Raw genomic sequence first — 72,089 nt, forward strand, 5'->3', positions numbered from 1 at the left:
AGAGAATGCTGAAAAAATAATAGTTCCACTTTCTGGCACCAGGTGAATATATGGCGCTGTAAGCATTATGGATGTGGAATGTTTTCTTTTTTGACTTCAGTATGCAGTTTGTCACCAGGCGACGCACGTTGACTTTTTTTGTGAAGTGACTGTTTGTGTAAAGCGTTAACAAGGTTGACGTGTTCCGTACGAAACACAATGGATCTGAGAAGAATGACCGTGCACTGCTGGCAGAGTTGTTTTATCAGAGCGGCATAAATAGCGCGCTGCACGGCGAGAATATCAGCGACAGAAACAGCTGCCAAGAGTCCCCAAGTCAATAAAAGAGCTGTAGGATGTCATCAAGAAATTTGAAGAAGAAGGTGAATTCGGTGGTGCAGCTGGGAGAGGAAGGCGGCCCATTCCCGTGGCAGTTTTTGGTGAAGTTGCACTGACTGTGGCCGACCGTGCAGCACACGCCTCAAACTTCGCAGCCAGCGCTCAAGCTGTATTACGGGAATTGTCTGTCATCAACAGTTGAAAAGATTTTTTAGCGCATTTTACACTGGTATCCCTACAAGATTCAGATTGTGCAGCACATGAAACCTAAAGGTAGGCTACAACACTCTGACTTCGCTCCCTTCGTTTTTTGGCACGCGTGGAAATGGATGACCTGTGGCCGAGGAATATTCTTGGGACGGATGAGGCAAAAATTACTCTGCATGGTGCCATCAATGCACAGAACTGTTGCATATGTGGTACTACTCCACCACGTGTGCGTGAATATCCACTGTTCTTAGGTTATGTGATTGTTAGGTATGATTTCACAAGCTCCTTCATTCTCGGCCAATTTTCTTTGAAGAGATGACACCTCACAGGCCTTTTAGATGTACGGCGACATCTGCATTGTATAAGAACGTACTTGTGCAGCTTGTGATTCTAGTTTTGCAAGAACGCACTCAGAGAGATGTCGCATTGGTTAGTGCACTTGTCTCGCATTCGGGAGGACGACGGTTCAGACCCACGTCCGGCCACCCAGATTTAGGTTCTCCGTGACTTCTCTAAATCGCTCCACGAAAACGCCGAAAGGATTCCTCTGAAAGGGCACGGCCGATTTCCTCTCCCATACTTGAAGCCATTCAAGCTTGCGCTCCGTCTCTAATAACCTCGATGATAGCGGGATGTTGAACCAAATCTTCCTTCCTTCCTTCCTTTGCAAGGGCGCAACTGTTCCCACACCACTGTTTTCGTGCAGGGTCGGGCGACACCATATTTCATTTGCCAAGAGACCGCATAATCTCTCCTCCTCGTGAACAGGCCATGAAGGCCCAACGGCACCGACCGGCCGTCCTGTCATCCTCAGCCCATAGGCATCACTGGATGCGGATATGGAGGGGCATGTGGTCAGCACACCGCTCTCCCGGCCGTAGGTCAGTTTCCAAGACCGGAGCCGCTACTTCTCAGTCAAGTAGCTCCTCAGTTTGTCTCACAAGGGCTCAGTGCACCCCGCTTGCCAACAGCGCTCGGCAGACCGGATCGTCACCCATCCAAGTGCTAGCCCAATCCGACAGCCCTTAACTTCGGTGATCTAACGGGAACCGGTGTTACCACTGCCGCAAGGCCGTTGGCCGCATCATCTCTTGGCAGTTTTAAATGTGTGGCCTTCCATGTCGCTCGCTCTAAATCTATGTAACTTATGCTTGTGGGACATCTGTCAGGAGTGTACCAGGACTCTGTCTGATCTGAAAGATAGCATACGACGAAATAGCGCTCAGATTACACCGGATATGCTGCTGGCAATGTTGACCATGCCCCGTTACGGAGGATGCAGCATACTGCTGTATCGAGAGACCGTACTGAACACATGTTGTAACTTCTGGCTATATCCTAATATGCATGCCAGTTCCACTAATATCACGTGTTTGATCGTTCCTCTCCTTCTCCTGCACCTACATCACATTATTTATTGCTTAAGCGCCATTGTTTCACCTGGTGGCAGGAAGTGAAACTTTATTTTTTCCGCATACGTAGCGGGTGCACCAATTAATGAACATACCTACGAAGTTTCAGCATCCTGCGATGTGTACAGCCTGTACTGCAGCACTCGGATCGCCTTTAATTTAATTATAACTGTGGTGTCACCGCCAGACACCACACTTGCTAGGTGGTAGCCTTTAAATCGGCCGTGGTCCGTTAGTATACGTCAGACCCACGTGTCGCCACTGTCAGTGATTGCAGACCGAGCGCGGCCACACGGCAGGTCTAGTAGAGACTCCCTAGCACTCGCCCCAGTTATACAGCCGACTTTGCTAGCGATGGTTCACTGCCTACATACGCTCTCATTTGCAGAGACGATAGTTTAGCATAGCCTTCAGCTACGTCATTTGCTACGACCTAGCAAGGCGCCATATTCAGTTACTATAATGACTATCGTCAAGAATGTATTCTGAACAGATAATATTGTGAATCATGTACCGTCAAGAGCGACGTTCATCATTAATGGATTAAAGTTAAGTATCAAACTAATTACGTCCGCTTTCTGAATTCTCATTCCTTGTCATGTTCTTGATCTCACGTCAGTATAGTCCTTCCCTCCTCACGCCAGCCTGCGTGAGATAAAACGCATGCATTTCGGCCTCCACTCGTAACACGGTGTTGGCTCTTCACCTAACACAACAATAAGCACCTGGTACTTGCCCAAGATTAGCATTGATTAACCAACGTAGAAATTGTTCGACAGAGTCACACCGGTCAAAGGATTCTACTACTTTGCTTACAAAGCTACAGGTTACAGAATCTCCTGCTCTTGGTTCCATTCTTTAGAGGAACCGGTAATAAGTTAGGTGTAACACCTCAAAGTTTGCTCGAATAGGTATATGTTTTCCATCCCACATGAAGAAACTGCCGTAAAATACTGGGGCAGATGAAACTAAAAAGTTATTTTTTTTTTAGTTGTGGCATATGTGGATGTTGTTTGTAAAATATGTTGCGAACAGAGTTAGCGGCAAACGAATAATAAATTAAAACGTCGTGGGTAATGTTGAAGATTTACTGTGCGCGGTAAAAAAAAATCTAGTTTTTTACGCATGTAAAAATTTATAACGTCATATCCCAATAACAATGTGTCGTACAGTTGTATACAGTAATTTTGCAGGTACACTCAGCGGTACATGTGAACACGGTCTGCAAACTTTGTTGCGAATATAGTTAGTAATAAAGAACATAAATTAAAACGTCATGCTTGATGCTGCAGTTTTACTACATGATCAGCAGAACAAACGACAAACTTTATCCTTTCATCAATATGCGAAGGGTGTTAGGAAGAAAAAGTTTCCTAAAGGTTTGAAATTATAGGTAAAGTTCGTTGGAAGTCATTAAGTTCTCTCGTTCTCAATTATTGGGTGAATATGGTCTGGGTATTTGTTACCAGAGTGTAACGCTGCCTCAGGCCATACACACAGATTCTAACTGTGATATTTGTCTTACTTTGTTAAATCTTTAATGTAATATTGTTCCTCCTAATGGGTAGATTATGACAGCATTTAAAATTTTTAAATTCGGTCAGTGACTATAATACGCGATGTGTAATAACATTTTTGTTGCCCGTGGAAGACGTTAGACTTTGGTTGTAAACCATGAACCATGAACGGGGAAGCTGTTCAATAGCACAGATTATGCTAAAAATAGGTATAAAATTTCGAAATAAGTGCCTTCCGCCGACAAAGCAATGTACTCGTCTATGGAAGCATACGTACTGAGTTTGCTGCAGTACGGCCGTTGATCGTTGCCAACAATGGCAGCAAGTGATGATCCGAGTCTTATGAATCTTATATGGTTAGTGTCCAGTTAACATGCTATGTATGGTAACCGCATGCGGTCATGGCTATTGTTCTCTTGTTTCTGATGGTGTAATAAGGGCTTACAAACTGTTTCTCTAATCCATTGTGGCAGTTTATAACGTTCATGAGAAATACATCAACCTATGATATAAATGAAACACACTTTGACCAGTTAACTGTCCACCTAAAGCGTTTTACAGATGATTAGAACGGAGGATACGTGTTTTTATGTGAAAACCAACACCAGAACGACTAAATCGGAATAAGTGGCCGCTTAATAGAAGAACAAATGGTATCACTTAATAGAGAAGAAGCGACTGGACCTGGCGTCGTATCATACGATTTTGCATAAAATATGCGAAAATAATTGCACTTCTTCCGGTAGTTGTCTACTGTAAATCACTGGAAGACCGAAGTATCTTTAGTGATGGTAATGATGCGCGAGTCATTTCCGTCTTCAAGAGGAGTCGTCGCACAGCAGCGCTCAACCTGTTTCTCTCATGTCGGTCTTTTGTAGAATTTTGGAACACATGTGATATCAGCGTGTTACGACCTTTCTGAAGTCCGAAATTCAACTCTGTATAAAATAAGATGAATTCCACGAACTACGATCGTGTGAAGCCCAGCTTACTCTGTTGGTCCATGATACCCTGAAGGTAGTAGATATCGATGCCCAAAGTGATTCCGTGTTCCCTGACTTCCGGAAGATGCTTGACACAGTTACGCACTGTCGCCTAATGAACAAAGTATTAGCGTACGGAACATCAGATCAGCTTTGTGACTGGCTTGTGAGATCCCTTCCAAGCAGAACGTTGCATGTCGGTCTTAATGGCGAGCCCACACTTAACAGTAACTTCTGGCGCATCCAATGCGAATGTGGACGTTAAACCGTGTATAAATGACATAGTAAATAAAGTCGGAAGCTTCATGAGGCTATTCGCGGGAAATGGTGTTGTACGAGTATATAGAGACGTCAGAACGCTAGGAAATTATAGCCACGTGCATGCACAGAACCGACACTTGGATTGGCATTTGATTTGCAGTATAAACAAATCTAACGAATTGCCCATAATCAGCTGGAAAGATCCCTTGTTGTATGACTAGCTGACGAACCAGGTATTGCCCGGGTATTCATTTCGCCAGTGGTAGCCGCTTCGCGTGTCTACAACGCGAGTTTGTAAACGGTTCGCAGGAGAGCTTCTGTGAAGTTTGGAAGGTAGGAGGCGAGGTACTGGCGGATTTAAAGTTGTGAGGACGGAGCGTGAGTCGTGCTTGGGTAGTTCAGTTGGTAGAGCACTTGCCCGCGAAAGGCAAAGGTCCCGAGTTCGAGTCTCGGTCCGGCACACAGTTTTAATCTGCCAGGAAGTTTCATATCAGCGCACACTCCGCTGTAAAGTGAAAATTTCATTCTAATAAATATATCAAAACTTCGTGCATGATGGAGCAATTTTTCTTGCATCTCAGTGTTTATGGCGTCATGTGTCGTGAACTATGACTAGAAGGTAGTTCTTAACCCCAGAGCGACTGTTGCCTGACAATAAGGGACATGTGTACCAAGCTTGGTTGAAATCTATCCCGTAGTTTGGAGGAAGATTTGGAACACACACGCACACATCCACATCCATTCGTGTTATATGTCTGGTTTACACGACTGCCAAATAATTCCTGGAAACAGTCGCATCCATCAGGTAACGGGGAATAAGGGTATGGAGTCATATATTGTGTAACGAACACACAAAACTAATCATTAGAAATGCAATTACCAGCATGAGATTAATTGGAAGGAAGTGTAGTCCACACACGACTTCAGTTACAGGATCGTATAGTGAGCACGGAGGTGTCATCGACATGCTCGACCAACTCCAGTGTCAGACAATACGAGAGAGGCGCTATGAATGACACCGCGATTTGCTGATTCACAGTTAAAATTCCGAGAGCTAAGTTCCTACAAGAGTCAACCTTTGTCTTTCTGTCTCCTACGTGTATTTTGTGAAATGAGGGTAAGGTTAGAGAAATTCGATTTCTTGTGGGCAGTTCGTGATTGATCCTCAGAAAGGGGGATAGTGACAACAGTAAAGAAAGTGTAATCCGTCATACACTACAAGATGGATCGCAGAGTGTACATACAAATACTGTGCCAGTTCTGATCAGTTTCCGTAAGTTGTGAGTGGCGGTTTGCACAGGTACATGCAAGACTCCGAACACTTTCAGTGTTTCGCAGAGTTCATATCATGATGCGTCGCTGACCTTATCATGGTGAAATAGGTCGCTAAGTGCTATTATGTGGCGTCTCCTTCGTTCAGTCGCTGTAGAGCGTATGAGTTCCATCTTTACTGATGCTATTATGGTCTGCATTAACCATCAAAGAATTTGGCCAAATCGTCGCTTTATTAGGCTTAATAGACTGGCTCATCTGATCCTAATGCGCATTAAACTGATAGCCTCAACAGCTCAGAAATCAGCAACAGACTTGGTAGTGCTGTAATACGCAAGACACATTCACAAAACATACATAGGGCGTCAGAGTTGTCTAAGAAAAGCTCTTACTGTACTGTATAGCAGTAGCAAAAGCTTTTTGGAATGCTTACACTACACCAAAATTATAGACCTGCAAACAAGAACACCTGTTGCATAATTACTACTCTTATGTGCGCGTTTTGTTATGACAGTAAAATCTGATGGAAATGGTGTGACGGTCTGATGTTTACTTTTACTGGTTTGTGTCAAAAGGGGACGCAGGTGACAGTGATAACATTTCAGTCGATATAATATTTCCCATTGCGCTACAGTAATGTGTACTTGGTCTGTTCTATATATAGCGTCCCCAGTGCCATATTACGAAAAGACTTAAAAACAATATTTATAAAGAAGAGACATTCATAATTTGTAAGAGATTTTTTTTTCATGTAGCCGTAAAACAATAATTTCTCTGTCGAGAAATGCAAAGAAATGCAATGCAAAGAAACATAACAAAGTGATCTAAAGAGACGACAAGATACGCTCTTTTGTTAATTTTTTTTGTCGTCTTCACTTCTTCTCTTGTCTTTATTGTGTATCGACGGACATCTTTCGAGTGCTGGCAAATGTAAGCATATTTGTATGAGTTAAGCATATATGATAATGATTTAATATTATTGTGCACTTTTAATTTGTAAGAGGTGATCCCGATTTCATGTCCGCCTTCCTTGAATTAACCTGCATTCAAGTAATTTACAGCTCAACAATCGCAGCGGCCGATGCAGCCAACGACGTCATTACGTGGCGATATTAACTTATGAAAAATTAGCGGAAGCGGAAAACTCGCCCGCTATTAACATAATATTAATTTTTCTCCACAGCCGCACGAAGTTGTAGAAATACGTAGCTTTAAGACTCTTATTTTCAGTACCATAGCCGAGACCCAGAGCCAGGACTCTGACTACAATACAATGGTTAACGGAGGTAAGAAAAAATACTCTCGCGCGTGTGTGGGCCGCAATTGTAATTAATAACTAAAGATCTTTTGCTTTAAAGTGAACTGACTGGCCGAGGAAATTAATATGAAAAGTTTATTACATTGTACAACTTATATGCTCATGTTTTAAGATTCAGCGAGTCTAACATTCATTAACGTAACAAATAATTTAAGATTAATATTGTTAAAAAGGAGAACTTCAGGAAAGCATTTAATCGTAAAATCAAAATTAAATGAAATATCATTTTTATTAAGGCCCACCACGTAAGTCGGCAACAATCAAAAAATAATAATAACAATAATAATATATTAAATTACGACGGCCGACGGACGCGAGATATACCAGCATGGAAGTGACCTCTCCAAAAACCATCCTGCCTTAGCGGGCGCCCGATGTATTTGCTCGGCTGCTCCGTTGAAAGCCCCGACATTAGCCCCATCGATCATTTTTGACGTGACCTACAATGGCTGTAGTGTGCCAGATCAATTATCCCATAAACCCGCAACAAGTAACTGCCATGATCCAGGAAGAGAGGGAACCAAATCAGCGATCACTTTCCTAGATTAGTGGAAAGCTTTCCCCTAAGATCCACCGTTGCAGTGACAGGAAGCGGATGTCCTGCACACTCGCAGTTTCACGGCTGCCGTCCTTGGAATGAACAGCATTAGGCATCCGAAGACTGGTGATCGAATACCGTACGTCGGTTTTAAATTTAATCCGGCTGAGTTATGTTTAAATTAGCCATCTGACAGTGGAGAGTCAGATGATAGAGGTTGTTAGGAAACAACTTTATTTGCGGTCGCAACTGCCAACAATTTTAACAGCTGGTGAGCAGCTGCTTGAATATCCTGCGGAAAATTACTGCGAGCTTCGTTCCGAAAAAAAATCATGAGGCACAGGAGGTTTTCTGAAGATGACATACCCGTCTAAAACGTTAAGAAGCTGTTAATGTTGTTCGCTGTTGTGACATCAATTACATGAATTACACGCATGCTAACAAATTAAGTATAGTTACAGAATGTGGTGCCACACAATGTGGCACTACACAAAACTGGCGCTAATAGCATACGCACATAGGGAACACACACGACACAGATCTGTAAGTCCACTGTGTTGGTAAGTTGAGAAAACCGTCCCGAAACACATGGGCTACAAAACGCCACTGTTTCCTGCGCATGTATCCCGACATCAATATGGGATACCATGAACACGTACACTGGCCGCACAATGGGTTGGCATACTCTGGATCAGGTGGTCGAGCAGCTGCTGGGGTATAGCCTCCCATTCTTGCACCATTGCCTGTCGGAGATCCTGAAGTGTCCTAGGGGTTTAGGTCTGTTTCAAGGTACTCCCCCACGATGGCAGCTACGTGGGGCCGTACATTATCATCCATCAGGAGGAAGGTGGGACCCACTGCATCCCTGAAAAGGCGGACATACTGGGGCAAAATGACGTCCCGATACACCTGACCAGTTACAGTTCCTCTGTCAAAGACATGCAGGGGTGTACGTGCACCAATCATAGTCCCACCCCACACCATCAAACCACGACCTCCATACAGATCCCTTTCAAGGACATTAAGGGGTTGGTAACGTAGTTGCTGGTTCACGCCAGATGAAAACCCGACGAGAATCACTGTTCAGGCTATACCTGGATTCGTCCGTGGCCATAACCTGGGACCACTGTTCCAATGACCATGTACTGTGTTCTTGACACCAGGCTTTACGGGCTCTCCTGTGACCAGAGGTCAGTGGACTGCACCTTGCAGGTCTCCTGGCGAAAAATCCATGTCTGTTCAGTCGTCTGTAGACTGTGTGTCTGGAGACAACTGTTCCAATGTTTGCGGTAAGGTCCCGAGCAAGGCTACCTGCAGTACTCCGTGGCCGTCTGCAGGCGGTGATGGTGAAATACCGGTCTTCTTGTGGTGTTGTACACTGTGGACGTCCCGTACTGTAGCGCCTGAACACGTTTCCTGTCTGCTCGAATCGTTGCCATAATCTTGAGATCACACTTTGTGGCACACGGAGGGTCTGCTGTGTTTGACCAGCCTCCAGTCGCCCTAGTATTCTACGCCTCATAAAGTCATCAAAATGTGTTCTTTGAGCCATTTTCAACACATATTCACCATTAGCACGTCTGAAAACGTCTGCACACTTACTCGCTGTACCGTAATCTGACATACACCAACACACCTCTGCGTATGTGGACTGCTACCACTGTGCGACGACCGCAGGTCAAATGCACCGCATGGTCATACCCAGAGAGTTCTTTCACCATTATCCTTAATTTATGAGCATGAGTGCATAAGTTTCCGGTTACTGAATGTAACGTGCAAGTACGACTTTTTGATGAATCAGTCCGCGGCACAGTTGCATTAAATTTTTGATTTGTGAACCTTGGAAATAGAAAGATGGAAGCCTTACTTCTCGCAATTACGATTTTCATCACGTGGTGGGGTAACTTTCTTTAAGAATGAAACAAACTTACAAAGCTTGGCTACGACACTTCTCCGAGTATCGAGTCCTTTCTACAACATTTATCTGCTGTAAAACTTTGCAACTGATTGGTTTATTTTGCAGGAGGAATGATTGAAATGGCTCTGAGCACTATGGGACTCAACTTTTGAGGTCATCAGTCCCCTGGAACTTAGAACTACTTAAACCTAACTAACCTAAGGACGTCCCTCACATCCATGCCCGAGGCAGAATTCGAACCTGCGACCGTAGTGGTCGCGCGGTTCCAGACTGTAGCGCCTAGAACCGCTCGGCCACCCTGGCCGGCTTTGCAGGAGAGAACTGTAAATGTGCTTAAGAGTATGGACGGAAGAGTCTGGTAGGAAGCATCGGAAAATCATAAAAGTGGCTACTGTTTAAATATCAGTAACTTCTCTTAGCTTGAGCATGTCCAGTTTGAAAAATTTAGGGCAGTTGGCAGATTTTTACTACCGTTTGACAAAGTAGAGGGGACCTTTTGTAACATTCGTCCGGTGTGATTCAACAACAATATGGGAACCTTCTTGTTTCTGCCTTATTCAGAGGTATAACGTATTAATGACCCGTATTTGTCTGAAGACTTATGACTGAGCGAGAAAAGAAACATTCCAGGTAAGAATGAAACATTATCTCATTTACATACTAGTGCAATCTCGTCATTGCTTATTGAAAGAAATTTTCTAATGAAGGTATTTTAATGTAACCAGCAATCAGATATAACGAGGGACATGGATGATTTGTAGCAGTAATCAGATGGGTAGATACGAATGACAGCTGAAAACAACGTATTATGTTACAGGGCCAGCGGCTGACTATCACAGATAAGCAGAAATAAACGATTTATTTCAGTAAATATCTCTAAAACATTCTTTCTTATATTATTCCTTCACAGTTCACTTCGTTCACATTCTACAGTGGCGACACAAGAAATGAAAACAATACTAACTTTGTTTGGAAAGGAAACATTACAGATTGATTACTTGATTATCTGGCAAACGTTTGTGTATTTTTGAAGAAAACAACACCAAAAATCTGACTTGAAGCGCTCAGCATAAGGTCGCTGTCTTCCACGAAAAGGTAAAATGTTATGGACACAGTGGTTTGTCGTCTGCGGCACGAGACTTCTAGGCTAAAAATTCATTAACATGGGAATCGTAATTCACGACAGCCAGATTCTGAAATCTATTTTCAGTTAAATACATTGCCCGACTACTGCAATGATGAGAGTATCACAAGTAACCATGGAGATATAATTGGGGGAGGCGGGGGCGACAGACTTCCACTGTATTGTCAGTTTCCTTGAAGCCGACGCCGCCATATCCGATATCCCGAAAGATTAGCAGACGATTGCTTTTTGTTCTTAATTTATGTCGTGTGCACGCATCAGTTGTTTTAAATAGAAAGTGTTACAGTGCATTCGTGAATAACACACTGTCAGGAAATAATTTCCAAACGTTTTTCTTAAGTGCGTATTTGATACAGTAATACGACGCATTTCGCATAGTTAACATAACTTTCTTTTGGATATGCGTTTCGAACACCAGTAAGTGAAGTATGAAGTCTGAAAAGGCTGCTTTCATAATCCATTGTTTTTCTCAGTACGGACTGGAGAAAATTATACTATCCCGTAAATCCTGAGAACTACTTCGGTATGTGTGGCCAGTTTCCAATCTTTCCTTCTCACAGCGTCCACCCAGAGGGATTTCTGAATTGCAGTAATAAGAAATCTAAAGTCAAATGACAGTAATAAACCACTACAACAGAAGTAAACAACGTAACCAAAATGCATGAATACAAAGAGACTATCGATTGAACGAGTCCACTTACGAATGAAATGTGATTCCTTTGCGTTTTAAACTGTAATCAGAATGATTAGTACACCCATAAATGATGCAAGCTGGATTTTTAATCAAAACACAACAGAAGCAGTTGTTTGCGGCAACTATCAAGTGTCTTAACGACAACTTGTGGAAAGTTACAAGACAACAAAGTCGTGGAGATGGTGTGGTCAGTTGTTTACTGAGAAGTTTAATGCTGTCAAAGTAACAGTAAAGAGTGCCAGGCAACGCTTAGTCCGAAATGGCTGCAGACAGAATCTGTTTTGAACAAGTCAAAAAACACTCTGTAACGAACCCGCACACCAGAAAATATGGCTGCAATTCACCAGAAAATGCTTCAGAGTCCATCCAAATCCGCGGAGTTGTTTCACAGTTCCCGTTTTGGGTTCAAACCGAATATAAAACATACTGTACGTAGAAAAGTGTTTCGGAGATGATTATAAGTAAAAGTATTGTCGATTAAACTAGGAAAATTGGCTCTAAAAGTAATAGATAGACAAGCTTTTGCTTTATGGGCCGCAAAATACCTTACGACTGGAGAAGTAAAAGGGGTATAAAAGGCAGAATGGCAATAGCAAGCAAAGCTTTCTTGGGAAAAAAAAATGAACTCAAATCGAAAATATATCTGAGTTTTGAATTTCTCTAGAGTGTAGCTTTACATGCCACGTGGATTACATGTGGTAAGTTAGAACTGTGTACCAATGAGGGATTCGATTTCGCTTATCTGAATTTCACGGGAAGTAGTCTACCAACTGCCCCACACCTCCATAGGTCACAGACCGGTTCAAAGCTCGTATTACTTCCAGAATGGCTGGTGCTCCGCCTTAGCACTATCGTAATATCGTCTCCGAAATATACATTGGATTGCTTGGCTCATCCAGAGCCGACGAGTTGTCTCTGGGAACGGTTTCTCTTACTCTATTCAGAGAACGTGCAGTGTTGTTTATGAGTGATACACACATCAAAAAATATTTTGCATCACCTCGGTTCCGAGAGTTCCGGAACCTGTACAGAAAATTGGAATAGAGATCAACATAAACATCATTTCCGCCCTATTGCATGTTGTACCACCATGCAGTAAGACCTTCAGAGGTGGTGGTCCAGATTGTTGTACACATCCGTACCTCTAAAACCCAGTAGCACGTACTCTTGCATTGATGCATGCATGTATTCGTCGTGACATACTATCCACAAGTTCGTCAAGGCACTGTTAGTCCAGGTTGTCCCACTCCTCAACGGAGATTCGGCATAGATTCCTCAGAGTGGTTGGTGGGTCACGTAGTCCATAGACAGCCCTTTTCAATCTGTCCCAGGCATGTTCGATAATGTTCATGTCTAGAGAACATGCTGGCCACTCTAGTCGAGCGATCCCGTTATCCTGAAGTAAGTCATTCACAAGATGTGCACGATGGGGGCGCGAATTGTCGTCCATGAAGACGAATGCCCCGTCAATATGCTGCCGATATGGTTGCACTATCGGTCGGAGGATGGCTTTCACGTATAGTACAGCCGTTTCGGCTCCATCCGTGACCACCAGCGGCGTACGTCGGCCCCTCATAATGCCACCTCAAAACAGCAGGGAACCTCCGCCTTGCTACACTTGCTGGACACTGAGTCTAAGGCGTTCAGCCTGACCGGGTTGCCTCCAAACACGTCTCCGACGATTGTCTGGTTGAAGGCATATGCGACACTCACCGGCAAAGAGAACGTGATGTCAGTCCTGAGCGGTTCATTCGGCATGTTGTTGTTCCCATTTGTACCTCGCTGCATGGTGTCGTGGTTGCAAAGATGGACCTCGCCATGGGCGTCGGGAGTGAAGTTGCGCATCATACAGCCTATTGCGCTCAGTTTGAGTCGTAAAACGACGTCCTGTGGCCGCACGAAAAGCATTATTCAACATGGTGACGTTGCTGTCAGCCTTCCTCCGAGCCATAATCGGTAGGTTGCGGTCATCCACTGCAGTACTAGCCCTTCGGCGGCGTGAACGAGGCATGTCATCGACAGTTCCTGTGTCTCTGTATCTCCTCGGTCTCCGAACAACATCGCTTTGCTTCACTACGAGACTCCGGGACACTTCCCTTGTTGAGAGCCCATCCTGACACAAAGTAACAGTGCGGACGAGATCGAACCGCGGTTATGACCGTCTAGGCATGGCTAAACTAAAGACAACACGAGCCGTGTACCTCCTTCAAAGTGGAATGGCTAGAACTGATCGGCTGTCGGACCCCCTCCGTGTAATAGGGGCTGCTCATGGATGGTTATTTACATCTTTGGGCGGATTTAGTGACATCTCTGAACAGTCAAAGGGACTGTGTCTATGATAGAATATCTACGGTCAATGTCTATCGTCAGGAGTTCTGAGAACCGGGATGATGCAAAACTTTTCTTGGTGTGTGTAATTTGAAATTTTGTGTCGGCCCGGGAACTTGGAGCAACTTCTACAGAGTTTGGGATGATGTGGAAAGAAATGACGGCAGGATGCAAGATCCGAGAGGCGTATTTGGTGTCACTCTGCTCTTGAACCGTAGAGACACGAGTTTTAATCCCTGTCAGACTCATTGCTTTGTTACATACATATAATCAGTTTTAATACTGCCAATAGTTTAGCAGTCTGCTCTAGGTACTGTAGAAAATGCATTTTTCAGTTAGGTCTGTATGCTTGAATGCATATTCCAGTAGAAATGCGTGGTTGTAATAGCGTCTGGTCAGTTTCACTTTTCCGCAGTTCTTGTGTGATCCGTCGAGCCTTTGGGAATAAATTTACATACAGTGGACAAGACTTACAGTATGGTTACCTGCGACGCTAGTTCAGTTGCAGATTTCACATAGAAATTGTCAGGATATACAGGGAGGCAAATAAAGGTGTCCAGAGAACAGAGTTCCAGCGTACAAGGAAACGCAGCAGAGGAAAGGAAATACAGTATTGACCTGACTATTGCAGATGTTGAAAGTCACGACAATTCATCCGTTGGCACTTTTGGGCTCTGGTCACTAAGACGCAGAAGGCGGATCGAAGCTGGACTGCTGTAATTGTTGCAATCTCATTCTAAATGTTCTGCTGCAGTTCTTGAAGACTATGTGGGTTATTGCGATGTACTTTAGACTTCAGGGTTCCGCAGACAAAGTAATCGCACACTGGCGCATCGGGTGACCTGGGTGCAGATGTTGTATTCACACTTTTAAAACGCTCAGAAAAGCGTTAAAGTAATGTTTTAAGAAGTCTGATTAAGAACCTATTTGTGAATGAATATAAAAGAAAGTGTGTAAGTGTACTTTTTAAGCACAGATTTCGTAACTGAGTCGAGAATGAAATCATAGATGCTTCATTAGAATTTACGAATATTATGACTCAATTCAACCTCTCAAGTTATGCGGATTCTGTGAGTTGACATAACCAGTCAGGTGAAACGAGACTTCACCAGACACAAATAACAGATCCATGTCCAAGCCATCCATTGTTATCTCGGTGAACAGCCACTCACAAAACTGGCGGCTCTGAGGAGTGGTTTTAATGCACCAAAAACAGACACTTGGATGCGTTTGCAGGAACAGGTGGAGTATTTGTCCACATGGTCGATATGATATGCCGGTTCCTTGTTACAGGAGTCAAATCGTATCTTCTTCTAAATTGCTCAAGTCTTCTGTGAGATCTGAATTTCAAGTACAGGGTGTACATAAAGTCCGGGAACACTTTCAATTATTTATTGCACAAGAACCAAACATTGTACAGATATTATACATATGTCATTTTGGAGAGAAACCCTGAAAGTTTTTTTTTCATGTATAACGCCACAGGGTAGTTTGGTAATTTGCCGATAGCCAGTGCTAGTCGTAAACATGGCGAGCTCCGGTGCAACCAACCGATGTTTCATGAAATCGCCTCCCCGATCAGCAGATGTCACTCCGTGTGACTTTTTTCTGTGGGCACACATTAAAGATGTGGTGTATATACCACCTCTACCACGTGATGTAGCAGAGCTCAGGGAGAGAATACGGGAAGCGACTGCCACAGTCGACGATGCCATGCTGGAATGGGTACGGCAAGAATACGATTACCGTATTGAAGTCTGCCGCCACTCATGGTTTACGTATCGAACGTTTGTATAATAATAAAAAAAAACTTCGGAGATTCTCTTCAAAATGCAATATGTATGACATCTGTACAATGTTTAGTACTTGTCCGATAAATAATTAAAAGTGTTCAAAGCACTACGGTACTTAACATCTGAGGTCATCAGTCCCCTAGACTTAGAACTACGTAAACCTAACTAACCTAAGGACATTACACACATCCATGCTCGGGGCAGGATTCGAACCTGCGACCGTAGCAGCCGTGTGGTTCCGGACAGAAGCGCCTAGAACCTCTCGATCACTGCGGCCGGCAACTGAAAGTGTTCCCGGACTTTATGTACACCCTGTATATTGCAAAGACATTCTGTAATAGATGATCCCATACTTTGTGTCTTATGGCATTTGACTAGTCGAGAAAAGACACTTCTGCTAGGATGGGATAGGATTAACAGCTTTTGCGAATCAATCATAGGCCTGCAACCACCGAGTGGTAGTCTTGTGAGCCCCGCTGAATGGGAGGACAGAGCAATCTACATTCTGTTTCCGTTCTGCATTTTGCCTGCTGGAGCTATGCCGGAACCTGTTGGCTGGTGTCACCGCCTCCACCTTCTGGCTAAGGACCGACTGGTGTGGCAGCTTACTTCGAGGTTACTTTCGAATCGCCATTGTCATGTAACGAACTACTAGAAGTATAGTGAGGATATGGCATGAATTTTATAGCTTGGCGTAATGTTTGTCTACAGATTTCTCACATCTTGAAACGTGTCTTCACTTGTGTTCATACTTAATAGTGATCGATCCACATAGTTAAGAATCGGCTTTTCACTTGTTCGTTCATACAGTGTACAGACTATATCATACTCTTGTTAATTTGTAATTGAAGTCTTCAGAATTTGCTGCTAGAATTTTTCTTTGGTCAGTTTTTCTACACATCGTTGTCTTGTACACAACGTGTTCCCTCACGGGACAAGTCTAATTTTTTGTTTATTACTGCTTCTGAATTGAGTCATAATATTCGTAAATTCTAATGAAGCATCTATGATTTCATTCTCGACTCAGTTATGAAATCTGTGCTTAAAAAGTACACTTACACACTTTCTTTTATATTCATTCACAAATAGGTTCTTAATCAGACTTCTTAAAACATTACTTTAACGCTTTTCTGAGCGTTTTAAAAGTGTGAATACAACATCTGCATTGGTAAAAAAAATGATTCTAACGTGCCACATCTGTGGCTGCGTGCCTTCTCTGGGGGAGGGGGGGGGCGGGGGCGGCGCACATTTCCACCTGTACGACACTTCGCATTGTCCTACTGGTAGATGGCATTGTGCCAAAGGAAAACAAACAGCATGATGGGGTGAACGTGGTCCCCAAAGCTTTGTATGCCCTCCAGTGCTAGTGCTGCCACCTGCGACTTGTTTGTGGTTACTGCACGATGACTTCGAGCATACAGCATTATTGAGTCGCTGCTTGGCTGCCGTTTGTTCTTCGTACTTTACTGTACCTGTTAACGCAATTCGTTAAAAGGAATATAGCACTGAAATAATTTGAGAGCGTTCTGTCAAATGGGTACACAAAATTCCTATTTAAAAATAATTTTGTTTGATATGGGAAACAAACCGAGGCTTTTCGTCGCCGTCGGGCGTCGCATGGAAGACATGATGAGCAGCGTTTGTTTCGGCCGACTTCAGCTACTCAATGCAGAAACGAAATTGCAAATATCAATCGGAACACCAGGGGAAACGCTTCTGACGTCTCTCAGGTGAGACAGTCGTTGTATTCAGGTTTTATGTGGATATGTGTGAAGCTGTCAGACTGAGGTATGCAGCTTCGTGACACCAGATCCACCTACAAAGAATATCAGTTACACATTCACCGAATCAGGTTATGAAATGTCTCGAAATAACAGTGACGTTAAATTCCCCCAAACATTAATTTATGTTCCTAGTTCCTCCCCATGCGGAATGTGAGCATCCACTGTTCTTGAATACGCTTATGGAATATGGGCAGATTGCGTCATCTCTTCGGTGATTATTTTGTGTGAAAGAAGGACATGTACAGGCAATTTCACTGAAGTGATATGTTTTCATGTACTCATGCCTTTGCAAAGAAAAGATCTCAAGTTTTAGAATTTTTTGGCGTACATGTGTTCTGTAGGCGCCCCGGTGGTCCCCGTCGCCTACGGTGGACTGGATGGCCGAGCGGTGTCCTCTCCAGTTGTCAGGATGCTAGTAAATGACTGTGGACGCGTCAGAAAAGCCAAAGAAACATTATTAATTCGTAACACCTTTATTCCTGCCGAGTACAATGTGGCTTGGTGATATCAACGACCTTCCCCGAGTCCTCACTGACTCGTAGCGGGCCGCACAGTGTGGCTAGCGCAGCGCCGGGTGCTGTGACGTAGCGGAGGAATGTCCTCACTTCGGCCGCGCGTGGCTGGCGGCGCCCGGCTGAGCGGCCGGCTCGTCTGCGGACAGCAAGCTGCTGCGCGTGGAGGCTCTGGGTTGAAGTCCCGACGCTGTCGGCACGAGAGGCGTTCTCGTAGTGCGGAGTGTGCTCTATCCCACCCCGTCTTCTTCGCTGCTCCTCCTGGTGGCTCGTCCGCGGTGGACGGGCGGAACGGGCTGCAGTCCCCCAGCGTCGTCGACTCACCCGGTTGTGACGGCGGATGCACAGGGCCTAGGCCCCGCACGATCTCGACAAGGGCTCACTGATGTGGTCAGCATTGGTGGCGAGCGAGTCTGCCGCGATGTCTGCTAATCCTTGGTTGATGATTGACAGCGGCAGCAGAGAGGGCCAGAGCTGATACTTTCCCCTCACGTCTGCTGCTGGATGGGCCGCCCTTACTGCAACATCTCCTTAATAAAGATTAACATGTCGATCACCGAGCTGAGCGCTACGCAGCGACCCAGTACACATCTAACTGCAAGTCTAGCTGCGAGTGCCTTGTTGCTGTCTAAGCTGGCGTATTTAAAGGAAGCACGAGCGACGTCCTGACGTCATGCTCGTTTGTAATGCACACATTCGTTCCACTTATACTGCTGATTCATCTGTCGTACTCGCTCCTTAGGTGTTCTTGCGACGGAGTTACGTGCTGTTAAGGCAGACTTACGCGAAGTTGTGAAATGCAATACAGCTGACACTATACCTCTGTCTTGCACTCTACGAAAGTCTCCGTCTAACACAAACCCGTGTGCTACGCAATTCTCTCTCGCCTGTTGTGTGTAACCAGGCCATTGCCCCTGCGTGATGACACATTCCGATATATGTGCAATCCTCCTACCTCTGGCTCTCGGCATAGGCAACGAAACTTTGACAATATTCCACGTTTCCAACTCTTTACTATTCCGCGACACTACGGTTCTTTAAAGAGCTTAACTTTTCAGTGGCGATGGGGGCTATGGTTAACAACTGCTACTGCAATAACACTCTGAAATTACTGAGTCGAGGACATGGAAAATGCTCAGTATGGTGGAAGACAAGAGGTGAGTTTGTCACATACATTATTTAACGTGTATACTGCAAACAAACAAAAAATGAATGAAGCAACAGAAAATCGTGTATTTAAACAGTAGCTCCCGTTCCACATTAATTTATTCGAAGCGTGATAACGGGTCATCATCAGCTTCTACAAAAAGTAAGTTCGATGTATGTTTCAGGACTGAACATGAGCCATGAATCTGAAAAAGAATTTTTCAAGAGAACCATAAATTCTGAAGAATCTTATAAAGATGGCAAGGCGGTAAGTGGATGCATCCGAACGGTGGTACTACAGAATGTTGTGAATAGTGGGCACGCTGTTTCTGATGAAGTTAGTCGCTTGTGGAACCGATGGTTGCAATAAACTTTCAACTCTAACTGCCGTTTAAATTACTATACCTTTCTACCCATGCAGGACGCTCTTGTATCTTATATTAATCACAGACACGACAGATGGAAGAATTTTTTCAGAATAAGAAGAAAAAGTGCAAGAGGAATAAATATCAAAGGTAAAATTCTCAGATGACTCAGCTCTTCCGACAGAAGGTAGGTCTGTTAAATGGAACTGATGATCTTCTGAACACTGTGTCTGAGTTAAATAGCGAAGTATAGATGAAAGTCATGAAGAAGATAGGATATGGTTCACTTTCTTCATCCCGAACGTAGACACAACAGAGCAGAATATGAAAATAAGCCCCTGTATAGAAACAGGCAAGCGGAGAAGCGGACAGCAAGATTGTAACTGCCACAAGAGTAACGAACTGTTGTAAAAAAGAGAGGTTTGTTACTATCAGATACTACCATGGTATTCAGAAAGCCTTTTCTGAAGATCTGCTTCAGTGGTGCTCACAGAATCATAATTACGTGAAATTTGTTTCTCAGAACAGCCAGAGTTGAGGAACTCTTGTGTCACAAATGATTGCCATAAATACACAGATACTTTGAATGTTGTAGCATTCAAACTGACTGTAAAACATCTTTCATCTTCCACAAACTTCATTTCAAAAGTTCAGTCTCTTATCAAGTAGCCGCCGCTTGTTGAATCTCAACACAGTGGTAAGATGGAAGTTCAGTCCACATGAGGCAATCTAGGTTTTTCTGTGCTTTCTTTAAATTCCGTATGGCAAATTCCATGATCGTTTGCAGGTTCGCAGGAGAGCTTCTGTAAAGTTTGGAAGGTAGGAGACGAGGTACTGGCAGATGTAAAGCTGTGAGGACGGGGCGTGAGTCGTGCTTGGGTAGCTCAGATGGTAGAGCACTTGCCCGCGAAAGGCAACGGTCCCGAGTTCGAGTCTCGGTCCGGCACAAAGTTTTAATCTGCCAGGAAGTTTCAAGTTCCATGATCGTTTCTGTGTAAGGGACTCGACCGATCTCCTTACACATCCCTTCCCTATACGAGCTTGGCTCTGTCTCTAGTGATCGCGTCTCGACGAGACGTGAAACCATAATGTTTCTTTTGTTATTAAAATTCATTACTGCGGTAAAGTATGAAACATAAATTGGATTAAGTGCGTTGTTTCACTCAAAGAGTGTCCATCACTGCCCACATTGCCTGTCTCATCCAAGTGTACTTGCTCCCAGCAAGCTTTTAATTCAATGCATGTTTTTAATTTGAACATAGGTCTGACTGTTAATGATGCGACGCATGTTTGATTGATGAAAGACTTGTCGCAGAACCAGTTGATATGCAAGACGAAGGATCTTTCACTGTGTACTTGAATCCTAAAATACTATCGCTGTTTAAAGAGTAGAATTGTTACTGCACATCAAAAACAAACAAATAAGTAATAATATTGGGAAGAAAGGGGAGAGGGGTGCGAAAGTAGGGGAAGGGGGGGGGGGGGCAAACGCCTTCTCGTCTGCTCAGAAACTGAATTGTCACCGCGTACATTGATTCTTGGCGTGCAGCAAGTGTTATGATGGCTTACATTTATAGAGACACATATTAGTGGTTTTCCTGCATTCTTATGACAGTGACTATTTCAATCTACAAAACGGTCATGATTGCACGCGCAGGGGTACCGAATGAGTAAACAGCGGCACACGACGCTGTACATACCACATTTCTACTCAAAGTAATACCTCTCATTGACGAATCTTGTAACTAATAAACACATTCATTTTGTACATTTTAAACATATAGGTTCAAACATGTGTTCTTTATCTTAGTTCCACTAAGTACGAAACATTACTTTTTGTGCTTGCACCAGTTTCTAGATTTATCATTGTCATCATTGTCATCGTCATCATCATCATCATCATCATCATCATCATCATCATCATTGTCATCACCATCATTACTTCTAGGCAAAGGCCTCTTACAGATCTCAAAACATTACCATCTTCAGCTTTTCATATCCAAGTTTGTCCTTCCATCTTCCATCACATCGTTCTCTAGGTTGTCTGTCACGAAGAATCCAACAAAGGATCTCATTTGTCCGTCTGCCATAATTTCATTTCGCTTTGTGCCCAGTCCATCTCCAATTCGGTTTCGTACCATTCACTATCAATTCCTCAAATACTGTCTTTTCTCTTACGTAATTGTTTGGTCTTCTGTACCTTCTTGTAATGCCAATTTACATTTTTCTATTTCTTGTTGGCCAACCTACTGTTCTTGAACTTTACGAGCAATTAACGGCCGTGTTTCACTTCCGCAAGTTAGTGCACGACCATACACTGGTTATAGGCTTCCCGTTTAAGAAACATTGGGAATTCACTTGTGATTAAGACAATCAAATTCCCATTCGAACTCCAAGGCACTTTTACCTTGCAATCTCTTTCTTCGTTGTTTTCTGTTCTCAACTGTTTCTGTGACATCATTAATCTTTACTATTTTCCTACGGGCACACTCATCGTCCATATTTTACTCTCAAATCTGCATCTATAACTGAATCTACATCTTCACTCTGCAGACCATTGTGAAGTGAACGGCAGAGGATACTTTCCATTGTATCAGTTATTACGATTTCTTGCCGTTCCGTTCACGTATGGAGCACTGGAAGAATGACTGTTTAAATGCCTCTGTGCGCGCTGTACTTAATGTAATCTTCTCCTCATGATACATACTGGAGTGATACAGAGAGGTCTGTTGCATCTCCGTAGAGTCATCATTTAAAGCTTGTTTTTGAAACTTTGTAAATAGACTTTCTCGGTATAATATGCGTCTATCTTCAAGAATCAGCCAGTCCAGTTTCTTCAGCATCTCTGTGACCCTCTCCCATGTGTCAAACAATACTGTGACCATTCGTCCTGCACTTGTCTATATATGTTCAATATCCCCTGTTGGATCTATATGACATGAGTCAGATGTTCTTCAGAAATATTCTAGGATGGGTCGGACTTGTGATTTGTGGGCAATCTCCTTTGTAGGCTGAGTGCCTTTCCCTAGTACTCTAATAACAAACTGAAGTCTGGCACCTGCTCTGCCTGCAGCTGAGCCTACATGATCATTCTTTTTCATATCCATACAAGTTTTTGCACTCAGGTATTTGTACGAGTTGATACTGTAGCCATAGGATTCTACGTTTTTTCGTTTTGTGAAGTGCACAGTCTTAGATTTCTGAACATTTAAAGCAAGCTGTCAATATTTTCATCGCTTTGAAATCTTATCAAGATATTGCAGCTTTGTTCAGACTGTACTTCATTGTAGATAACTTCATCATCTGTGAAAAGTCTGGGTTACCGTTAATATTGTCCGAAATGTCAATAACATACAACATGAATAGCGAGGGTTCAAACACACTTCCCTGGAGAATGCCTGAAGTTACCTCTACACCTGTTGACGACTTTCCATCCAAGAATTTGCTGCGTCTCACCTACCAAGGAGTCCTTAATTCATTCACAGTTCGCTTGAAACGCCATGCGATCGTAGTTTTGATGACAAGCGTGGATGTGGTACTGAGCCAAATGGTTTTCGGAAATCGAGAAATATTGCATCGCCCTGACTACGTAGGTTTCTCACGATCGATGTGATTACTCTCTTTACAAATTATTGTACTAATAGTCCAATGCCACCTGATTCCTCTGAATGCTTTTGATGTATTCGTGCATTACTCTGAGCAAAAGGTAGCGCCATGTAACGCATTTTCCTGTAATAAATTTTAATAACCACCAGTCTTTAACGGCTTCACTCTCGGGGAGTACGTGAAGAATGATTTAGGGCACTCGTTGTCTAGGTTGAAAGTGGAGAACATTAACAGATTACTAACGGGCAAATAGCTTGTTTGTTCAGATGTCCCGTTGGTCTCACAATACTCCGCTGGCGCCATGCCAAATCCGTCGGCGCCTTTCAGGTAATGACGTACTAAGGACCGGCGAAATCTGCCGCTGATCGCTATCCGGTCGCGACACGGAAAGCATTTTAGCCCGTAGCCGGCCGAGTGTTCACCTGCAAGTGGGAGAGCTGTCACAGACTTTCCTGCCGATATGGCTGCCGCTGACTAAGCGGTGACCTGTATCTGTGGAATGCGGGTCGGGAGAGCGGAAAGATGTAGAAATAGCTTTTATGGCAAAAGGAACGATTTTTCGTTCACTCAACGGAAACAACACGGAGAACAACAATTACATTTCAATGTGAATCGGCCGTCCATGTTACAAACAATTAGTTATTTATTTACTCGTTCGGCATTTACAAAGGCATGTATCGTATAATGTATTAACTGAAATATTCTGGTAGCTCTAAACTGAGTTAAGATAGTCTTTACACATGTTCTTACACACTGAAGTCCTAAAGAAACTGGTATAGGCATGCCGTATTCAAATACAGAGATATGTAAACAGACAGATTAGGCGCTGCAGTCGGAAACGCCTATACAAGACAAGAAGGGTCTAGCGCAGTTGTTAGATCGATTACTGTTGCTACAATGGCTGATTATAAAGATTTAAGTGAGTTTGAACGTGGTGTTTTAAGCGGCGCACGAGCGATAGGACACCGCATCTCCGAGGTAGCGATGACGTGGGGATTTTCCCGTACGACAATTTCACAAGTGTACCGTGAATATCAGGAATCCGGTAAAACATCAAATTTCATATCGCTGCGGTCGGAAAGAGATCCTAAAAGAACGGGACCGACGACGACTGAAGACAGAAGTGCAACCCTTCCACAAATTGCTGCAGATTTCAGTGCTGGGCCATCAACAAGGGTCAGCGTACGAACCATTCAAGGAAACATTACCGATAGGGGCTTTCGAAGGTCCATTCGTACACACTTGATGACTGCACGACACAAAGCTTTACTCCTCGCCTGGCTCTGTCAACATCGACATTGACCATGTTACCTGGTCGGACGAGTCTCGGTTCAAATTGTATCGATGGGACGCATGTGTACGGGTATGGAGACAACATCATGAATCCATGAACGCTGCATGTCAGCAGGGGACTGTTCAAGCTGGTGGAGGCTGTAATGGTGTGGAGCGTGTGCAGTTGGAGTGATATGGGAGCCCTGATACGTCTAGATACGACTCTGACAAGTGACACGTACGTTAGCATCCTGTCTGATCACCTGCATCCATTCATGTCCATTGTGTATTTCGACGGACTTGAGCAATTCTAGGAGGACAGTCCGACACCCCACATGTCCAGAATTGCTACGGAGTGGCTCCAGAAAGACACTTGTGAGTTTAAACACTTCTGCTGTCCATAAAACGCCCAAGACATGAATATTATTTAGCATATCTGGGATGCCTTGCAACCAGCTGTTAAGAAGAGATCTCGACCCCCTCGTGCTCTTACAGATTTATGGGCAGCCCTGCAGGATTCATGGTGTTAATTTCTTCCAGCACTACTTCAGACATTAAAAATGGTTCAAATGGCTCTGAGCACTATGGGACTCAACTGCTGAGGTCATTAGTCCCCTAGAACTTAGAACTAGTTAAACCTAACTAACCTAAGGACATCACAAACATCCATGCCCAAGGCAGGATTCGAACCTGCGACCGTAGCGGTCTTGCGGTTCCAGACTGCAGCGCCTTTAACCGCACGGCCACTTCGGCCGGCCTACTTCAGACATTAGTAGAGTCCATGCCACGTCGTGTTGCGGCGCTTCTGCGTGCTTGCAGGGGCTCTATACGATGTTAGGCAGGTGTACCAATTTCTTTGGCTCTTCAGAATAATATACGGTATATACTAGTACAACATTACAAATATTCTTGAGCCTCTCAGTGGCTGAGTAGAAGAGTCTGCGTATGTCCTTCAGACCACCATCATAGCAATGCACTTCACACAAAGTAAATGGTTTCAGGGTGGTCCTATAGGCCCCATTTGTTCATTAGTTGATTACACCTACCAATAGTCGTCCTGACACGGTTCGAAGTTGTCCATAATTTTCTTGGGAGGTTGAATCCATCGTAGGAAGTTCTGGGTTGCCCACGATTTTTCTGTATGATCTTATGGCTATGTGTCATCGCCTCACTTCATGGGGGCTCTTTGTTTGCTAGGAAGGGAGCCAGGCACAAGGAGTGACCGTGAATGTTCCAGGGATTATCCGCATTGTCTCCTCCAGTTGGACGTCCACCTCAGTTACGTGTGCAGTGCTCATATATACTGGCTAACAGTATTCAGCCTCGCTGTAGACAAGGGCTAGCCGAGGTCCTCAGTGTGCTCGCTCCACAATCTCATGCCGTCCCAGGTAGTTGCGACAGGATAGCGTTATGGGATTTTAGCTTCTGTTTTGCACCTTCTAGATGTGAGCTATTCCTTACAGTGGGATCTAATTTCAGTCCCAAGAATTTAGGCTCATTCCTATGCCTGATGTGTCGGCAATTCAAAGAGAACTGTAGTTTTCTACTTGTATCTCTGTTCTTAAGGTGCATTATGGTGCTGGTCGCTTTGTTAGGCTTTGGATTTAGATTTCACTTCGAATAGCAAGTATTCAGTGCTTCCAGGTTTGCTTTCAATATTTTGTCAAGGTCGTTAAAATTTTTACTTTGATATGCGATGGTCCGGTCGTGCGCGAATCCAAATTTGCATAGTTTTTTGACTGGCATGTCGGCAATATTTAGATTGAAAAAAGTGAGTGCTTGCGCCGAACAGTGTGGCAAGCCATTATGCTCTTGCCGTTCACGCCAAGAAATGAAATGATGATTTTCCTGTTTGTTATCAAGCTTCTGACAAGGGAACCTCCCCATCGCACTCCCCTCAGATTTAGTTATAAGTTGGAACAGTGGATAGGCCTTGAAAAACTGAACACAGATCAATCGAGAAAACAGGAAGAAGTTTTGTCGAACTATGAAAAAAATAAGCAAAATATACAAATTGAGTAGTCGATGTGTAACATAAGCCACATCAAGGACAATGTGATTTCAGGAGTGCCGTGGTCTCGCGGTAAGCGTAAGCAACTGCGGTGCGAGAAGACTTCGGTTCAAGTATTCCCTCGAGTAAAAATTTTAACTTTCTTATTTTCTAGCAATTGACGTGTGCCAATTATCAAAGTTCAGGCACTCACACAATCAACTTCGCTCTCGAAAATTCCAGGACATGTTCAGATTTGCTTGGACATATGCAGGATTTGACACACGGAAAAAATTGGAAAACGTTAAAAACATATGTTTTGACAGAGCACAGGGAAAACCGTGTGACTGTGAAACTGTTGCATTCATTTGTTGCAGTTTATGTGACAAACTCTTATGTTTTCATCACTTTTTTGGGAGTTATTATCACATCCACAAGAAAACCTAAATCGGGCAAGGTAAAAGAATCTTTTTACCCATTCGCCAAGTGTGCAAGTTAGGTGGGTCGGCAACATATTCCTGTCATGTGACGTACATGCCGTCACCAGTGTCGTGTAGAATATATCAGACGTGTTTTCCTGTGGAGGAATCGGTTGACCTATGACCTTGCGATCAAATGTTTTCGGTTCCCATTGGAGAGGAACGTACTTTCGTCTACTAATCGCACGGTTTTGCGGTGCGGTCGCAAAACACAGACACTAAACTTATTACAGTGAACAGAGACGTCAATGAACGAACTGACAGATCATAACTTTGCGAAAACAAATAAAGTAAAATTTTCAACCGAGGGAAGACTTGAACCAAGGACCTCTCGTTCCGCAGTTGTTCACGCTAACCACGGGACCACGGCGCTCCTGAACAGTCACTATGCTTGATGTTGCTTATCTTGAACATGGACTACTCAGTTTGTATATTTTACTTATTTTTTCCATAGTTCCACACAACTTCTTCCTGTTTTCTCGATTGATCTGTGTTCAGTTTTTCAAGGCCTATCCACTGTGCCAACTTATAACAAAATCTGAGGGGGGTGCGATGGGGAGGTTCCCTTGTGAGTAAAATGTAAGTCTGTTCCCATTTGTGATTCAAGGTAAACAGTAGCTCCTCAATCAGCAACGTATAGTAAGCTGACGCAAAATCCGTGAGAACTAGGCCGGTTTTCATCTTGTTTCGAAAGCCTTTCTCAGTGCAGGTTATGGGGGCTAGCAACAGTTTCCACCTGCACGAAAACACGCTTGGTATGAAGGAAATTTGGCTTCGATACACAGAGTTAATCTAGCCAGTAATATTCTCTCGAATAGTTTGTAGTACGTATATAGCATGGACATTGGCCTGAAATTCATCGGGTTCTATCCAGACTATCTCAGAATAGCGATGACTTTTTTACAGATCTCAGTGAGTGCGCCAGGTCTGATGCATTCTGTGCAGAATTTGGTTAAAGACCTGCTTCCCAAAATCCCTAGGTCCTTCAACAATTCTGCTAGGATCTCGTCAGGCCCAGTCGGTTTTCCAGCCTTCTGTAGCATCTGGTCTAGGTAATCTCTTCTCTTCCCACTTCTTTCACATTGTCCATCTTGATTGGATTATTAACTAATACATTTTTCAGGCTTCTGGAAATATATTAGTTAACAATCCAGTCAAGATGGACATTGTGAAAGAAGTGGAAACCGAAGAGCTTACCCGGACCTCGAAGCTAATAAAGACAAGAAAGGCGGCTGGACCTGATGAGATCCTGCCAGAATTCTTGAAGGAACTAGCAGTTATGTTAATTGTGTATGATATCTTACAGACAGTTCAGGAGGGTGAAGTCGCCAGCCTCCTTGAAGACTATATAAACTGTGTACGAACGCATCCACTTTCGATAGACAGCGTGTGCACAGTGTTCCTGAAGTGTAACCTGACCACCACTGACACAGGTTGTTAACTACATATTATGCAGCGATGGATGTGTGTAAGATCGACTAGAACCAGGACCAGTTTAAGACCCAACTGGCACAAGCGGCCGCTTGGGATGCCAAACTGAGAGGAACCCAGAGGAATCCCAGTGAAAGTTTGTACACAGGATGAAAAATAATTAGCAGCACAACTGACACGCGTAAAAGCATACAACAGTAGGAACAAACATCTTCCAACGAAAGGGGGTCCTCAAATGAGCCTTTTCCGAAATAATTGCCAATATGCGGTTAAGACCGCCACTGACTTCAGTATGCCGGCCGCGGTGGTCTCGCGGTTCTAGGCGCGCAGTCCGGAACCGTGCGACTGCTACGGTCGCAGGTTCGAATCCTGCCTCGGGCATGAATATGTGTGATGTCCTTAGGTTAGTTAGGTTTAAGTAGTTCTAAGTTCTAGGGGACTTATGACCACAGCAGTGCTCAGAGCCATTTGAACAATTTTTTGACTTCAGTATGAAATAATGCCCCAGTTAGTACAAAGATTTTCAAATTTGAACTTTTCCATTAAGTCTCCTTCTAATGATGGACCCGGGTCCCACCTTAACAAGAAATACGATACGATACTACGTCAGTAAGTTACATGCTACAAAATACTACACTAGCACTTGTTGTTGGTGTTCGATGTGTCTCCCTTACGTCCATCTGTCTCTGCAGAGAGTAACGAATTCTTTCAGATACCCTGCTGTCACTCGTTTTCTTCGCATGCAACGCAGAACTTACACAGTTAAACACTATTACGTTTGACACATCGACATAAACTTTGATGATTGAGATTATTGTTTTTATATTTCTGTACTATTTTTTCTAGAGGAAAGTAAAATAAAATCCGAATTACAGAATCTAAGCGTTGCATTATTAAATTAAAAAAATGACAGAAATATTATATTTTCAGTCTTTCCATTCAGTTTAACATATATGCCATTGTTACTGAAGTTAGGACAGTACAATAGGCCTAGTTTTCTTCTTTGAATATTTAGCAGTGGAATATGATTCAAACATTTATTTCTGTTATAGAGAAAGGCCTAAGTGGTACTTATTTTATAAGAACAAACAACCTCTTTGCATGATCCGTAGAGTTAGATTTATCTTTAAATGTCTTACCAAGACACCAAGGAGAGGGAACTAATGTCTGAGAGCAGTGGTGAGAAAGGATGGGAGGGGGGGGGGGGGTAATGATATGTCGCTTGAGTGGAAAAATGTTTTTGAAGCAGCCCCCACTAGGACGCAGTTGAATGGTACGCATACAGTCTAAACCACTAGGTCTACAACTGTATTTCCGCCGTTTTTTCTCGAAGTTCGGGACTTTATTGTGAAAAACTTACAAAAAAATTATGTTAAAAAAATGTCAAATGTGTGCGAAATCTTATGGGACTTAACTGCTAAGGTCATCAGTCCCTAAGCTCACACACTACTTAACCTAAATTATCCTAAGGACAAACGCACACACCCATGCCCGAAGGAGGACTCGAACCTCCTCCGGGACCAGCCGCACAGTCCATGACTGCAGCGCCCAAGACCGCTCAACTAATCCCGCGCGGCACAAAAAAAATATGATTCATGGTATTGCCCATCGCTGGCCACTAGATTCTCTCATCTTTCGGATAGCATACGAATCTCGAGGCGGAAGAACTGGGTGTCTTTTGTGGTGATCCATTAATCGATTAAATTTTGCACATGTTCATAATTATGATCGGAAGTGCTGGTCAGCCGGACTGTATGCCACTGATCGAAAAAGGTGGTAGTCAGAGAGAGCAACGTATGGAGAATACGGCGGGAGGGATAGGACTTCTCATTTCAACGTTTCCGTGGAGCACTGACCTGCTGCAAAATTACCTTTGCGTGCCTATCGCTGTATTGTGGCCGTTTGTGTTTCAGTGCTGGGCTCGAACGCATCAATTGTTTTAGATAATGATGTCCTGTGACTGTCTTCGTCTGTTTCAGTAGCTACGAAAACGTTCTGTCTTCCAACGCCATGCCGGTATTCGACATCAAAATCACCGATCATAAGACGTTGGAAACATTCTCTGCACGTCCTTCCACTCATAGTTCTCTCACCATTGGTCTTACCCAGCATTTTAAGAGCCAAAGCCGCAGATTTCTTCATGTTAGAGCAGAAAATTAAAATTTCCCGCAAATGGTGAGAGATGGGTACGTAAGTTGACGTACTTAATCGAGAATAACCTTATGATGCAATCACAAATCGACTAGTATTTTTATGGCATTATGTTTACAGATGCCTAAGCTTATTGTATTACGCCTATGACCAGCCACCTGAACCGCACTTGCCGCTACTGCCGTCTATTACAAAACGGCGGAAGCAAAGATGTAGACCTAATAACAACAGCAACGTCTTCATGCAGTACGCATGTACGAGAGGTGTTCAGGAAGTAATGCAACAGTGTGTTTTCTCGGCCAGTTTAGATTGAAAAAAAAAAAAAACCGCAGATTTTGTTCTGGCACATTGCGGAATATTCCCGCTTCGGGCCCTATAGTTTCACTAAGTCCCTCAAATACTCCTCAATGGTACTCAACTACCATACCAAAAAACAGTAAAAGACCTTGGAATAATCTTGGATGAACACCTAAAGAAAGTCACAGCATGCCGGAAATTGCTCTCCTCCCTGCATGCAATCCAAAAATTTAGAAAAATATTTCCAACCCATGTTAAACAAAAATTAGTCCAAACACTAGTCTTGCCTAATCTTTACTACTGTGATGTAGTTCAACACGGCACAAATAGTGAAAATTCGAGATGCCTCGAGCTAGTGATGAATGCTTGCGTTAGATACGTGTGCAATATACGGTTGTATGATCATATCAGTCCTTCATACTCCGAACTAGGTTGGATACGCCCACATAAGGCACGCGATCTCCACAAGGTGTGCTTACTTCATCGATTTCTTAGCCACTGGTGCCACCAATACTTATCTTCTCACATTAAACACCTATCATCATTCCACAACAGCAATACCAGATCGGATACGTGTAGCATCTTGGCTGTACCTTTACATAACACAAAATATTTCTCCGTGTCATTCTCCATCTCAGCCATACGACTATGGGACGCGCTCCCCTGTGATCTGCGTCTTATCCAGAACCACTCAACATTCAAGAGGGAACTCAAAACTTACATATTAGGGACGGTATAGCCACCATTGTTGTGCCACTCTCATCTCTTTCTACTCTCCATCATAGTTTCGAATTTTACCATTCTATTTCTCTTCCTCTAACCTAGCTACATCTTCTATATCTCTTTCACCCCATTCTATCGTCTTATGCCTCTGCTTGATGAGAATAGCTCACAAACTGCAAGAACATAACGAGAAAATTCCCAATTAGCAATAGGACTGACATTCATAAAAGAAAAATATGTTTACTTTCATACACATAGTCATTACTATTATTATTATTATTCTTGATTGTTACAATTATTTTTTGATTGTTATAATTATCATTGTACTACTGTTATAATCTGTTGTGGCGTAACAAGCTAGTCACGCCACACTGAGGAGGAAGCCGAAAGGCACGAGTACACACACGCCGACTGGCGTCAAGTCTGGAACAGGATACGTTATGACTGCTATAAAGAAAATACGTAGCTTTGGAATATACTCAACTTTTAATCAGTCCTTGTGATACATCTCTCTTGACTATACAAATGAGACTCGTAAGATACATGCACTGTGACAATTGGCGCCTTGCTAAGTCGTAGCCATTAACTTAGCTGAAGGCTATTCTAACTGTCTCTCGGCAAATGAGAGCAAAGGCTTCGTCAGTATAGTCACTAGCAACATCGCCGTACAACTGGGGCGAGTTCTCGTACGTCTCTCGAGACCTGCCGTGTGGTGGCGCTCGGTCTGCGATCACACAGTGGCGACACGCGGGTCCGACATGTACTAATGGACCGCGGCCGATTTAAGCTACCACCTAGCAAGTGTGGTGTCTGGCAGTGACACCACATAATCTCTATTTTTTCTTCTTTAACATTAATGCTGTATAACACGTTGTATGTCCTTAATGTTCTGTACAAACTGAAATTCGTTCAATTTGAGTATGCCTGGTTAGGTGTAAGAGAGGGCCTGGAGGCCCTAATCTTCCCAGGTAAAATAAATCCATAAATAAATAAATAAATAAGTTACGACTGGTGGCGATTCTATACGTAGCCTTCAAAATGGGGTCTGTAGAGGAGGTGCATTGCTAGCAGAGAGCTGTCATGGAATTAGCGGAAGACCAGAGCATCTAAGATATTGGTAGCTACTTGTAGAATGTCTATGGAGACCTGACAGTGAACAAAAGCACGGTCATCGCAGCAAGGTCGCGGAAACCTGCCCAATCTACCGCGTGCCTGCCGGCCGAACACAGCAATGACTCCTGCAAAGTTGGAATGTGAGGACACTCTCAATCGTGGTGATCGATGGATCACAATCAAGTTATAATCTCTATTTTTTCTTCTTTAACATTAATACTGTATAACACGTTGTATGTCCTTAATGTTCTGTACAAACTGAAATTCGTTCAATTTGAGTATGCCTGGTTAGGTGTAAGAGAGGGCCTGGAGGCCCTAATCTTCCCAGGTAAAATAAATCCATAAATAAATAAATAAATAAGTTACGACTGGTGGCGATTCTATACGTAGCCTTCAAAATGGGGTCTGTAGAGGAGGTGCGTTGCTAGCAGAGAGCTGTCATGGAATTAGCGGAAGACCAGAGCATCTAAGATATTGGTAGCTACTTGTAGAATGTCTATGGAGACCTGACAGTGAACAAAAGCACGGTCATCGCAGCAAGGTCGCGGAAACCTGCCCAATCTACCGCGTGCCTGCCGGCCGAACACAGCAATGACTCCTGCAAAGTTGGAATGTGAGGACACTCTCAATCGTGGTGATCGATGGATCACAATCAAGTTATAATCTCTATTTTTTCTTCTTTAACATTAATACTGTATAACACATTGTATGTCCTTAATGTTCTGTACAAACTGAAATTCGTTCAATTTGAGTATGCCTGGTTAGGTGTAAGAGAGGGCCTGGAGGCCCTAATCTTCCCAGGTAAAATAAATCCATAAATAAATAAATAAATAAGTTACGACTGGTGGCGATTCTATACGTAGCCTTCAAAATGGGGTCTGTAGAGGAGGTGCGTTGCTAGCAGAGAGCTGTCATGGAATTAGCGGAAGACCAGAGCATCTAAGATATTGGTAGCTACTTGTAGAATGTCTATGGAGACCTGACAGTGAACAAAAGCACGGTCATCTCAGCAAGGTCGCGGAAACCTGCCCAATCTACCGCGTGCCTGCCGGCCGAACACAGCAATGACTCCTGCAAAGTTGGAATGTGAGGACACTCTCAATCGTGGTGATCGATGGATCACAATCAAGTTATAATCTCTATTTTTTCTTCTTTAACATTAATACTGTATAACACGTTGTATGTCCTTAATGTTCTGTACAAACTGAAATTCGTTCAATTTGAGTATGCCTGGTTAGGTGTAAGAGAGGGCCTGGAGGCCCTAATCTTCCCAGGTAAAATAAATCCATAAATAAATAAATAAATAAGTTACGACTGGTGGCGATTCTATACGTAGCCTTCAAAATGGGGTCTGTAGAGGAGGTGCGTTGCTAGCAGAGAGCTGTCATGGAATTAGCGGAAGACCAGAGCATCTAAGATATTGGTAGCTACTTGTAGAATGTCTATGGAGACCTGACAGTGAACAAAAGCACGGTCATCTCAGCAAGGTCGCGGAAACCTGCCCAATCTACCGCGTGCCTGCCGGCCGAACACAGCAATGACTCCTGCAAAGTTGGAATGTGAGGACACTCTCAATCGTGGTGATCGATGGATCACAATCAAGTTATAATCTCTATTTTTTCTTCTTTAACATTAATACTGTATAACACGTTGTATGTCCTTAATGTTCTGTACAAACTGAAATTCGTTCAATTTGAGTATGCCTGGTTAGGTGTAAGAGAGGGCCTGGAGGCCCTAATCTTCCCAGGTAAAATAAATCCATAAATAAATAAATAAATAAGTTACGACTGGTGGCGATTCTATACGTAGCCTTCAAAATGGGGTCTGTAGAGGAGGTGCGTTGCTAGCAGAGAGCTGTCATGGAATTAGCGGAAGACCAGAGCATCTAAGACATTGGTAGCTACTTGTAGAATGTCTATGGAGACCTGACAGTGAACAAAAGCACGGTCATCGCAGCAAGGTCGCGGAAACCTGCCCAATCTACTGCGTGCCTGCCGGCCGAACACAGCAATGACTCCTGCAAAGTTGGAATGTGAGGACACTCTCAATCGTGGTGATCGATGGATCACAATCAAGTTATAATCTCTATTTTTTCTTCTTTAACATTAATACTGTATAACACGTTGTATGTCCTTAATGTTCTGTACAAACTGAAATTCGTTCAATTTGAGTATGCCTGGTTAGGTGTAAGAGAGGGCCTGAAGGCCCTAATCTTCCCAGGTAAAATAAATCCATAAATAAATAAATAAATAAGTTACGACTGGTGGCGATTCTATACGTAGCCTTCAAAATGGGGTCTGTAGAGGAGGTGCGTTGCTAGCAGAGAGCTGTCATGGAATTAGCGGAAGACCAGAGCATCTAAGATATTGGTAGCTACTTGTAGAATGTCTATGGAGACCTGACAGTGAACAAAAGCACGGTCATCGCAGCAAGGTCGCGGAAACCTGCCCAATCTACCGCGTGCCTGCCGGCCGAACACAGCAATGACTCCTGCAAAGTTGGAATGTGAGGACACTCTCAATCGTGGTGATCGATGGATCACAATCAAGTTATAATCTCTATTTTTTCTTCTTTAACATTAATACTGTATAACACGTTGTATGTCCTTAATGTTCTGTACAAACTGAAATTCGTTCAATTTGAGTATGCCTGGTTAGGTGTAAGAGAGGGCCTGAAGGCCCTAATCTTCCCAGGTAAAATAAATCCATAAATAAATAAATAAATAAGTTACGACTGGTGGCGATTCTATACGTAGCCTTCAAAATGGGGTCTGTAGAGGAGGTGCGTTGCTAGCAGAGAGCTGTCATGCAATTAGCGGATGACCAGAGCATCTAAGATATTGGTAGCTACTTGTAGAATGTCTATGGAGACCTGACAGTGAACAAAAGCACGGTCATCGCAGCAAGGTCGCGGAAACCTGCCCAATCTACCGCGTGCCTGCCGGCCGAACACAGCAATGACTCCTGCAAAGTTGGAATGTGAGGACACTCTCAATCGTGGTGATCGATGGATCACAATCAAGTTATAATCTCTATTTTTTCTTCTTTAACATTAATACTGTATAACACGTTGTATGTCCTTAATGTTCTGTACAAACTGAAATTCGTTCAATTTGAGTATGCCTGGTTAGGTGTAAGAGAGGGCCTGGAGGCCCTAATCTTCCCAGGTAAAATAAATCCATAAATAAATAAATAAATAAGTTACGACTGGTGGCGATTCTATACGTAGCCTTCAAAATGGGGTCTGTAGAGGAGGTGCGTTGCTAGCAGAGAGCTGTCATGGAATTAGCGGAAGACCAGAGCATCTAAGATATTGGTAGCTACTTGTAGAATGTCTATGGGGACCTGACAGTGAACAAAAGCACGGTCATCGCAGCAAGGTCGCGGAAACCTGCCCAATCTACCGCGTGCCTGCTGGCCGAACACAGCAATGACTCCTGCAAAGTTGGAATGTGAGGACACTCTCAATCGTGGTGATCGATGGATCACAATCAAGTTATAATCTCTATTTTTTCTTCTTTAACATTAATACTGTATAACACGTTGTATGTCCTTAACGTTCTGTACAAACTGAAATTCGTTCAATTTGAGTATGCCTAGTTAGGTGTAAGAGAGGGCCTGGAGGCCCTAATCTTCCCAGGTAAAATAAATCCATAAATAAATAAATAAATAAGTTACGACTGGTGGCGATTCTATACGTAGCCTTCAAAATGGGGTCTGTAGAGGAGGTGCGTTGCTAGCAGAGAGCTGTCATGGAATTAGCGGAAGACCAGAGCATCTAAGATATTGGTAGCTACTTGTAGAATGTCTATGGAGACCTGACAGTGAACAAAAGCACGGTCATCGCAGCAAGGTCGCGGAAACCTGCCCAATCTACCGCGTGCCTGCCGGCCGAACACAGCAATGACTCCTGCAAAGTTGGAATGTGAGGACACTCTCAATCGTGGTGATCGATGGATCACAATCAAGTTATAATCTCTATTTTTTCTTCTTTAACATTAATACTGTATAACACGTTGTATGTCCTTAACGTTCTGTACAAACTGAAATTCGTTCAATTTGAGTATGCCTAGTTAGGTGTAAGAGAGGGCCTGGAGGCCCTAATCTTCCCAGGTAAAATAAATCCATAAATAAATAAATAAATAAGTTACGACTGGTGGCGATTCTATACGTAGCCTTCAAAATGGGGTCTGTAGAGGAGGTGCGTTGCTAGCAGAGAGCTGTCATGGAATTAGCGGAAGACCAGAGCATCTAAGATATTGGTAGCTACTTGTAGAATGTCTATGGGGACCTGACAGTGAACAAAAGCACGGTCATCGCAGCAAGGTCGCGGAAACCTGCCCAATCTACCGCGTGCCTGCCGGCCGAACACAGCAATGACTCCTGCAAAGTTGGAATGTGAGGACACTCTCAATCGTGGTGATCGATGGATCACAATCAAGTTATAATCTCTATTTTTTCTTCTTTAACATTAATACTGTATAACACGTTGTATGTCCTTAACGTTCTGTACAAACTGAAATTCGTTCAATTTGAGTATGCCTAGTTAGGTGTAAGAGAGGGCCTGGAGGCCCTAATCTTCCCAGGTAAAATAAATCCATAAATAAATAAATAAATAAGTTACGACTGGTGGCGATTCTATACGTAGCCTTCAAAATGGGGTCTGTAGAGGAGGTGCGTTGCTAGCAGAGAGCTGTCATGGAATTAGCGGAAGACCAGAGCATCTAAGATATTGGTAGCTACTTGTAGAATGTCTATGGAGACCTGACAGTGAACAAAAGCACGGTCATCGCAGCAAGGTCGCGGAAACCTGCCCAATCTACCGCGTGCCTGCCGGCCGAACACAGCAATGACTCCTGCAAAGTTGGAATGTGAGGACACTCTCAATCGTGGTGATCGATGGATCACAATCAAGTTATAATCTCTATTTTTTCTTCTTTAACATTAATACTGTATAACACGTTGTATGTCCTTAATGTTCTGTACAAACTGAAATTCGTTCAATTTGAGTATGCCTGGTTAGGTGTAAGAGAGGGCCTGGAGGCCCTAATCTTCCCAGGTAAAATAAATCCATAAATAAATAAATAAATAAGTTACGACTGGTGGCGATTCTATACGTAGCCTTCAAAATGGGGTCTGTAGAGGAGGTGCGTTGCTAGCAGAGAGCTGTCATGGAATTAGCGGAAGACCAGAGCATCTAAGATATTGGTAGCTACTTGTAGAATGTCTATGGAGACCTGACAGTGAACAAAAGCACGGTCATCGCAGCAAGGTCGCGGAAACCTGCCCAATCTACCGCGTGCCTGCCGGCCGAACACAGCAATGACTCCTGCAAAGTTGGAATGTGAGGACACTCTCAATCGTGGTGATCGATGGATCACAATCAAGTTATAATCTCTATTTTTTCTTCTTTAACATTAATACTGTATAACACGTTGTATGTCCTTAATGTTCTGTACAAACTGAAATTCGTTCAATTTGAGTATGCCTGGTTAGGTGTAAGAGAGGGCCTGGAGGCCCTAATCTTCCCAGGTAAAATAAATCCATAAATAAATAAATAAATAAGTTACGACTGGTGGCGATTCTATACGTAGCCTTCAAAATGGGGTCTGTAGAGGAGGTGCGTTGCTAGCAGAGAGCTGTCATGGAATTAGCGGAAGACCAGAGCATCTAAGATATTGGTAGCTACTTGTAGAATGTCTATGGAGACCTGACAGTGAACAAAAGCACGGTCATCGCAGCAAGGTCGCGGAAACCTGCCCAATCTACCGCGTGCCTGCCGCCCGAACACAGCAATGACTCCTGCAAAGTTGGAATGTGAGGACACTCTCAATCGTGGTGATCGATGGATCACAATCAAGTTATAATCTCTATTTTTTCTTCTTTAACATTAATACTGTATAACACGTTGTATGTCCTTAATGTTCTGTACAAACTGAAATTCGTTCAATTTGAGTATGCCTGGTTAGGTGTAAGAGAGGGCCTGGAGGCCCTAATCTTCCCAGGTAAAATAAATCCATAAATAAATAAGTTACGACTGGTGGCGATTCTATACGTAGCCTTCAAAATGGGGTCTGTAGAGGAGGTGCGTTGCTAGCAGAGAGCTGTCATGGAATTAGCGGAAGACCAGAGCATCTAAGATATTGGTAGCTACTTGTAGAATGTCTATGGAGACCTGACAGTGAACAAAAGCACGGTCATCGCAGCAAGGTCGCGGAAACCTGCCCAATCTACCGCGTGCCTGCCGGCCGAACACAGCAATGACTCCTGCAAAGTTGGAATGTGAGGACACTCTCAATCGTGGTGATCGATGGATCACAATCAAGTTATAATCTCTATTTTTTCTTCTTTAACATTAATACTGTATAACACGTTGTATGTCCTTAATGTTCTGTACAAACTGAAATTCGTTCAATTTGAGTATGCCTGGTTAGGTGTAAGAGAGGGCCTGAAGGCCCTAATCTTCCCAGGTAAAATAAATCCATAAATAAATAAATAAATAAGTTACGACTGGTGGCGATTCTATACGTAGCCTTCAAAATGGGGTCTGTAGAGGAGGTGCGTTGCTAGCAGAGAGCTGTCATGGAATTAGCGGAAGACCAGAGCATCTAAGATATTGGTAGCTACTTGTAGAATGTCTATGGAGACCTGACAGTGAACAAAAGCACGGTCATCGCAGCAAGGTCGCGGAAACCTGCCCAATCTACCGCGTGCCTGCCGGCCGAACACAGCAATGACTCCTGCAAAGTTGGAATGTGAGGACACTCTCAATCGTGGTGATCGATGGATCACAATCAAGTTATAATCTCTATTTTTTCTTCTTTAACATTAATACTGTATAACACGTTGTATGTCCTTAATGTTCTGTACAAACTGAAATTCGTTCAATTTGAGTATGCCTGGTTAGGTGTAAGAGAGGGCCTGAAGGCCCTAATCTTCCCAGGTAAAATAAATCCATAAATAAATAAATAAATAAGTTACGACTGGTGGCGATTCTATACGTAGCCTTCAAAATGGGGTCTGTAGAGGAGGTGCGTTGCTAGCAGAGAGCTGTCATGGAATTAGCGGAAGACCAGAGCATCTAAGATATTGGTAGCTACTTGTAGAATGTCTATGGAGACCTGACAGTGAACAAAAGCACGGTCATCGCAGCAAGGTCGCGGAAACCTGCCCAATCTACCGCGTGCCTGCCGGCCGAACACAGCAATGACTCCTGCAAAGTTGGAATGTGAGGACACTCTCAATCGTGGTGATCGATGGATCACAATCAAGTTATAATCTCTATTTTTTCTTCTTTAACATTAATACTGTATAACACGTTGTATGTCCTTAATGTTCTGTACAAACTGAAATTCGTTCAATTTGAGTATGCCTGGTTAGGTGTAAGAGAGGGCCTGAAGGCCCTAATCTTCCCAGGTAAAATAAATCCATAAATAAATAAATAAATAAGTTACGACTGGTGGCGATTCTATACGTAGCCTTCAAAATGGGGTCTGTAGAGGAGGTGCGTTGCTAGCAGAGAGCTGTCATGGAATTAGCGGATGACCAGAGCATCTAAGATATTGGTAGCTACTTGTAGAATGTCTATGGAGACCTGACAGTGAACAAAAGCACGGTCATCGCAGCAAGGTCGCGGAAACCTGCCCAATATACCGCGTGCCTGCTGGCCGAACACAGCAATGACTCCTGCAAAGTTGGAATGTGAGGACACTCTCAATCGTGGTGATCGATGGATCACAATCAAGTTATAATCTCTATTTTTTCTTCTTTAACATTAATACTGTATAACACGTTGTATGTCCTTAACGTTCTGTACAAACTGAAATTCGTTCAATTTGAGTATGCCTAGTTAGGTGTAAGAGAGGGCCTGGAGGCCCTAATCTTCCCAGGTAAAATAAATCCATAAATAAATAAATAAATAAGTTACGACTGGTGGCGATTCTATACGTAGCCTTCAAAATGGGGTCTGTAGAGGAGGTGCGTTGCTAGCAGAGAGCTGTCATGGAATTAGCGGAAGACCAGAGCATCTAAGATATTGGTAGCTACTTGTAGAATGTCTATGGAGACCTGACAGTGAACAAAAGCACGGTCATCGCAGCAAGGTCGCGGAAACCTGCCCAATCTACCGCGTGCCTGCCGGCCGAACACAGCAATGACTCCTGCAAAGTTGGAATGTGAGGACACTCTCAATCGTGGTGATCGATGGATCACAATCAAGTTATAATCTCTATTTTTTCTTCTTTAACATTAATACTGTATAACACGTTGTATGTCCTTAATGTTCTGTACAAACTGAAATTCGTTCAATTTGAGTATGCCTGGTTAGGTGTAAGAGAGGGCCTGGAGGCCCTAATCTTCCCAGGTAAAATAAATCCATAAATAAATAAATAAATAAGTTACGACTGGTGGCGATTCTATACGTAGCCTTCAAAATGGGGTCTGTAGAGGAGGTGCGTTGCTAGCAGAGAGCTGTCATGGAATTAGCGGAAGACCAGAGCATCTAAGATATTGGTAGCTACTTGTAGAATGTCTATGGAGACCTGACAGTGAACAAAAGCACGGTCATCGCAGCAAGGTCGCGGAAACCTGCCCAATCTACCGCGTGCCTGCCGGCCGAACACAGCAATGACTCCTGCAAAGTTGGAATGTGAGGACACTCTCAATCGTGGTGATCGATGGATCACAATCAAGTTATAATCTCTATCTTTTCTTCTTTAACATTAATACTGTATAACACGTTGTATGTCCTTAATGTTCTGTACAAACAGAAATTCGTTCAATTTGAGTATGCCTGGTTAGGTGTAAGAGAGGGCCTGGAGGCCCTAATCTTCCCAGGTAAAATAAATCCATAAATAAATAAGTTACGACTGGTGGCGATTCTATACGTAGCCTTCAAAATGGGGTCTGTAGAGGAGGTGCGTTGCTAGCAGAGAGCTGTCATGGAATTAGCGGAAGACCAGAGCATCTAAGATATTGGTAGCTACTTGTAGAATGTCTATGGAGACCTGACAGTGAACAAAAGCACGGTCATCGCAGCAAGGTCGCGGAAACCTGCCCAATCTACCGCGTGCCTGCCGGCCGAACACAGCAATGACTCCTGCAAAGTTGGAATGTGAGGACACTCTCAATCGTGGTGATCGATGGATCACAATCAAGTTATAATCTCTATTTTTTCTTCTTTAACATTAATACTGTATAACACGTTGTATGTCCTTAATGTTCTGTACAAACTGAAATTCGTTCAATTTGAGTATGCCTGGTTAGGTGTAAGAGAGGGCCTGGAGGCCCTAATCTTCCCAGGTAAAATAAATCCATAAATAAATAAATAAATAAGTTACGACTGGTGGCGATTCTATACGTAGCCTTCAAAATGGGGTCTGTAGAGGAGGTGCGTTGCTAGCAGAGAGCTGTCATGGAATTAGCGGAAGACCAGAGCATCTAAGATATTGGTAGCTACTTGTAGAATGTCTATGGAGACCTGACAGTGAACAAAAGCACGGTCATCGCAGCAAGGTCGCGGAAACCTGCCCAATCTACCGCGTGCCTGCCGGCCGAACACAGCAATGACTCCTGCAAAGTTGGAATGTGAGGACACTCTCAATCGTGGTGATCGATGGATCACAATCAAGTTATAATCTCTATTTTTTCTTCTTTAACAAAATGGTTCAAATGGCTCTGAGCACTATGGGACTCAACTGCTGAGGTCATTAGTCCCCTAGAACTTAGAACTAGTTAAACCTAACTAACCTAAGGACATCACAAACATCCATGCCCGAGGCAGGAGTCGAACCTGCGACCGTAGCGGTCTTGCGGTTCCAGACTGCAGCGCCTTTAACCGCACGGCCACTTCGGCCGGCCTTCTTTAACATTAATACTGTATAACACGTTGTATGTCCTTAATGTTCTGTACAAACTGAAATTCGTTCAATTTGAGTATGCCTGGTTAGGTGTAAGAGAGGGCCTGAAGGCCCTAATCTTCCCAGGTAAAATAAATCCATAAATAAATAAGTTACGACTGGTGGCGATTCTATACGTAGCCTTCAAAATGGGGTCTGTAGAGGAGGTGCGTTGCTAGCAGAGAGCTGTCATGGAATTAGCGGAAGACCAGAGCATCTAAGATATTGGTAGCTACTTGTAGAATGTCTATGGAGACCTGACAGTGAACAAAAGCACGGTCATCGCAGCAAGGTCGCGGAAACCTGCCCAATCTACCGCGTGCCTGCCGGCCGAACACAGCAATGACTCCTGCAAAGTTGGAATGTGAGGACACTCTCAATCGTGGTGATCGATGGATCACAATCAAGTTATAATCTCTATTTTTTCTTCTTTAACATTAATACTGTATAACACGTTGTATGTCCTTAATGTTCTGTACAAACTGAAATTCGTTCAATTTGAGTATGCCTGGTTAGGTGTAAGAGAGGGCCTGAAGGCCCTAATCTTCCCAGGTAAAATAAATCCATAAATAAATAAATAAATAAGTTACGACTGGTGGCGATTCTATACGTAGCCTTCAAAATGGGGTCTGTAGAGGAGGTGTGTTGCTAGCAGAGAGCTGTCATGGAATTAGCGGATGACCAGAGCATCTAAGATATTGGTAGCTACTTGTAGAATGTCTATGGAGACCTGACAGTGAACAAAAGCACGGTCATCGCAACAAGGTCGCGGAAACCTGCCCAATCTACCGCGTGCCTGCCGGCCGAACACAGCAATGACTCCTGCAAAGTTGGAATGTGAGGACACTCTCAATCGTGGTGATCGATGGATCACAATCAAGTTATAATCTCTATTTTTTCTTCTTTAACATTAATACTGTATAACACGTTGTATGTCCTTAATGTTCTGTACAAACTGAAATTCGTTCAATTTGAGTATGCCTGGTTAGGTGTAAGAGAGGGCCTGGAGGCCCTAATCTTCCCAGGTAAAATAAATCCATAAATAAATAAATAAATAAGTTACGACTGGTGGCGATTCTATACGTAGCCTTCAAAATGGGGTCTGTAGAGGAGGTGCGTTGCTAGCAGAGAGCTGTCATGGAATTAGCGGAAGACCAGAGCATCTAAGATATTGGTAGCTACTTGTAGAATGTCTATGGAGACCTGACAGTGAACAAAAGCACGGTCATCGCAGCAAGGTCGCGGAAACCTGCCCAATCTACCGCGTGCCTGCCGCCCGAACACAGCAATGACTCCTGCAAAGTTGGAATGTGAGGACACTCTCAATCGTGGTGATCGATGGATCACAATCAAGTTATAATCTCTATTTTTTCTTCTTTAACATTAATACTGTATAACACGTTGTATGTCCTTAATGTTCTGTACAAACTGAAATTCGTTCAATTTGAGTATGCCTGGTTAGGTGTAAGAGAGGGCCTGAAGGCCCTAATCTTCCCAGGTAAAATAAATCCATAAATAAATAAATAAATAAGTTACGACTGGTGGCGATTCTATACGTAGCCTTCAAAATGGGGTCTGTAGAGGAGGTGCGTTGCTAGCAGAGAGCTGTCATGGAATTAGCGGAAGACCAGAGCATCTAAGATATTGGTAGCTACTTGTAGAATGTCTATGGAGACCTGACAGTGAACAAAAGCACGGTCATCGCAGCAAGGTCGCGGAAACCTGCCCAATCTACCGCGTGCCTGCCGGCCGAACACAGCAATGACTCCTGCAAAGTTGGAATGTGAGGACACTCTCAATCGTGGTGATCGATGGATCACAATCAAGTTATAATCTCTATTTTTTCTTCTTTAACATTAATACTGTATAACACGTTGTATGTCCTTAATGTTCTGTACAAACTGAAATTCGTTCAATTTGAGTATGCCTGGTTAGGTGTAAGAGAGGGCCTGGACGCCCTAATCTTCCCAGGTAAAATAAATCCATAAATAAATAAATAAATAAGTTACGACTGGTGGCGATTCTATACGTAGCCTTCAAAATGGGGTCTGTAGAGGAGGTGCGTTGCTAGCAGAGAGCTGTCTTGGAATTAGCGGAAGACCAGAGCATCTAAGATATTGGTAGCTACTTGTAGAATGTCTATGGAGACCTGACAGTGAACAAAAGCACGGTCATCGCAGCAAGGTCGCGGAAACCTGCCCAATCTACCGCGTGCCTGCCGGCCGAACACAGCAATGACTCCTGCAAAGTTGGAATGTGAGGACACTCTCAATCGTGGTGATCGATGGATCACAATCAAGTTATAATCTCTATTTTTTCTTCTTTAACATTAATACTGTATAACACGTTGTATGTCCTTAATGTTCTGTACAAACTGAAATTCGTTCAATTTGAGTATGCCTGGTTAGGTGTAAGAGAGGGCCTGGAGGCCCTAATCTTCCCAGGTAAAATAAATCCATAAATAAATAAATAAATAAGTTACGACTGGTGGCGATTCTATACGTAGCCTTCAAAATGGGGTCTGTAGAGGAGGTGCGTTGCTAGCAGAGAGCTATCATGGAATTAGCGGAAGACCAGAGCATCTAAGATATTGGTAGCTACTTGTAGAATGTCTATGGAGACCTGACAGTGAACAAAAGCACGGTCATCGCAGCAAGGTCGCGGAAACCTGCCCAATCTACCGCGTGCCTGCCGGCCGAACACAGCAATGACTCCTGCAAAGTTGGAATGTGAGGACACTCTCAATCGTGGTGATCGATGGATCACAATCAAGTTATAATCTCTATTTTTTCTTCTTTAACATTAATACTGTATAACACGTTGTATGTCCTTAATGTTCTGTACAAACTGAAATTCGTTCAATTTGAGTATGCCTGGTTAGGTGTAAGAGAGGGCCTGGAGGCCCTAATCTTCCCAGGTAAAATAAATCCATAAATAAATAAATAAATAAGTTACGACTGGTGGCGATTCTATACATAGCCTTCAAAATGGGGTCTGTAGAGGAGGTGCGTTGCTAGCAGAGAGCTGTCATGGAATTAGCGGAAGACCAGAGCATCTAAGATATTGGTAGCTACTTGTAGAATGTCTATGGAGACCTGACAGTGAACAAAAGCACGGTCATCGCAGCAAGGTCGCGGAAACCTGCCCAATCTACCGCGTGCCTGCCGGCCGAACACAGCAATGACTCCTGCAAAGTTGGAATGTGAGGACACTCTCAATCGTGGTGATCGATGGATCACAATCAAGTTATAATCTCTATTTTTTCTTCTTTAACATTAATACTGTATAACACGTTGTATGTCCTTAATGTTCTGTACAAACTGAAATTCGTTCAATTTGAGTATGCCTGGTTAGGTGTAAGAGAGGGCCTGGAGGCCCTAATCTTCCCAGGTAAAATAAATCCATAAATAAATAAATAAATAAGTTACGACTGGTGGCGATTCTATACGTAGCCTTCAAAATGGGGTCTGTAGAGGAGGTGCGTTGCTAGCAGAGAGCTGTCATGGAATTAGCGGAAGACCAGAGCATCTAAGATATTGGTAGCTACTTGTAGAATGTCTATGGAGACCTGACAGTGAACAAAAGCACGGTCATCGCAGCAAGGTCGCGGAAACCTGCCCAATCTACCGCGTGCCTGCCGGCCGAACACAGCAATGACTCCTGCAAAGTTGGAATGTGAGGACACTCTCAATCGTGGTGATCGATGGATCACAATCAAGTTATAATCTCTATTTTTTCTTCTTTAACATTAATACTGTATAACACGTTGTATGTCCTTAATGTTCTGTACAAACTGAAATTCGTTCAATTTGAGTATGCCTGGTTAGGTGTAAGAGAGGGCCTGGAGGCCCTAATCTTCCCAGGTAAAATAAATCCATAAATAAATAAATAAATAAGTTACGACTGGTGGCGATTCTATACGTAGCCTTCAAAATGGGGTCTGTAGAGGAGGTGCGTTGCTAGCAGAGAGCTGTCATGGAATTAGCGGAAGACCAGAGCATCTAAGATATTGGTAGCTACTTGTAGAATGTCTATGGAGACCTGACAGTGAACAAAAGCACGGTCATCGCAGCAAGGTCGCGGAAACCTGCCCAATCTACCGCGTGCCTGCCGGCCGAACACAGCAATGACTCCTGCAAAGTTGGAATGTGAGGACACTCTCAATCGTGGTGATCGATGGATCACAATCAAGTTATAATCTCTATTTTTTCTTCTTTAACATTAATACTGTATAACACGTTGTATGTCCTTAATGTTCTGTACAAACTGAAATTCGTTCAATTTGAGTATGCCTGGTTAGGTGTAAGAGAGGGCCTGGAGGCCCTAATCTTCCCAGGTAAAATAAATCCATAAATAAATAAATAAATAAGTTACGACTGGTGGCGATTCTATACGTAGCCTTCAAAATGGGGTCTGTAGAGGAGGTGCGTTGCTAGCAGAGAGCTGTCATGGAATTAGCGGAAGACCAGAGCATCTAAGATATTGGTAGCTACTTGTAGAATGTCTATGGAGACCTGACAGTGAACAAAAGCACGGTCATCGCAGCAAGGTCGCGGAAACCTGCCCAATCTACCGCGTGCCTGCCGGCCGAACACAGCAATGACTCCTGCAAAGTTGGAATGTGAGGACACTCTCAATCGTGGTGATCGATGGATCACAATCAAGTTATAATCTCTATTTTTTCTTCTTTAACATTAATACTGTATAACACGTTGTATGTCCTTAATGTTCTGTACAAACTGAAATTCGTTCAATTTGAGTATGCCTGGTTAGGTGTAAGAGAGGGCCTGGAGGCCCTAATCTTCCCAGGTAAAATAAATCCATAAATAAATAAATAAATAAGTTACGACTGGTGGCGATTCTATACGTAGCCTTCAAAATGGGGTCTGTAGAGGAGGTGCGTTGCTAGCAGAGAGCTGTCATGGAATTAGCGGAAGACCAGAGCATCTAAGATATTGGTAGCTACTTGTAGAATGTCTATGGAGACCTGACAGTGAACAAAAGCACGGTCATCGCAGCAAGGTCGCGGAAACCTGCCCAATCTACCGCGTGCCTGCCGGCCGAACACAGCAATGACTCCTACAAAGTTGGAATGTGAGGACACTCTCAATCGTGGTGATCGATGGATCACAATCAAGTTATAATCTCTATTTTTTCTTCTTTAACATTAATACTGTATAACACGTTGTATGTCCTTAATGTTCTGTACAAACTGAAATTCGTTCAATTTGAGTATGCCTGGTTAGGTGTAAGAGAGGGCCTGGAGGCCCTAATCTTCCCAGGTAAAATAAATCCATAAATAAATAAATAAATAAGTTACGACTGGTGGCGATTCTATACGTAGCCTTCAAAATGGGGTCTGTAGAGGAGGTGCGTTGCTAGCAGAGAGCTGTCATGGAATTAGCGGAAGACCAGAGCATCTAAGATATTGGTAGCTACTTGTAGAATGTCTATGGAGACCTGACAGTGAACAAAAGCACGGTCATCGCAGCAAGGTCGCGGAAACCTGCCCAATCTACCGCGTGCCTGCCGGCCGAACACAGCAATGACTCCTGCAAAGTTGGAATGTGAGGACACTCTCAATCGTGGTGATCGATGGATCACAATCAAGTTATAATCTCTATTTTTTCTTCTTTAACATTAATACTGTATAACACGTTGTATGTCCTTAATGTTCTGTACAAACTGAAATTCGTTCAATTTGAGTATGCCTGGTTAGGTGTAAGAGAGGGCCTGGAGGCCCTAATCTTCCCAGGTAAAATAAATCCATAAATAAATAAGTTACGACTGGTGGCGATTCTATACGTAGCCTTCAAAATGGGGTCTGTAGAGGAGGTGCGTTGCTAGCAGAGAGCTGTTATGTAATTAGCGGAAGACCAGAGCATCTAAGATATTGGTAGCTACTTGTAGAATGTCTATGGAGACCTGACAGTGAACAAAAGCACGGTCATCGCAGCAAGGTCGCGGAAACCTGCCCAATCTACCGCGTGCCTGCCGGCCGAACACAGCAATGACTCCTGCAAAGTTGGAATGTGAGGACACTCTCAATCGTGGTGATCGATGGATCACAATCAAGTTATAATCTCTATTTTTTCTTCTTTAACATTAATACTGTATAACACGTTGTATGTCCTTAATGTTCTGTACAAACTGAAATTCGTTCAATTTGAGTATGCCTGGTTAGGTGTAAGAGAGGGCCTGAAGGCCCTAATCTTCCCAGGTAAAATAAATCCATAAATAAATAAATAAATAAGTTACGACTGGTGGCGATTCTATACGTAGCCTTCAAAATGGGGTCTGTAGAGGAGGTGCGTTGCTAGCAGAGAGCTGTCATGGAATTAGCGGAAGACCAGAGCATCTAAGATATTGGTAGCTACTTGTAGAATGTCTATGGAGACCTGACAGTGAACAAAAGCACGGTCATCGCAGCAAGGTCGCGGAAACCTGCCCAATCTACCGCGTGCCTGCCGGCCGAACACAGCAATGACTCCTGCAAAGTTGGAATGTGAGGACACTCTCAATCGTGGTGATCGATGTATCACAATCAAGTTATAATCTCTATTTTTTCTTCTTTAACATTAATACTGTATAACACGTTGTATGTCCTTAATGTTCTGTACAAACTGAAATTCGTTCAATTTGAGTATGCCTGGTTAGGTGTAAGAGAGGGCCTGGAGGCCCTAATCTTCCCAGGTAAAATAAATCCATAAATAAATAAATAAATAAGTTACGACTGGTGGCTATTCTATACGTAGCCTTCAAAATGGGGTCTGTAGAGGAGGTGCGTTGCTAGCAGAGAGCTGTCATGGAATTAGCGGAAGACCAGAGCATCTAAGATATTGGTAGCTACTTGTAGAATGTCTATGGAGACCTGACAGTGAACAAAAGCACGGTCATCGCAGCAAGGTCGCGGAAACCTGCCCAATCTACCGCGTGCCTGCCGGCCGAACACAGCAATGACTCCTGCAAAGTTGGAATGTGAGGACACTCTCAATCGTGGTGATCGATGGATCACAATCAAGTTATAATCTCTATTTTTTCTTCTTTAACATTAATACTGTATAACACGTTGTATGTCCTTAATGTTCTGTACAAACTGAAATTCGTTCAATTTGAGTATGCCTGGTTAGGTGTAAGAGAGGGCCTGGAGGCCCTAATCTTCCCAGGTAAAATAAATCCATAAATAAATAAATAAATAAGTTACGACTGGTGGCGATTCTATACGTAGCCTTCAAAATGGGGTCTGTAGAGGAGGTGCGTTGCTAGCAGAGAGCTGTCATGGAATTAGCGGAAGACCAGAGCATCTAAGATATTGGTAGCTACTTGTAGAATGTCTATGGAGACCTGACAGTGAACAAAAGCACGGTCATCGCAGCAAGGTCGCGGAAACCTGCCCAATCTACCGCGTTCCTGCCGGCCGAACACAGCAATGACTCCTGCAAAGTTGGAATGTGAGGACACTCTCAATCGTGGTGATCGATGGATCACAATCAAGTTATAATCTCTATTTTTTCTTCTTTAACATTAATACTGTATAACACGTTGTATGTCCTTAATGTTCTGTACAAACTGAAATTCGTTCAATTTGAGTATGCCTGGTTAGGTGTAAGAGAGGGCCTGAAGGCCCTAATCTTCCCAGGTAAAATAAATCCATAAATAAATAAGTTACGACTGGTGGCGATTCTATACGTAGCCTTCAAAATGGGGTCTGTAGAGGAGGTGCGTTGCTAGCAGAGAGCTGTCATGGAATTAGCGGAAGACCAGAGCATCTAAGATATTGATAGCTACTTGTAGAATGTCTATGGAGACCTGACAGTGAACAAAAGCACGGTCATCGCAGCAAGGTCGCGGAAACCTGCCCAATCTACCGCGTGCCTGCCGGCCGAACACAGCAATGACTCCTGCAAAGTTGGAATGTGAGGACACTCTCAATCGTGGTGATCGATGGATCACAATCAAGTTATAATCTCTATTTTTTCTTCTTTAACATTAATACTGTATAACACGTTGTATGTCCTTAATGTTCTGTACAAACTGAAATTCGTTCAATTTGAGTATGCCTGGTTAGGTGTAAGAGAGGGCCTGGAGGCCCTAATCTTCCCAGGTAAAATAAATCCATAAATAAATAAATAAATAAGTTACGACTGGTGGCGATTCTATACGTAGCCTTCAAAATGGGGTCTGTAGAGGAGGTGCGTTGCTAGCAGAGAGCTGTCATGGAATTAGCGGAAGACCAGAGCATCTAAGATATTGGTAGCTACTTGTAGAATGTCTATGGAGACCTGACAGTGAACAAAAGCACGGTCATCGCAGCAAGGTCGCGGAAACCTGCCCAATCTACCGCGTGCCTGCCGGCCGAACACAGCAATGACTCCTGCAAAGTTGGAATGTGAGGACACTCTCAATCGTGGTGATCGATGGATCACAATCAAGTTATAATCTCTATTTTTTCTTCTTTAACATTAATACTGTATAACACGTTGTATGTCCTTAACGTTCTGTACAAACTGAAATTCGTTCAATTTGAGTATGCCTGGTTAGGTGTAAGAGAGGGCCTGAAGGCCCTAATCTTCCCAGGTAAAATAAATCCATAAATAAATAAGTTACGACTGGTGGCGATTCTATACGTAGCCTTCAAAATGGGGTCTGTAGAGGAGGTGCGTTGCTAGCAGAGAGCTGTCATGGAATTAGCGGAAGACCAGAGCATCTAAGATATTGATAGCTACTTGTAGAATGTCTATGGAGACCTGACAGTGAACAAAAGCACGGTCATCGCAGCAAGGTCGCGGAAACCTGCCCAATCTACCGCGTGCCTGCCGGCCGAACACAGCAATGACTCCTGCAAAGTTGGAATGTGAGGACACTCTCAATCGTGGTGATCTATGGATCACAATCAAGTTATAATCTCTATTTTTTCTTCTTTAACATTAATACTGTATAACACGTTGTATGTCCTTAACGTTCTGTACAAACTGAAATTCGTTCAATTTGAGTATGCCTGGTTAGGTGTAAGAGAGGGCCTGAAGGCCCTAATCTTCCCAGGTAAAATAAATCCATAAATAAATAAGTTACGACTGGTGGCGATTCTATACGTAGCCTTCAAAATGGGGTCTGTAGAGGAGGTGCGTTGCTAGCAGAGAGCTGTCATGGAATTAGCGGAAGACCAGAGCATCTAAGATATTGATAGCTACTTGTAGAATGTCTATGGAGACCTGACAGTGAACAAAAGCACGGTCATCGCAGCAAGGTCGCGGAAACCTGCCCAATCTACCGCGTGCCTGCCGGCCGAACACAGCAATGACTCCTGCAAAGTTGGAATGTGAGGACACTCTCAATCGTGGTGATCGATGGATCACAATCAAGTTATAATCTCTATTTTTTCTTCTTTAACATTAATACTGTATAACATGTTGTATGTCCTTAACGTTCTGTACAAACTGAAATTCGTTCAATTTGAGTATGCCTGGTTAGGTGTAAGAGAGGGCCTGAAGGCCCTAATCTTCCCAGGTAAAATAAATCCATAAATAAATAAATAAATAAGTTACGACTGGTGGCGATTCTATACGTAGCCTTCAAAATGGGGTCTGTAGAGGAGGTGCGTTGCTAGCAGAGAGCTGTCATGGAATTAGCGGAAGACCAGAGCATCTAAGATATTGATAGCTACTTGTAGAATGTCTATGGAGACCTGACAGTGAACAAAAGCACGGTCATCGCAGCAAGGTCGCGGAAACCTGCCCAATCTACCGCGTGCCTGCCGGCCGAACACAGCAATGACTCCTGCAAAGTTGGAATGTGAGGACACTCTCAATCGTGGTGATCTATGGATCACAATCAAGTTATAATCTCTATTTTTTCTTCTTTAACATTAATACTGTATAACACGTTGTATGTCCTTAATGTTCTGTACAAACTGAAATTCGTTCAATTTGAGTATGCCTGGTTAGGTGTAAGAGAGGGCCTGAAGGCCCTAATCTTCCCAGGTAAAATAAATCCATAAATAAATAAGTTACGACTGGTGGCGATTCTATACGTAGCCTTCAAAATGGGGTCTGTAGAGGAGGTGCGTTGCTAGCAGAGAGCTGTCATGGAATTAGCGGAAGACCAGAGCATCTAAGATATTGGTAGCTACTTGTAGAATGTCTATGGAGACCTGACAGTGAACAAAAGCACGGTCATCGCAGCAAGGTCGCGGAAACCTGCCCAATCTACCGCGTGCCTGCCGGCCGAACACAGCAATGACTCCTGCAAAGTTGGAATGTGAGGACACTCTCAATCGTGGTGATCGATGGATCACAATCAAGTTATAATCTCTATTTTTTCTTCTTTAACATTAATACTGTATAACACGTTGTATGTCCTTAATGTTCTGTACAAACTGAAATTCGTTCAATTTGAGTATGCCTGGTTAGGTGTAAGAGAGGGCCTGGAGGCCCTAATCTTCCCAGGTAAAATAAATCCATAAATAAATAAATAAATAAGTTACGACTGGTGGCGATTCTATACGTAGCCTTCAAAATGGGGTCTGTAGAGGAGGTGCGTTGCTAGCAGAGAGCTGTCATGGAATTAGCGGAAGACCAGAGCATCTAAGATATTGGTAGCTACTTGTAGAATGTCTATGGAGACCTGACAGTGAACAAAAGCACGGTCATCGCAGCAAGGTCGCGGAAACCTGCCCAATCTACCGCGTGCCTGCCGGCCGAACACAGCAATGACTCCTGCAAAGTTGGAATGTGAGGACACTCTCAATCGTGGTGATCGATGGATCACAATCAAGTTATAATCTCTATTTTTTCTTCTTTAACATTAATACTGTATAACACGTTGTATGTCCTTAATGTTCTGTACAAACTGAAATTCGTTCAATTTGAGTATGCCTGGTTAGGTGTAAGAGAGGGCCTGAAGGCCCTAATCTTCCCAGGTAAAATAAATCCATAAATAAATAAGTTACGACTGGTGGCGATTCTATACGTAGCCTTCAAAATGGGGTCTGTAGAGGAGGTGCGTTGCTAGCAGAGAGCTGTCATGGAATTAGCGGAAGACCAGAGCATCTAAGATATTGATAGCTACTTGTAGAATGTCTATGGAGACCTGACAGTGAACAAAAGCACGGTCATCGCAGCAAGGTCGCGGAAACCTGCCCAATCTACCGCGTGCCTGCCGGCCGAACACAGCAATGACTCCTGCAAAGTTGGAATGTGAGGACACTCTCAATCGTGGTGATCGATGGATCACAATCAAGTTATAATCTCTATTTTTTCTTCTTTAACATTAATACTGTATAACACGTTGTATGTCCTTAATGTTCTGTACAAACTGAAATTCGTTCAATTTGAGTATGCCTGGTTAGGTGTAAGAGAGGGCCTGGAGGCCCTAATCTTCCCAGGTAAAATAAATCCATAAATAAATAAGTTACGACTGGTGGCGATTCTATACGTAGCCTTCAAAATGGGGTCTGTAGAGGAGGTGCGTTGCTAGCAGAGAGCTGTCATGGAATTAGCGGAAGACCAGAGCATCTAAGATATTGGTAGCTACTTGTAGAATGTCTATGGAGACCTGACAGTGAACAAAAGCACGGTCATCGCAGCAAGGTCGCGGAAACCTGCCCAATCTACCGCGTGCCTGCCGGCCGAACACAGCAATGACTCCTGCAAAGTTGGAATGTGAGGACACTCTCAATCGTGGTGATCGATGGATCACAATCAAGTTATAATCTCTATTTTTTCTTCTTTAACATTAATACTGTATAACACGTTGTATGTCCTTAATGTTCTGTACAAACTGAAATTCGTTCAATTTGAGTATGCCTGGTTAGGTGTAAGAGAGGGCCTGGAGGCCCTAATCTTCCCAGGTAAAATAAATCCATAAATAAATAAATAAATAAGTTACGACTGGTGGCGATTCTATACGTAGCCTTCAAAATGGGGTCTGTAGAGGAGGTGCGTTGCTAGCAGAGAGCTGTCATGGAATTAGCGGAAGACCAGAGCATCTAAGATATTGGTAGCTACTTGTAGAATGTCTATGGAGACCTGACAGTGAACAAAAGCACGGTCATCGCAGCAAGGTCGCGGAAACCTGCCCAATCTACCGCGTGCCAGCCGGCCGAACACAGCAATGACTCCTGCAAAGTTGGAATGTGAGGACACTCTCAATCGTGGTGATCGATGGATCACAATCAAGTTATAATCTCTATTTTTCTTCTTTAACATTAATACTGTATAACACGTTGTATGTCCTTAATGTTCTGTACAAACTGAATTCATTCAATTTGAGTATGCCTGGTTAGGTGTAAGAGAGGGCCTGAAGGCCCTAATCTTCCCAGGTAAAATAAATCCATAAATAAATAAATAAATAAGTTACGACTGGTGGCGATTCTATACGTAGCCTTCAAAATGGGGTCTGTAGAGGAGGTGCGTTGCTAGCAGAGAGCTGTCATGGAATTAGCGGAAGACCAGAGCATCTAAGATATTGGTAGCTACTTGTAGAATGTCTATGGAGACCTGACAGTGAACAAAAGCACGGTCATCGCAGCAAGGTCGCGGAAACCTGCCCAACCTGTCATGGAATTAGCGGAAGACCAGAGCATCTAAGATATTGGTAGCTACTTGTAGCATGTCTATGGAGACCTGACAGTGAACAAAAGCACGGTCATCGCAGCAAGGTCGCGGAAACCTGCCCAATCTACCGCGTGCCTGCCGGCCGAACACAGCAATGACTCCTGCAAAGTTGGAATGTGAGGACACTCTCAATCGTGGTGATCGATGGATCACAATCAAGTTATAATCTCTATTTTTTCTTCTTTAACATTAATACTGTATAACACGTTGTATGTCCTTAATGTTCTGTACAAACTGAAATTCGTTCAATTTGAGTATGCCTGGTTAGGTGTAAGAGAGGGCCTGAAGGCCCTAATCTTCTCAGGTAAAATAAATCCATAAATAAATAAATAAATAAGTTACGACTGGTGGCGATTCTATACGTAGCCTTCAAAATGGGGTCTGTAGAGGAGGTGCGTTGCTAGCAGAGAGCTGTCATGGAATTAGCGGATGACCAGAGCATCTAAGATATTGGTAGCTACTTGTAGAATGTCTATGGAGACCTGACAGTGAACAAAAGCACGGTCATCGCAGCAAGGTCGCGGAAACCTGCCCAATCTACCGCGTGCCTGCCGGCCGAACACAGCAATGACTCCTGCAAAGTTGGAATGTGAGGACACTCTCAATCGTGGTGATCGATGGATCACAATCAAGTTATAATCTCTATTTTTTCTTCTTTAACATTAATACTGTATAACACGTTGTATGTCCTTAATGTTCTGTACAAACTGAAATTCGTTCAATTTGAGTATGCCTGGTTAGGTGTAAGAGAGGGCCTGGAGGCCCTAATCTTCCCAGGTAAAATAAATCCATAAATAAATAAATAAATAAGTTACGACTGGTGGCGATTCTATACGTATCCTTCAAAATGGGGTCTGTAGAGGAGGTGCGTTGCTAGCAGAGAGCTGTCATGCAATTAGCGGAAGACCAGAGCATCTAAGATATTGGTAGCTACTTGTAGCATGTCTATGGGGACCTGACAGTGAACAAAAGCACGGTCATCGCAGTAAGGTCACGGAAACCTGCCCAATCTACCGCGTGCCTGCCGGCCGAACACAGCAATGACTCCTGCAAAGTTGGAATGTGAGGACACTCTCAATCGTGGTGATCGATGGATCACAATCAAGTTATAATCTCTATTTTTTCTTCTTTAACATTAATACTGTATAACACGTTGTATGTCCTTAATGTTCTGTACAAACTGAAATTCGTTCAATTTGAGTATGCCTAGTTAGGTGTAAGAGAGGGCCTGGAGGCCCTAATCTTCCCAGGTAAAATAAATCCATAAATAAATAAATAAATAAGTTACGACTGGTGGCGATTCTATACGTAGCCTTCAAAATGGGGTCTGTAGAGGAGGTGCGTTGCTAGCAGAGAGCTGTCATGGAATTAGCGGATGACCAGAGCATCTAAGATATTGGTAGCTACTTGTAGAATGTCTATGGAGACCTGACAGTGAACAAAAGCACGGTCATCGCAGCAAGGTCGCGGAAACCTGCCCAATCTACCGCGTGCCTGCCGGCCGAACACAGCAATGACTCCTGCAAAGTTGGAATGTGAGGACACTCTCAATCGTGGTGATCGATGGATCACAATCAAGTTATAATCTCTATTTTTTCTTCTTTAACATTAATACTGTATAACACGTTGTATGTCCTTAATGTTCTGTACAAACTGAAATTCGTTCAATTTGAGTATGCCTGGTTAGGTGTAAGAGAGGGCCTGGAGGCCCTAATCTTCCCAGGTAAAATAAATCCATAAATAAATAAGTTACGACTGGTGGCGATTCTATACGTAGCCTTCAAAATGGGGTCTGTAGAGGAGGTGCGTTGCTAGCAGAGAGCTGTCATGGAATTAGCGGAAGACCAGAGCATCTAAGATATTGGTAGCTACTTGTAGAATGTCTATGGAGACCTGACAGTGAACAAAAGCACGGTCATCGCAGCAAGGTCGCGGAAACCTGCCCAATCTACCGCGTGCCTGCCGGCCGAACACAGCAATGACTCCTGCAAAGTTGGAATGTGAGGACACTCTCAATCGTGGTGATCGATGGATCACAATCAAGTTATAATCTCTATTTTTTCTTCTTTAACATTAATACTGTATAACACGTTGTATGTCCTTAATGTTCTGTACAAACTGAAATTCGTTCAATTTGAGTATGCCTGGTTAGGTGTAAGAGAGGGCCTGGAGGCCCTAATCTTCCCAGGTAAAATAAATCCATAAATAAATAAGTTACGACTGGTGGCGATTCTATACGTAGCCTTCAAAATGGGGTCTGTAGAGGAGGTGCGTTGCTAGCAGAGAGCTGTCATGGAATTAGCGGAAGACCAGAGCATCTAAGATATTGGTAGCTACTTGTAGAATGTCTATGGAGACCTGACAGTGAACAAAAGCACGGTCATCGCAGCAAGGTCGCGGAAACCTGCCCAATCTACCGCGTGCCTGCCGGCCGAACACAGCAATGACTCCTGCAAAGTTGGAATGTGAGGACACTCTCAATCGTGGTGATCGATGGATCACAATCAAGTTATAATCTCTATTTTTTCTTCTTTAACATTAATACTGTATAACACGTTGTATGTCCTTAATGTTCTGTACAAACTGAAATTCGTTCAATTTGAGTATGCCTGGTTAGGTGTAAGAGAGGGCCTGAAGGCCCTAATCTTCCCAGGTAAAATAAATCCATAAATAAATAAGTTACGACTGGTGGCGATTCTATACGTAGCCTTCAAAATGGGGTCTGTAGAGGAGGTGCGTTGCTAGCAGAGAGCTGTCATGGAATTAGCGGAAGACCAGAGCATCTAAGATATTGATAGCTACTTGTAGAATGTCTATGGAGACCTGACAGTGAACAAAAGCACGGTCATCGCAGCAAGGTCGCGGAAACCTGCCCAATCTACCGCGTGCCTGCCGGCCGAACACAGCAATGACTCCTGCAAAGTTGGAATGTGAGGACACTCTCAATCGTGGTGATCGATGGATCACAATCAAGTTATAATCTCTATTTTTTCTTCTTTAACATTAATACTGTATAACACGTTGTATGTCCTTAATGTTCTGTACAAACTGAAATTCGTTCAATTTGAGTATGCCTGGTTAGGTGTAAGAGAGGGCCTGGAGGCCCTAATCTTCCCAGGTAAAATAAATCCATAAATAAATAAATAAATAAGTTACGACTGGTGGCGATTCTATACGTAGCCTTCAAAATGGGGTCTGTAGAGGAGGTGCGTTGCTAGCAGAGAGCTGTCATGGAATTAGCGGAAGACCAGAGGATCTAAGATATTGGTAGCTACTTGTAGAATGTCTATGGAGACCTGACAGTGAACAAAAGCACGGTCATCGCAGCAAGGTCGCGGAAACCTGCCCAATCTACCGCGTGCCTGCCGGCCGAACACAGCAATGACTCCTGCAAAGTTGGAATGTGAGGACACTCTCAATCGTGGTGATCTATGGATCACAACCAAGTTATAATCTCTATTTTTTCTTCTTTAACATTAATACTGTATAACACGTTGTATGTCCTTAATGTTCTGTACAAACTGAAATTCGTTCAATTTGAGTATGCCTGGTTAGGTGTAAGAGAGGGCCTGAAGGCCCTAATCTTCCCAGGTAAAATAAATCCATAAATAAATAAGTTACGACTGGTGGCGATTCTATACGTAGCCTTCAAAATGGGGTCTGTAGAGGAGGTGCGTTGCTAGCAGAGAGCTGTCATGGAATTAGCGGAAGACCAGAGCATCTAAGATATTGGTAGCTACTTGTAGAATGTCTATGGAGACCTGACAGTGAACAAAAGCACGGTCATCGCAGCAAGGTCGCGGAAACCTGCCCAATCTACCGCGTGCCAGCCGGCCGAACACAGCAATGACTCCTGCAAAGTTGGAATGTGAGGACACTCTCAATCGTGGTGATCGATGGATCACAATCAAGTTATAATCTCTATTTTTTCTTCTTTAACATTAATACTGTATAACACGTTGTATGTCCTTAATGTTCTGTACAAACTGAAATTCGTTCAATTTGAGTATGCCTGGTTAGGTGTAAGAGAGGGCCTGGAGGCCCTAATCTTCCCAGGTAAAATAAATCCATAAATAAATAAATAAATAAGTTACGACTGGTGGCGATTCTATACGTAGCCTTCAAAATGGGGTCTGTAGAGGAGGTGCGTTGCTAGCAGAGAGCTGTCATGGAATTAGCGGAAGACCAGAGCATCTAAGATATTGGTAGCTACTTGTAGAATGTCTATGGAGACCTGACAGTGAACAAAAGCACGGTCATCGCAGCAAGGTCGCGGAAACCTGCCCAATCTACCGCGTGCCTGCCGGCCGAACACAGCAATGACTCCTGCAAAGTTGGAATGTGAGGACACTCTCAATCGTGGTGATCTATGGATCACAACCAAGTTATAATCTCTATTTTTTCTTCTTTAACATTAATACTGTATAACACGTTGTATGTCCTTAATGTTCTGTACAAACTGAAATTCGTTCAATTTGAGTATGCCTGGTTAGGTGTAAGAGAGGGCCTGAAGGCCCTAATCTTCCCAGGTAAAATAAATCCATAAATAAATAAGTTACGACTGGTGGCGATTCTATACGTAGCCTTCAAAATGGGGTCTGTAGAGGAGGTGCGTTGCTAGCAGAGAGCTGTCATGGAATTAGCGGAAGACCAGAGCATCTAAGATATTGGTAGCTACTTGTAGAATGTCTATGGAGACCTGACAGTGAACAAAAGCACGGTCATCGCAGCAAGGTCGCGGAAACCTGCCCAATCTACCGCGTGCCTGCCGGCCGAACACAGCAATGACTCCTGCAAAGTTGGAATGTGAGGACACTCTCAATCGTGGTGATCGATGGATCACAATCAAGTTATAATCTCTATTTTTTCTTCTTTAACATTAATACTGTATAACACGTTGTATGTCCTTAATGTTCTGTACAAACTGAAATTCGTTCAATTTGAGTATGCCTGGTTAGGTGTAAGAGAGGGCCTGGAGGCCCTAATCTTCCCAGGTAAAATAAATCCATAAATAAATAAATAAATAAGTTACGACTGGTGGCGATTCTATACGTAGCCTTCAAAATGGGGTCTGTAGAGGAGGTGCGTTGCTAGCAGAGAGCTGTCATGGAATTAGCGGAAGACCAGAGCATCTAAGATATTGGTAGCTACTTGTAGAATGTCTATGGAGACCTGACAGTGAACAAAAGCACGGTCATCGCAGCAAGGTCGCGCAAACCTGCCCAATCTACCACGTGCCAGCCGGCCGAACACAGCAATGACTCCTGCAAAGTTGGAATGTGAGGACACTCTCAATCGTGGTGATCGATGGATCACAATCAAGTTATAATCTCTATTTTTTCTTCTTTAACATTAATACTGTATAACACGTTGTATGTCCTTAATGTTCTGTACAAACTGAATTCATTCAATTTGAGTATGCCTGGTTAGGTGTAAGAGAGGGCCTGAAGGCCCTAATCTTCCCAGGTAAAATAAATCCATAAATAAATAAATAAATAAGTTACGACTGGTGGCGATTCTATACGTAGCCTTCAAAATGGGGTCTGTAGAGGAGGTGCGTTGCTAGCAGAGAGCTGTCATGGAATTAGCGGAAGACCAGAGCATCTAAGATATTGGTAGCTACTTGTAGAATGTCTATGGAGACCTGACAGTGAACAAAAGCACGGTCATCACAGCAAGGTCGCGGAAACCTGCCCAACCTGTCATGGAATTGGCGGAAGACCAGAGCATCTAAGATATTGGTAGCTACTTGTAGCATGTCTATGGAGACCTGACAGTGAACAAAAGCACGGTCATCGCAGCAAGGTCGCGGAAACCTGCCCAATCTACCGCGTGCCTGCCGGCCGAACACAGCAATGACTCCTGCAAAGTTGGAATGTGAGGACACTCTCAATCGTGGTGATCGATGGATCACAATCAAGTTATAATCTCTATTTTTTCTTCTTTAACATTAATACTGTATAACACGTTGTATGTCCTTAATGTTCTGTACAAACTGAAATTCGTTCAATTTGAGTATGCCTGGTTAGGTGTAAGAGAGGGCCTGAAGGCCCTAATCTTCTCAGGTAAAATAAATCCATAAATAAATAAATAAATAAGTTACGACTGGTGGCGATTCTATACGTAGCCTTCAAAATGGGGTCTGTAGAGGAGGTGCGTTGCTAGCAGAGAGCTGTCATGGAATTAGCGGATGACCAGAGCATCTAAGATATTGGTAGCTACTTGTAGAATGTCTATGGAGACCTGACAGTGAACAAAAGCACGGTCATCGCAGCAAGGTCGCGGAAACCTGCCCAATCTACCGCGTGCCTGCCGGCCGAACACAGCAATGACTCCTGCAAAGTTGGAATGGGAGGACACTCTCAATCGTGGTGATCGATGGATCACAATCAAGTTATAATCTCTATTTTTTCTTCTTTAACATTAATACTGTATAACACGTTGTATGTCCTTAATGTTCTGTACAAACTGAAATTCGTTCAATTTGAGTATGCCTGGTTAGGTGTAAGAGAGGGCCTGGAGGCCCTAATCTTCCCAGGTAAAATAAATCCATAAATAAATAAATAAATAAGTTACGACTGGTGGCGATTCTATACGTATCCTTCAAAATGGGGTCTGTAGAGGAGGTGCGTTGCTAGCAGAGAGCTGTCATGCAATTAGCGGAAGACCAGAGCATCTAAGATATTGGTAGCTACTTGTAGCATGTCTATGGGGACCTGACAGTGAACAAAAGCACGGTCATCGCAGTAAGGTCACGGAAACCTGCCCAATCTACCGCGTGCCTGCCGGCCGAACACAGCAATGACTCCTGCAAAGTTGGAATGTGAGGACACTCTCAATCGTGGTGATCGATGGATCACAATCAAGTTATAATCTCTATTTTTTCTTCTTTAACATAAATACTGTATAACACGTTGTATGTCCTTAATGTTCTGTACAAACTGAAATTCGTTCAATTTGAGTATGCCTAGTTAGGTGTAAGAGAGGGCCTGGAGGCCCTAATCTTCCCAGGTAAAATAAATCCATAAATAAATAAATAAATAAGTTACGACTGGTGGCGATTCTATACGTAGCCTTCAAAATGGGGTCTGTAGAGGAGGTGCGTTGCTAGCAGAGAGCTGTCATGGAATTAGCGGATGACCAGAGCATCTAAGATATTGGTAGCTACTTGTAGAATGTCTATGGAGACCTGACAGTGAACAAAAGCACGGTCATCGCAGCAAGGTCGCGGAAACCTGCCCAATCTACCGCGTGCCTGCCGGCCGAACACAGCAATGACTCCTGCAAAGTTGGAATGTGAGGACACTCTCAATCGTGGTGATCGATGGATCACAATCAAGTTATAATCTCTATTTTTTCTTCTTTAACATTAATACTGTATAACACGTTGTATGTCCTTAATGTTCTGTACAAACTGAAATTCGTTCAATTTGAGTATGCCTGGTTAGGTGTAAGAGAGGGCCTGGAGGCCCTAATCTTCCCAGGTAAAATAAATCCATAAATAAATAAGTTACGACTGGTGGCGATTCTATACGTAGCCTTCAAAATGGGGTCTGTAGAGGAGGTGCGTTGCTAGCAGAGAGCTGTCATGGAATTAGCGGAAGACCAGAGCATCTAAGATATTGGTAGCTACTTGTAGAATGTCTATGGAGACCTGACAGTGAACAAAAGCACGGTCATCGCAGCAAGGTCGCGGAAACCTGCCCAATCTACCGCGTGCCTGCCGGCCGAACACAGCAATGACTCCTGCAAAGTTGGAATGTGAGGACACTCTCAATCGTGGTGATCGATGGATCACAATCAAGTTATAATCTCTATTTTTTCTTCTTTAACATTAATACTGTATAACACGTTGTATGTCCTTAATGTTCTGTACAAACTGAAATTCGTTCAATTTGAGTATGCCTGGTTAGGTGTAAGAGAGGGCCTGGAGGCCCTAATCTTCCCAGGTAAAATAAATCCATAAATAAATAAATAAATAAGTTACGACTGGTGGCGATTCTATACGTAGCCTTCAAAATGGGGTCTGTAGAGGAGGTGCGTTGCTAGCAGAGAGCTGTCATGGAATTAGCGGAAGACCAGAGCATCTAAGATTATGGTAGCTACTTGTAGAATGTCTATGGAGACCTGACAGTGAACAAAAGCACGGTCATCGCAGCAAGGTCGCGGAAACCTGCCCAATCTACCGCGTGCCTGCCGGCCGAACACAGCAATGACTCCTGCAAAGTTGGAATGTGAGGACACTCTCAATCGTGGTGATCGATGGATCACAATCAAGTTATAATCTCTATTTTTTCTTCTTTAACATTAATACTGTATAACACGTTGTATGTCCTTAATGTTCTGTACAAACTGAAATTCGTTCAATTTGAGTATGCCTGGTTAGGTGTAAGAGAGGGCCTGAAGGCCCTAATCTTCCCAGGTAAAATAAATCCATAAATAAATAAATAAATAAGTTACGACTGGTGGCGATTCTATACGTAGCCTTCAAAATGGGGTCTGTAGAGGAGGTGCGTTGCTAGCAGAGAGCTGTCATGGAATTAGCGGAAGACCAGAGCATCTAAGATATTGGTAGCTACTTGTAGAATGTCTATGGAGACCTGACAGTGAACAAAAGCACGGTCATCGCAGCAAGGTCGCGGAAACCTGCCCAATCTACCGCGTGCCTGCCGGCCGAACACAGCAATGACTCCTGCAAAGTTGGAATGTGAGGACACTCTCAATCGTGGTGATCGATGGATCACAATCAAGTTATAATCTCTATTTTTTCTTCTTTAACATTAATACTGTATAACACGTTGTATGTCCTTAATGTTCTGTACAAACTGAAATTCGTTCAATTTGAGTATGCCTGGTTAGGTGTAAGAGAGGGCCTGAAGGCCCTAATCTTCCCAGGTAAAATAAATCCATAAATAAATAAATAAATAAGTTACGACTGGTGGCGATTCTATACGTAGCCTTCAAAATGGGGTCTGTAGAGGAGGTGCGTTGCTAGCAGAGAGCTGTCATGGAATTAGCGGAAGACCAGAGCATCTAAGATATTGGTAGCTACTTGTAGAATGTCTATGGAGACCTGACAGTGAACAAAAGCACGGTCATCGCAGCAAGGTCGCGGAAACCTGCCCAATCTACCGCGTGCCTGCCGGCCGAACACAGCAATGACTCCTGCAAAGTTGGAATGTGAGGACACTCTCAATCGTAGTGATCGATGGATCACTATCAAATTATAATCTCTATTTTTTCTTCTTTAACATTAATACTGTATAACACGTTGTATGTCCTTAATGTTCTGTACAAACTGAAATTCGTTCAATTTGAGTATGCCTGGTTAGGTGTAAGAGAGGGCCTGGAGGCCCTAATCTTCCCAGGTAAAATAAATCCATAAATAAATAAATAAATAAGTTACGACTGGTGGCGATTCTATACGTAGCCTTCAAAATGGGGTCTGTAGAGGAGGTGCGTTGCTAGCAGAGAGCTGTCATGGAATTAGCGGAAGACCAGAGCATCTAAGATATTGGTAGCTACTTGTAGAATGTCTATGGAGACCTGACAGTGAACAAAAGCACGGTCATCGCAGCAAGGTCGCGGAAACCTGCCCAATCTACCGCGTGCCTGCCGGCCGAACACAGCAATGACTCCTGCAAAGTTGGAATGTGAGGACACTCTCAATCGTGGTGATCGATGGATCACAATCAAGTTATAATCTCTATTTTTTCTTCTTTAACATTAATACTGTATAACACGTTGTATGTCCTTAATGTTCTGTACAAACTGAAATTCGTTCAATTTGAGTATGCCTGGTTAGGTGTAAGAGAGGGCCTGGAGGCCCTAATCTTCCCAGGTAAAATAAATCCATAAATAAATAAATAAATAAGTTACGACTGGTGGCGATTCTATACGTAGCCTTCAAAATGGGGTCTGTAGAGGAGGTGCGTTGCTAGCAGAGAGCTGTCATGGAATTAGCGGAAGACCAGAGCATCTAAGATATTGGTAGCTACTTGTAGAATGTCTATGGAGACCTGACAGTGAACAAAAGCACGGTCATCGCAGCAAGGTCGCGGAAACCTGCCCAATCTACCGCGTGCCTGCCGGCCGAACACAGCAATGACTCCTGCAAAGTTGGAATGTGAGGACACTCTCAATCGTGGTGATCGATGGATCACAATCAAGTTATAATCTCTATTTTTTCTTCTTTAACATTAATACTGTATAACACGTTGTATGTCCTTAATGTTCTGTACAAACTGAAATTCGTTCAATTTGAGTATGCCTGGTTAGGTGTAAGAGAGGGCCTGGAGGCCCTAATCTTCCCAGGTAAAATAAATCCATAAATAAATAAGTTACGACTGGTGGCGATTCTATACGTAGCCTTCAAAATGGGGTCTGTAGAGGAGGTGCGTTGCTAGCAGAGAGCTGTCATGGAATTAGCGGAAGACCAGAGCATCTAAGATATTGGTAGCTACTTGTAGAATGTCTATGGAGACCTGACAGTGAACAAAAGCACGGTCATCGCAGCAAGGTCGCGGAAACCTGCCCAATCTACCGCGTGCCTGCCGGCCGAACACAGCAATGACTCCTGCAAAGTTGGAATGTGAGGACACTCTCAATCGTGGTGATCGATGGATCACAATCAAGTTATAATCTCTATTTTTTCTTCTTTAACATTAATACTGTATAACACGTTGTATGTCCTTAATGTTCTGTACAAACTGAAATTCGTTCAATTTGAGTATGCCTGGTTAGGTGTAAGAGAGGGCCTGGAGGCCCTAATCTTCCCAGGTAAAATAAATCCATAAATAAATAAATAAATAAGTTACGACTGGTGGCGATTCTATACGTAGCCTTCAAAATGGGGTCTGTAGAGGAGGTGCGTTGCTAGCAGAGAGCTGTCATGGAATTAGCGGAAGACCAGAGCATCTAAGATTATGGTAGCTACTTGTAGAATGTCTATGGAGACCTGACAGTGAACAAAAGCACGGTCATCGCAGCAAGGTCGCGGAAACCTGCCCAATCTACCGCGTGCCTGCCGGCCGAACACAGCAATGACTCCTGCAAAGTTGGAATGTGAGGACACTCTCAATCGTGGTGATCGATGGATCACAATCAAGTTATAATCTCTATTTTTTCTTCTTTAACATTAATACTGTATAACACGTTGTATGTCCTTAATGTTCTGTACAAACTGAAATTCGTTCAATTTGAGTATGCCTGGTTAGGTGTAAGAGAGGGCCTGAAGGCTCTAATCTTCCCAGGTAAAATAAATCCATAAATAAATAAATAAATAAGTTACGACTGGTGGCGATTCTATACGTAGCCTTCAAAATGGGGTCTGTAGAGGAGGTGCGTTGCTAGCAGAGAGCTGTCATGGAATTAGCGGAAGACCAGAGCATCTAAGATATTGGTAGCTACTTGTAGAATGTCTATGGAGACCTGACAGTGAACAAAAGCACGGTCATCGCAGCAAGGTCGCGGAAACCTGCCCAATCTACCGCGTGCCTGCCGGCCGAACACAGCAATGACTCCTGCAAAGTTGGAATGTGAGGACACTCTCAATCGTGGTGATCGATGGATCACAATCAAGTTATAATCTCTATTTTTTCTTCTTTAACATTAATACTGTATAACACGTTGTATGTCCTTAATGTTCTGTACAAACTGAAATTCGTTCAATTTGAGTATGCCTGGTTAGGTGTAAGAGAGGGCCTGAAGGCCCTAATCTTCCCAGGTAAAATAAATCCATAAATAAATAAATAAATAAGTTACGACTGGTGGCGATTCTATACGTAGCCTTCAAAATGGGGTCTGTAGAGGAGGTGCGTTGCTAGCAGAGAGCTGTCATGGAATTAGCGGAAGACCAGAGCATCTAAGATATTGGTAGCTACTTGTAGAATGTCTATGGAGACCTGACAGTGAACAAAAGCACGGTCATCGCAGCAAGGTCGCGGAAACCTGCCCAATCTACCGCGTGCCTGCCGGCCGAACACAGCAATGACTCCTGCAAAGTTGGAATGTGAGGACACTCTCAATCGTGGTGATCGATGGATCACAATCAAGTTATAATCTCTATTTTTTCTTCTTTAACATTAATACTGTATAACACGTTGTATGTCCTTAATGTTCTGTACAAACTGAAATTCGTTCAATTTGAGTATGCCTGGTTAGGTGTAAGAGAGGGCCTGGAGGCCCTAATCTTCCCAGGTAAAATAAATCCATAAATAAATAAATAAATAAGTTACGACTGGTGGCGATTCTATACGTAGCCTTCAAAATGGGGTCTGTAGAGGAGGTGCGTTGCTAGCAGAGAGCTGTCATGGAATTAGCGGAAGACCAGAGCATCTAAGATATTGGTAGCTACTTGTAGAATGTCTATGGAGACCTGACAGTGAACAAAAGCACGGTCATCGCAGCAAGGTCGCGGAAACCTGCCCAATCTACCGCGTGCCTGCCGGCCGAACACAGCAATGACTCCTGCAAAGTTGGAATGTGAGGACACTCTCAATCGTGGTGATCGATGGATCACTATCAAATTATAATCTCTATTTTTTCTTCTTTAACATTAATACTGTATAACACGTTGTATGTCCTTAATGTTCTGTACAAACTGAAATTCGTTCAATTTGAGTATGCCTGGTTAGGTGTAAGAGAGGGCCTGGAGGCCCTAATCTTCCCAGGTAAAATAAATCCATAAATAAATAAATAAATAAGTTACGACTGGTGGCGATTCTATACGTAGCCTTCAAAATGGGGTCTGTAGAGGAGGTGCGTTGCTAGCAGAGAGCTGTCATGGAATTAGCGGAAGACCAGAGCATCTAAGATATTGGTAGCTACTTGTAGAATGTCTATGGAGACCTGACAGTGAACAAAAGCACGGTCATCGCAGCAAGGTCGCGGAAACCTGCCCAATCTACCGCGTGCCTGCCGGCCGAACACAGCAATGACTCCTGCAAAGTTGGAATGTGAGGACACTCTCAATCGTGGTGATCGATGGATCACAATCAAGTTATAATCTCTATTTTTTCTTCTTTAACATTAATACTGTATAACACGTTGTATGTCCTTAATGTTCTGTACAAACTGAAATTCGTTCAATTTGAGTATGCCTGGTTAGGTGTAAGAGAGGGCCTGGAGGCCCTAATCTTCCCAGGTAAAATAAATCCATAAATAAATAAATAAATAAGTTACGACTGGTGGCGATTCTATACGTAGCCTTCAAAATGGGGTCTGTAGAGGAGGTGCGTTGCTAGCAGAGAGCTGTCATGGAATTAGCGGAAGACCAGAGCATCTAAGATATTGGTAGCTACTTGTAGAATGTCTATGGAGACCTGACAGTGAACAAAAGCACGGTCATCGCAGCAAGGTCGCGGAAACCTGCCCAATCTACCACGTGCCTGCCGGCCGAACACAGCAATGACTCCTGCAAAGTTGGAATGTGAGGACACTCTCAATTGTGGTGATCGTTGGATCACAATCAAGTTATAATCTCTATTTTTTCTTCTTTAACATTAATACTGTATAACACGTTGTATGTCCTTAATGTTCTGTACAAACTGAAATTCGTTCAATTTGAGTATGCCTGGTTAGGTGTAAGAGAGGGCCTGGAGGCCCTAATCTTCCCAGGTAAAATAAATCCATAAATAAATAAATAAATAAGTTACGACTGGTGGCGATTCTATACGTAGCCTTCAAAATGGGGTCTGTAGAGGAGGTGCGTTGCTAGCAGAGAGCTGTCATGGAATTAGCGGAAGACCAGAGCATCTAAGATATTGGTAGCTACTTGTAGAATGTCTATGGGGACCTTACAGTGAACAAAAGCACGGTCATCGCAGCAAGGTCGCGGAAACCTGCCCAATCTACCGCGTGCCAGCCGGCCGAACACAGCAATGACTCCTGCAAAGTTGGAATGTGAGGACACTCTCAATCGTGGTGATCGATGGATCACAATCAAGTTATAATCTCTATTTTTTCTTCTTTAACATTAATACTGTATAACACGTTGTATGTCCTTAATGTTCTGTACAAACTGAAATTCGTTCAATTTGAGTATGCCTGGTTAGGTGTAAGAGAGGGCCTGGAGGCCCTAATCTTCCCAGGTAAAATGAATCCATAAATAAATAAATAAATAAGTTACGACTGGTGGCGATTCTATACGTAGCCTTCAAAATGGGGTCTGTAGAGGAGGTGCGTTGCTAGCAGAGAGCTGTCATGGAATTAGCGGAAGACCAGAGCATCTAAGATATTGGTAGCTACTTGTAGAATGTCTATGGGGACCTGACAGTGAACAAAAGCACGGTCATCGCAGCAAGGTCGCGGAAACCTGCCCAATCTACCGCGTGCCTGCCGGCCGAACACAGCAATGACTCCTGCAAAGTTGGAATGTGAGGACACTATCAATCGTGGTGATCGATGGATCACAATCAAGTTATAATCTCTATTTTTTCTTCTTTAACATTAATACTGTATAACACGTTGTATGTCCTTAATGTTCTGTACAAACTGAAATTCGTTCAATTTGAGTATGCCTAGTTAGGTGTAAGAGAGGGCCTGGAGGCCCTAATCTTCCCAGGTAAAATAAATCCATAAATAAATAAATAAATAAGTTACGACTGGTGGCGATTCTATACGTAGCCTTCAAAATGGGGTCTGTAGAGGAGGTGCGTTGCTAGCAGAAAGCCGTCATGGAATTAGCGGAAGACCAGAGCATCTAAGATATTGGTAGCTACTTGTAGAATGTCTATGGAGACCTGACAGTGAACAAAAGCACGGTCATCGCAGCAAGGTCGCGGAAACCTGCCCAATCTACCGCGTGCCTGCCGGCCGAACACAGCAATGACTCCTGCAAAGTTGGAATGTGAGGACACTCTCAATCGTGGTGATCGATGGATCACAATCAAGTTATAATCTCTTTTTTCTTCTTTAACATTAATACTGTATAACACGTTGTATGTCCTTAATGTTCTGTACAAACTGAAATTCGTTCAATTTGAGTATGCCTGGTTAGGTGTAAGAGAGGGCCTGAAGGCCCTAATCTTCCCAGGTAAAATAAATCCATAAATAAATAAATAAATAAGTTACGACTGGTGGCGATTCTATACGTAGCCTTCAAAATGGGGTCTGTAGAGGAGGTGCGTTGCTAGCAGAGAGCTGTCATGGAATTAGCGGAAGACCAGAGCATCTAAGATATTGGTAGCTACTTGTAGAATGTCTATGGAGACCTGACAGTGAACAAAAGCACGGTCATCGCAGCAAGGTCGCGGAAACCTGCCCAATCTACCGCGTGCCTGCCGGCCGAACACAGCAATGACTCCTGCAAAGTTGGAATGTGAGGACACTCTCAATCGTGGTGATCGATGGATCACAATCAAACAGCTCGCTGCTCAAGAGGATGTGTCTGGCGGTAGTGCTGAGGCTCTTGTTCACCATTTGGGGTACTCAAAAGGTGTGTGGCCGCTGGATTCCTCGCCGCCTAATAAAAGACCATAAAGAGCAACGAAGGAACATGTGTGGGTAACTGCTTCCTTCTTTTTTTTTTTTTTTTTTTCAAATATCGTCACAGACAATGAAACATGTGTTCATTACATCTTAACGGAAACAAAACGGCAATCCACTGAGTGTTGCCACATCACCTCTCCTCCGATGAAAAATTTCAAACCTGCACCCTTAGATAGCCAAGTTTTCTGGGAATCTAAAGGGGTTACTCTGTGTAATATCCTGCCTCATGGTGCAATGATCGAATCTGAAGTGCTACCCTGAGGGTACTGAAGATATAACTTCTCCATGTGCGTTGACACAAAAATACACTACTGACCATTAACATTGCTACACCAAGAAGAAATGCAGATGATAAACGGGTATTCATTGGACAAATATATTATACAAGAACTGACATGTGATTACGTTTTTACGCAATTTGGGTGCATAGATCCTGAGAAATCAGTACCCAGAAAAGTCAAACAGAGCTTGGATGGCGTGTACAGGTACAGATGCCCATGCAGCTTCAACGCGATACTACAGTTCATCAAGAGTAGTGACTAGCGTATTTTGACGAGCCAGTTGCTCGTCCACCATTGACCAGACGTTTTCAGTTGGTGAGAGATCTGGAGAATGTGCTGGCCAGGGCAGCAGTCGAACATTTTCTGTATCCAGAAAGTCCCGTACAGCACCTGCAACATGCGGTCGTGCATTATCCTGTTGAAATGTAGAGTTTCGCAGGGACCGAGTGAAGGGAAGAGCCACGGGGCGTAACACATATGAAATGTAACGTCCACTGTTCAAAGTGCCGTCAGTTCGAACAACAGGTGACCGAGCCGTGTTACCAATGGCACCATCACGCCGGGTAATACGCCAGTATGGCAATGACGAATAGACGCTTCGAATGTACGTTCACCGCGATGTCTCCAAACACGGATGCGATCATCATGATGCTGTAAACATAACCTGGATTCATCCGAAAAAAATTACGTTTTGCCATTCGTGCACCCAGGTTCGTCGTTGAGTACACCATCGCAGGCTCTCCAGTCTGTGATGCAGCGTGAAGGGTAACCGCAGCCATGATCTCCGAGCTGATAGTCCATGCTGCTGCAAACGTCGTCGAACTGTTCGTGCACGTGGTTGTTGTCTTACAGACGTCCCCATCTGTTGACTCAGGGATCGAGACGTGGCTGCACGATCCGTTACAGCCATGGGGATAAGATGCCTATCATCTCGACTGCTCGTGATACGAGGCCGTTGGGATCCAGCACGGCCTTCCGTATTACCCTCCTGAACCCACCGATTCCCTATTCCGCTAACAGTCATTGGATCTCGACCAGCGGGAGCAGCAATGTCGCGATACGACAAACCGCAATTGCGATAGGCTACAATCCGACCTTTATCAAAGTCGGATACGTGATGGTACGCATTTCTCCCCCTTACACGAGGAATCACAACAACGTTTCACCAGGCAACGCCGGTCAACTGCTGTTTGTGTATGAGAAATCGGTTGGAAACTTCCCTCATGTCAGCACGT

Source organism: Schistocerca nitens, chromosome 5, assembly GCF_023898315.1.
Source record: "Schistocerca nitens isolate TAMUIC-IGC-003100 chromosome 5, iqSchNite1.1, whole genome shotgun sequence".
Lineage (NCBI taxonomy): Eukaryota > Metazoa > Arthropoda > Insecta > Orthoptera > Acrididae > Schistocerca > Schistocerca nitens.